We start from the raw sequence: 72,089 nt of genomic DNA on the forward strand, positions 1-72,089 counted from the left end.
TACTGAAGGCCTTAAATAACCGCGGCCCTAAAGGTAAGGCCCGCCGGGCCAGGAAGAAGTTATATCGGCATACCAAACAATTGAAATGCAAGAGAGCTCAAACAATAAATCATGATTGTAGACGTGCAACCTGGAAGGGTCACCCGGCAAGCATACCCATCCGCCTCTGACATCACCCACGGGAACAAGGAGCAATGCGACAATACCTGCCAGTGCTATCCTGCCCTGAGCAGACGGGGGGACAGAATACAGGCGTCTGCACTCAGGGCCCAGGCCTTGACCACCGGAGACGATCAACAGTCTCAGATACTAGGCCCAGAGAAACACCCCACACGCCTGAACTCTCGGGCAGTGAAACAGCTGAGAAACACGTGGGCGCCGCACCGGGGATGGGGGCAGCGAGTGGGTGGACCAGGGCATAAGATCATGGCGGGGTGCACCCCCCCGCAAAGGCAGTGAATGCCGAGAGAACACGCTGCAAAACACACGTGGCACCATGCAGCATGGACATCCTGGCGAACGGGAGCGAGCAAAGCTGCCAGGATGAACGCCGCTCTGAGCCACCCGGACCCCGGCGATGTAATACAGTGACAGGAGGCCCGATAACCCCCACCTCCACAGCAGCCCGTCGCTAGCGGGCCGCGCGGCCTTGCTCGTCTCTCCGAAGAGAGGGGGTAAGCGGAGGGGGTGGGGAGGCACAGCCCGTAGGCCTCAGTCAGCAGCCGGGGAAAACTGCAGACCAGGAAGCCCGTAACCCCCACCTCCACAGCGGCCCGACGCTAAGCGGGCCGCCTAGCCATTGCTCTGAAACCTCCAAAGGGAGGGAGTAGGCGGAGGGGGGTATCGCCCGTAGGCCTCAGCCCGTAGGCCGCACTCACCGCAAAGAGTGTCCCGAAGATGCAAGCGCGACGTCCGGAGCGACAAAGAGGCCTGCGCAATGGCGACGGGGAGAGATATACCCCCTAGCCCCGCCTAGCAGCCCCAGACGTGCGTCAGAGACCTGCCTACCTCCACCGGGCAAGGAGTGGCTGGGCACAGCCAAGGGGTGCGGGGGCAGCCCTCTGTGACTAAGGGCCCGCCCTCCTTATGGCCACCGGGTGGCCTCGGGCAGGCACATACTCTTGGGAGGTGGCTCGGCAACTAGCCGTATTCCCACCCCTGCTCTGCTTCCCGTGCTATGTGGTTCCGGGGCTGGAGTATTTAGGAAGGCACGTCAGCATGATAGTGCTAGTGCGTGGGAGGAGGCGGCCATCTTGGGAGTGAATTTCATTGAAATATTGTGGTGACACCCTGGTTGCTTGATTTTGCCATTATTAAAATGTGCTAGAATATTGGCCCTTGGAGTTGAAGGAATCTGGTTAGAAGGGGTTTATTTAGAATGGCAAAACACCACTCAGTGTATGGGATGAAAGGGGCGAAGCCTGCTGAGGGCGGCTGGAGTGAAAGATTTGATCTTTTTATTCATAAAGCAGGTTCCCTCTTGCATATTTGGTATATGGGGTAAACCACAAATTATTTCCACTATAGAAGAAGTGATAACCCCACTACAGGGGATTGCTGGCATAGGTATTCTATGTGTCCACTTGTTGGTGGCAGTGAAGGTAGACAAGGGCACGCATCAAGATTTTATCTTACTGGTATTGTGATTATAATTGCTCAGTGGCATCTATACGGTGTGTGTGAGTGTGTGGTCTAATCAGGTATTTGCACAGTGCTATACCCCACATCTCTGCAGGTAACCTGTGTAGGTAGACCTATGTAGCCCCCCTTAGGTTGCTACCTAGGTCGGTTTAACCCCCCCCCTACACCTCCCCCTGGAATCTCGTCATTTAACCCTGTAATTTGTGAGGAGAGTCTAAAGACCCAAAACTACAACTGCTCCTTTCTATTATTTAATGACTGTAAAAATTATTCCAGGTCCTCTCTTCCCCACTCCCAGATTGAAAACAAGCCATCAATAAAACGAACTCACAGGGCCACTTTTGTGAGTATTTGACTGCTTTCCTGCTCTCTGCTTCCCATAGTCACATGGTCAAATTAGCATACAGAGAGGCAAATAATATGCCCATTGTTGTACCCTTCGTTTGGATGTAATGCTTCCCATCAAAAAGGAAAACGTTGTTTGTTATGCAGAATCCCATGATTCCCATTAACTTTTCAGTATGTTCGAATAAATGTAATGATCTGGACCATAGGAAATATCTGCAAGCATTTAAACAATCCTCATGTGCTATAGAAGAGTATATTGACACAACATCTATTGTTGCCATTATGCACTAATTTTTCCAAAGTATGCCATTTATTCAATTTAAAAAATCCTCAGTAGTATCAGTAGTAGCAGTGATGTAGTATGGAAGGCTGGCAACATAAGGGAACAAGAAGATATCTGTGATCCTTGAAGCATTTTCCAGCAGAGAATCACAAGAACTGACTATCAAGTGACCTGGCGGGTTTCCTAGGCTTTAATTAACTTTTGGTAGGACATAAATTATTGGCATCGTAGGGTGGTGCTTTCTCAGATACGTCAGTTCTTCTTTCTCTAGGAGTCCGTGTTCATGCCAAACACTCCGTTTTTCATGATAAACCTCCATAATCTCATTCATAGGATCATCCTCTAGCCTTCCATAATGATTTGGATTGTTAATTGTCTTCTCATTTCCTGGTAATATTGACCCTGATCCATAATCACTATGTTCCCTCCTTTGTCGGAGGCCTTGATGACGATATACGATATTCTTGTAATTTTGCAGATCTTTTAGAGACCCCCAGTATTCTTTAGTCATATTTCTTTTGCGATAGAAGCAGTTTCTCTTTTCTTTTAAGAATATGTTTCTCAATCCTCCAGCCACTAGTTGTTGAAAGAGATCCGCCTTATTCCCTGGTGGTAGCTGTGGGCAAAATTTCAAATTTACTTTGCAGCCACTCATGATTGATTTATTTGTTTCATTGCCTACTGCAGCACTGTTAGACTTGGCATATTTAGCATGGTGTCTCCTGACTTTTTGCCTGTCCGGCCTGTCTTTCTGATGCTGTGCTGGATTTCGCTTTTTGCTAGCTTAGATGCTTTGGGCACTTTGCCAATGCTGGTCAGTGTCAAAGTGCATGTGCTCCTTGTGTAAATTGTTATTACAATTTGTTTTTCCTGATTGGCATATTTGATTTACTTTTTAGTCCCTAGTAAAGCGCACTGAAGTTTGCCAGGGCCTATAAATCAAATGCTACTAGTGGGCCTGCAGCACTGATTGTGCCACCCACATTAGTAGTCCTGAAAAGATATCTCAGGCCTGTCACTGCATTGTCTGTGCGCAGTTGTTAACTGCCATGTTGACTTTGCAAGTGTACCCACTTGCCAGGCCCTAACCTTCCCTTTTCTTACATGTCAGGCACCCCTATGGAAGGCTCAAGGTATCCCCTGGGCAGGGTGCATTGTATGTGAATGGTATGCAATGTACTTGTGTGTGTGACATGTTCTGATAGTGAAATACTACCATTTTCATTTTTCACCACTGAAAGGCTATCTTGCCCCATAGAATAGAATGGGAAATGCTTTGTAACATTTTACAAGTATGACTTCCCATTGGAACAAGAGAGAGAAATAAAGTTAAGTCTCTCTGGACTCAGAATTTAATAACACATCTTTTAGTAAAGATGTTGTTTTTAAATTGTGTGCTTGAAAATGCCACTTTTAAAAAGTAGGCATTTTCTTGTTTAATCATTCTGTGTGCCTCTTCCCGTTAGTGTAGTGACTGTCCCTTTGCTGTGTGGGGTTAGCTTGCACTTACTGTTTCTGCCAAGGAAAGGACAAAGACTTGAACATTGCTTTGAATCTGCTTGAAGAAGATCTCCAAGGGCCTGTGTGTGCTGGCCTCCTGACTTAAACCCCAGCTCCCCTGAACTCTGCTGCTGAGAGTTCTGACTTGCCTGGAGGTTCCTGTTCCTGTTCTGAGCCTCTGGAGGTTGTGCTTGCTGCTGGGAGCTGGAAGAAACCTAAAGAACTGAAGAAATTGACACATCTCTCTTCTTGTGGCTGTTTTTCTGACACAGCACTGCTGTGCGAGAAGAATCTCCATGCATTGTGCACCACTGCTGAACCGATGCAGCGCCTGTTGCCACTGCAGGAACCGACACATCGAGGGATCGCAGCTGAAGAAACCAAAGCAGTGCCACATCGATCGCCGGCGCATCCCTGATTTCCACACATCATACCTATGCGGCAAGATTTCCGCACACATCACCCGGGGACCAGAACCGTCTTGGAGTCATCGCATCACTTCCCCCTACAGATCGGATTCGAAGCATCACTTCTCCTGGGTGCAGCAGAACTGTTGCATCAGGAACTGACACATCTCTTTGTTTCTCGACACTTACCATCTCTGCAGCTGTTTTGCCTTGTGAATTGTGACATCTACAAGTACTTTGTGAGAAATCATACATCCATCCTGTTGTGTGAAACCCTTTTAAAGTCATATTCCTAATACATATATGTTGTATTTTATCTTTTTGCTCTTGTTGAGTTTAGATAAAGATGCATTATTTTTCTAAACTGGTGTGGTGTCCATTTGTGGTGTTACCCCTGTATTACTGTGTGTTTTGAGTAAAAATATTTTACACATTGCCTTTGGGATAAGTCTGTCTGCTTGGGAAACGTCGGGTCATGCCAAGCTACTCAGGAGGTGAGCAGGGATTATCTAAAGTGTGTATCCCTCTTACACTGACTAGAAGCAAGGGTCCCTATTTGGACAAAGGTACCTACCTCTGCCAACTAGAGACCCCCGTTTCTAACAAGCACAATATTCCAAGTCAGAGGTTTCTTCAGAGGTTTCTTCTTGATTCCTCATTTCCTGTAGCCCAGTCAAATCCATTTCCAGACTGGAGAGAGTTTTCATTGGAGCAACATCTACACTTGCTAGAATTGACAGCACCTGGGGTGCACTCGATCTTCTTTTAATGTGCCCTTTCATATAAAAAATATTTCTTTAGTTTTATTTTTCAACAGACCATATACAAGTCAATCTTTGCAGTGGCTGTGTTCATTCCTGTGCTTGGACAACATTTTAGACCTTTGTTTAAAAGATTTTTATGTTTTTCATTCAGTTGTTTTGATGGCAGATGTATTACCTGTTCAGCCATTTGAGCTGAACTTATTGTTTCTTTGCCACTCGGCCACCTTTTCCTTTACTGAAACCTCCTTGTTCTCTTTGACTTCCTGTAAATGGCCCCCCGCCTCTTATCCAGGTTGTCATTTGAAAGAGGCGTATTTCCCCGGACAAATGAAATTTTGGCAAGGTAGTGGATAGCTCAAAGAAAGAGAGAGGGACCCAAAAGCCAAAGGTGAAGGGTACCAGAAAAGACCTAGGTCATTTAAAACCCCTTTGGGTCAATCCACACTGAACATACCACACTTAAACATGGAACCTCAAATCACCATTATGATGACAATGGACAAAAAGACAGTGTAATAATAAAATAAACCTAATATAAGCGATACAAATGTATTCAATAGTGAATATGCAGGTATCTATAAATAACAGTGTACTTCAAAAAACTAAGCACACGCACATATTTTTTTTAAATATATAGCCCCTATCTGAACTACATACGACATAGAGCAGTTACAAATCATCAGTAAGGACCTTACAATAGCAAATGCCTTATTATATTATTAAAAAATGAGTACTAGAAAGAATTGGGAAAACAAGTAGTAAAAATTATTCCAAATCACAGAAAAGTACTATTAGATCAACAACAAATCAATTGTAGTAATCTAGAACATTATTTCATATATCATATCTAATACAATTGTCCACATAGATTTAGAGTAGACTTTTCTTCTCAGTGCATCGACGCGTTTCGGTGGGCACTAGTTTATGGCCATCACCTTCTTCAGGAAAAACACATATAATTCCCAATATCAATATAAAAATCTGTAAAAATATAAACATGAAAGCAAAAATTAAACACAACTCTTTTTGATACATCGTCTCATTGGCCAAAAAGTTAACACAATGGTGACACCAAAAAGGTTTCCACATTAGGGGTGGGCAGACATTTCATTCCGCCCACGGAATGTGCGGAAATTTGCCATTTCAGCCTTCCGCAAAGAAGGCGGAAAAATGGGGCAAATTTTCGCACACTCACCAGGAATGCGCATGCGCAGGCTCCAGCGCATGCACAGTTTCAAGAAGAAGCCGAGATAGAACAGGAAGATGCCCCCCGTGATAAGGTAAGTGTTTTGAAACTTATTTTTGGGCTTTTAAGCTCTGTAATATTGTGGGCGGGAGGCAGGCGGCGGGGAGGTGGGCGGGAGCGCCATGTACGCAAATTTTCGCAGAGGCACGGAAATTGATTACATTTCCGTGCCCCTCCGGGAAAGTCCATTATGAGACTTCCGCCCACCCAATTCCACATTCATACTAAGTTTTCATTCATCTCTCAACATAAAAACAAAATTCCATACAGTTGACACAGAGGAAGGACTAAACAGCCACAACTTCTGTACAAGAGGACTAAATATCCTTCTCTTCTTGTCTATTTATATAGCAATCCTATATCGATATTCCCAGTTCCACAATTATTTCATAGATAAAATGGAATAGATTATATGTTACCTTGATGGATGTATCAATTGGGCGTAAATAGCCTCCAAATAGAAACAGCCAAATTGTAGAGGTGCCGATAATTCAAATACCTATATGCAAAGGGAGATAGCCACCCTATTTTTTAGTTTCAGGGACATATTATTAATATTGCCTTTATTTTAAGGAAATGTGATATACTAAGGTGATCCTACAGTTAGTTACCTCCAGCAAGTCAGGTAGGGATCAAGCTTTTAATGCGGTGTCCTTTCCATCAATTCATTGAACCCCAGATATTTCTAACCGGCACTGTCTTGCAGCCTAATCACCCGGATGATATGGAGATATCAAAATCTGCAAGTATATATATGATACATAGTGTAACTATACTCAGCTGTATCCAAACCCACAGACTACCCAGTATAAAGGACATAATATTTATGTTAGGCATTCCTTATTCTATATAAAGCAAATATCGACATTTGCCAGAGTGGCGGACGCATCATCAAAGATATGTTCCCTAACAGCTATCTCTATTGGTGTTTAAAATTTCAACACTGTTTCGCCCCCTTATGTTTAACATTCGGGCAACCCCACGATGCACATTTAAATCAGCTAACACCGTAACGGTAAATCCCCACATAAAGATCTCCCCAAACCCATTACTCTTGTGATCAACTTATTAGCTACTAGAGACAACCTTCATCAAACACAGTCCTGGGCAATATTAGGACAATATTTATAAACATTTAGAGAGCAGGAATTACCTGCAACTCTTGTGTAATCAGTCTATAATATCACGTCCACTAACTCAAACCACTCGCGAGAATAAAAACAGTCCCGTAGCAAGAGCTGTGAAAGGTATAATCAGGCTTTGTAGCATATTAAACATAAACCCTCACACAATTATCTAATGCGGTTTCTATGGAGCCACGACCCATACCTGTATTTGGCCGAGAAAACCCCACGGGGTATACGCCTCTGTGAATCCGTAGAATCTCCACTGCCGGCAAACGCTGTCTTTAACCCGTTGGCTGCGCTGAACGTTCTGCGCCAGTGCGGAACGTTCTAAGAAACGGATGGGGCAGCATCGGCCAACGGACGTGTGCAGCACTACCGAGGTAGTGCTCGCGACGGCCGTTGGCCGACAGCAGCAGCCGACGGGTTAAATGCACCCACTGGGGGACATGTGACCCGGAAACAAACATCTGTTTCCATTGGTCTGATTTCAAACGCCCAATGTTTATGTGGCAAAAAGAATCCACCATCTTTAAAGGATTTTTATATAGAGGATACTCCTATCTCTACCACAATATGCCTGCATATCATGTTAAAACTATGAGATTAGGACACAATCTCATACATGTAATAAAAATATGTAAATAAATAATAATAAAAAATCCCTCAAAAAAGTTGTTCCAGTCGTAGATATTCGATTTAAAGGAACACTTGATCCCCTCAGTACCCTCGAACAGTACAGCTAACGTTAGATACACACCAAAGTTGTGCTGCACATCATAAGTTGGCAACTAAATCTCTCCCCTATCTAAAAACAGTGTTTCCTATCTATAGCCTTTCTTTACAAAAAGAGCAAGCTTCCAACTTTGTCTCAGAACCAATTAAGATTTACAGCTATATCCAAATAAAACCAAACAAAGAGGATTTTACCTAAATTGTCCCAATGAATCGGTCCCACTTCTCCCTGGAATTTAATCCATTTCATACAGTGTTTAAATAAGAAATGTACCATTGTTCACGCACTTTGCGTTTCAAATGGATATTTCCACCTCTTTTAATGATTGTGACCTTTTCAAGAATAAACCACGAAAAGTCATTTTCACTGTGATGATGTTCTAAAAAGTGGGCCACTGAGGGGGCAGTAATCTTTTTAGTTTTAATGGCCGACCTATGCGACCTATAGTGAGTAGTATTGATTCCTTGTTAGAACCTATAAGTAAATATGTGGATCATTTTTTATGTCCTATCGTGTGTGATCTCAAGTATTACGTGAGGGACTCTGCTCACATCATCTCACTTATTGAGGGAAACACTTTCTGTGGAGAGACTCAATGTCTAGTTACACTGGAATTTGAGTCTCTGTACACAAATATTCCGCAGGAAGACACAGTCATTGTGGTACGTGACATTCTTGAGGACCGGGATCTAGGGGGTGCCAACAAAGATTTCATTGTTAAATGTGTCAGGATGATTCTGAAAAACAATGTCTTCCAATTTAAGGATGAGCTGTTTCAGCAGAAGAAGGGAACTAAGGGCCTCATTTATGAGAAGTGACGCATCGCTGCATGAAAGCAGCGATGCGTCAGTTCTCAGTGCGCCCTCCTTGCGACATGATTGATGTGTCATATTTACTGTATGACGCATCCTGTCGCAAGGAGTTACAGATACGTGAGTATTTTTTACGTATCTGTAGGCTCAAAAGTGACTCATTGCTGGAGTGTGTCACAAAAGTGACGCAACTCCAGCAAAGTGTCCTTTCACATGGGGCAAGCCCCATGTGAAAGGGCTTACATCAGTCTTATGCCTGCTGTGAGGCAGGCATCAGATATTGACGCATTTGCATCTTAAAAGTGACACCGTAAAATATCATAGATTTCACTGTGTCACTTCTACGAGGCTTTCTTGTGTCAAAACGCTCACCCTACATACATTATACCTGGTGCAGGTATAATGTGGTGCAGGGGTTTACAAAGTGACGCATCTCCCTATTTACTATTCCCACTACAATCTGTACAACAGCAGAGAAAGCGTTGGACTCCACAGGGATAACATTTTCTACTCCCACTCCAGTATGTGCAAGGGTAACATTTGCAATTACCACATCAGCCTGTGCAACAGTAGGGAAAGCATTGGACTCCTGAGGGGTAACATTAACTATTCCCACTCCAGTCTGTGCAACAGTAGGGAAAGCGTTGTACTACGGAGGGGTAACATTTAGTATTGCCACTTCAATGTGTGCAAAAGTAGGGAAAGCATTGGACTTCAAAGGGGTTACATTTCCTATTACCACTCCAGTCTGTGCAACAGTAGGGAAAGCGTTGGACTCTGGAGGGGTAACATTTATTATTCCCAATCCAGTCTGGGCAACAGTAGGGAAAGCGTTGGACTCAAGAGAAAAAACAATTGCTATTCCCACTCCAGTCTGTGCAACAGTAGGGAAAGCGTTGGACTTCGGAGCGATTCAACTACTATTCCCACTCTATTTTGTGAAACAGTAGACAAAGCGTTGGACTCCTCAGTAGTGATATTTAATATTCTCACTCCAGTCTGTGCAACAGTACGGAAAGCACTGTACTTTAGAGGGGTTACATTTGATATCACCATTCCAGCCTGAGCAACAGTAGGGAAAGCGTTGAAATCTGAAGGGGTAACTGTTAGATCTGGGGGTCTCTAGTTGGCAGAGGTAGGTACCACTGTCCAAATAGGGACCCTTTCTTCTAGTCAGGGTGATGGGGATACACTCTTTGGTTAACCCCTGCTCACCCCCTTGGTAGCTTGGCACGAGCAGACAGGCTTATCAAAGGCAATGTGTAAAGTATTTGTACCAACACTCACAGTAACACAGTGAAAACACCACAAATGGACTCCACACCAGTTTAGAAAAATAAAGTTATTTAATCTACACAAGACCAAAATGACAAAAATCCAACATACACAGTTCAAGAATATGATTTTAAAAGAGTTCTAGGGTATGCATCAAAACAATAAACAGTTGTGTCACTTTTATCCCAATGTATCTGTAGATGCGACAAAAGTTCCAAATGGAAGCTGCAGCGTTGAAAAACAAGCGATGCGTCACTCCTGAGACCCTGGGGAGGCAATGCGACAGTCCCGCTGGACGCAGCGGACATGTTGTGACGAATCCGGTCTGTATCGGGAGGGATGCGATTCCTTGTATGGATTCCGGTGCGCAGGTTCAGTAGGAAGCGTCTCGCACAGGCACGATGCGACGGTCTTCAGGACGGCGACGATCTCAGGTGCGGTGGCGATGCGCGTCGATCTTCTCATCTCGCGGCCCCTCGATTGCTCTGCGACGATGTTCGCAGCGACGTGATGCGGTCCGCAAGCAAGCGGTACGACGATCTCACCCAGCGACGACAGGCTCTGCGACGATACTCACAGCGACAGGAAACTTCCCGCACCAGGACGATGCGTACTGCAAGCGGACGATGCGTCGGTTCTTGCAGCAGCAATAGGTGCTGCAACGATCTCGATATTCGCGACGGCTGGAATTTCCTTGCACTTTCCGGGATGCGTTCCGCAAGCGAGCGATGCGTGAAAATTGCAGATTATCTTCTTTTCTCCTTGTCCAGTTCCTCAAAGAGCAGGCACAACTTCCAGAGGCCCCACAATTGGATCAAGCCCTCTAGGAAGGGCAGAACTCACTCAGCAGAGTTCAGGGGGGAAGCTGGGGGTGAAGTCCTTTTGTTCCTGGGACTTCTTAAAAAGAGGCGAGCTCTCCTCCGGCCCTTGGAGATCTCTTCAAGCAAAGGGACACAGCACAAAGCAAAGACCTTCCCCTTCCTTGGCAGCAAAGCAACTGCAGGTCAGTCCACAAGCACACAGCAGGACAGTCCTTCCTCTTCAGTCTTCCAGCTTTCTCCTTGGCAGACTCCTTGATTCCAGGATGATCTAATTTTCTGACATCTGGGCATCTCTTTTTATACCAGTCTTTCCTTTGTTCTCTGGAGGCAGAGAGGCCTTGGCTTAGTCAGAACCAGTTCTGGTCAGTCCTGGAGCACTTTGTTTTCTTGATTTCTTCTTTCCTTTCAGAGAGTGGAGCAGGGTTGTCAGCCGCCCAGCAGGAGGTGGAGCCAGCATTGTGGAAGGGAGGCACAGCCCTATTCAGGCCCAGGTGCTATCCCCTCCCCCACTCAAGATGTAGATGCAACTATTCAGCCTAGGGCTGACTCATCCAGCCTCCCGGGGGCTCCCCAGCCACTGTCACTCACAAACCAGACAGTCAATTCACAAACAGGCCAAGGCACCCAAAAAGGTCAGACAAGAGAACATCCATGTTCTAAAAGTGCTGTTCTCAAACACAGGATGTAAAAAACATCCTTCCTAAAAGATACGTTATTAAATTCTGAGTTCAGGGATACCACACTTTAATTTTTCCATCTTGCTTCTATGGGAAGATATGCAGGTAAACATTATACACAGCATTCCCCATTATAACCAATGGGCGAGATAGCCTTACAATAGTGAAAAACGAAAATGGCTGTAATTCACTACCAGAGCATGTCACCTACCTTAGTACATGCTCTACCTTTCACATTCACTGCACCTTGTCCAGGGGGGTAGGGGGTACCTAGGGCCTTCCATAGGGGTGTCCAATGTGTACAGAAATGGAAGGGTTAGGCCTGGCCAGTGTGGACACTGGCCAGGTCAGCATGGCAGTTAGCAACTGCACACAAGCACTGGGGTGGCAGGCCTGAGACATCATTTTATGGCTACTCCTGTGGGTGTGCACAATCAGTGCTGCAGGCCCACTAGTAGCATTTGAATCACCAGCCCTGGAACACTCAGTGCACTTTACTAGGGACTTCCTGGTAACACAAATATGCCAATCATGGTTAACCAATCACACTAACAATTTACCTAGGGAGCACTTGCACTTTGACACAGATCAGCAGTGGCAAAGTGCCCAAAGCATCTAAACCAGCAAAAATGAAATCCAGCACAGCGTCAAAAATACAGGAGGTAGAGGCAAAAAGTCATGGGAAACCATGCCAAAGATGCCAGGTCTAACAGTAACATTTGCTATTCCCTCTCCTTCCTTTGTAACAGTAGGGAACGTGTTGGACTTCAGAGGGGTTAAATTTACTATTCCCACGGCAGTCTGTGCAGTCTGTGCAGCAATTGGAAAAGTGTTGAACTTTGGAGGGATTGAACTACTATTCCCTCTCCAATCTGTGCAATAATAGAGAAAGCGCTTGACTTCGGAGGGTAACATTTACTGTTCCCACTCCAGTCTGTGAAACAGTAGAAACTTCTGAGGCGTTAAACTACCATTCCCACTCTATTCTGTGCATCAGTAGTGAAAGCGCTAGAATCTGGAGCAGTAACATTTATTATTCCTACTCTATCTGTGCAGTAGGGAACACGCTGGAATTCAGAGGAGTTAAATTTACTTTTCCCACTCCAATCTGTGCAACAGTAGTGAAAAAGTTAAACTCCGGAGGGGCAACATTTATTATTCCCAATCCAGTTTGTGCAACAGTAAGGAAAGCGTTGGACTTCAGAGGGGTTACATTTGCTATTCCCATTACAACCTATGCAACAGTAGGGAAAGCATTGGACTCTGGATGGTTAATATTTACTAGCCCCACTCCAGTCTGTTTAACAGGAGGGAAAGTGTTGGATTTCAGACAGGTTAAATTTACTATTCCCACTCCAGTCTGTGCAACAGTAGGAAAAGCACTGATCTTTGGAGGGACTAAACTAATATTCCCACTCCAATATGTGCAACAGTAGAGAAAGCGCTGGACACCGGATGGTAACATTTACTATTCCCACTCCAGTCTGTGCACAGTAGGAAATCAGTTGAACTTCGAGAGAGATTAAATGTAGTATTCCCACTCCAGTCTGTGCAACAATAGTGCATATTCTCTACTGCTCTTCGTTTTTCGTACTAGGCATGTCCCTATGACTGTTTGCTCCATGATGCTAAACTTTGAAGGTAATTTGTATTATCTTCTTACTGATGTGATTTGCCTGACTAATTAATCGTTTTGCCTTCTGTAATGATTCTTAATTTGTAAATAAACATTCATGGCTTGAACATTGGATCTTGTCCTGTGTGGGTTTTTCTGTGTGGATTTTTCTTTATTCACCTAGGGCCCTCGTCCATTGGGACTCACATGGCCCCAATTAGTCCAATTGGCCCTTTTATTGTAGAAAACACTGACATAGTGTCTATGAAGTTGAATGTAGTGAGCATAGTGCTATACCCAGAATGAAAGTCGGATTGATTCTTGTTTAAGACAGTGTGTTCATGGATGAATGTGTTTAGGCAACTTACCCACGGTTTTCACTTTGAAAAGTAGACTAGCAATAGAAGGATACATTTCTTTGTAGTCAATGTCAACCTTTGGGTTTTTGTGTATTGTGTTGATAATAGCCTTCTTTAGAGAGAAGTGGAACATTTCTTGCTGAAGGTAGTTATTTATAATGTTCTCCCACAGGGGAAGTAGTCAGTTGATCTGTAATGTAGCTAGTTTTGGAGGGATTATGTGAAATTGATATTAGGCTGAGTTATGACAATGATTTCCACAAGGTCTTCTTTTGACAGAGCGATGAAGGGTTCTCAGCTTTTAATCTGCAAACTTTGGTTGATATTTATTTAGGTTATCGTGTTAGAGGGGGTGTCTTGTAGCCGGGTACTTGTTTTGAACAATTCAGTAGTTTGGGCCCTTACTATTTCAATTGTCTGCTTTAGGTTTCACTACTTTTATTGCGCCTTGGATGAAACCAGTTTAGGATATTCAAGTTTTATTTTCCTTTGTTGTTTTAAGTGTGGAGTGGGGGAATGAAAACAATGGTCCGTGACCACAATTCAAAAGGTTTAACAGTTTGGGTTGTGTAAAGACACTACAATCTGGTTATTTAACAAAGATTTATATGCATGTAATTCTTACCTATTTATGCAAGTACAAGTGAAAGTAGACCACACAAGCAAAAAGCGCCACATTCTGTAGTTAAATAACAAGTATTTATTTGCATGAATGAAAAATTATACTCTTTCAATGACCAAAGGTTGAGCGTGAAAGAAGTGAAAAGGGGAGGGTAGTGGTGGTGGGAGGTGAAAGATTGAATCAGAGAATGAAGGTAATGTGTTAGATATTTTACAATTACTGGTAACGGAGACCAGTCAGAACAAGCCTGTCGAAAATGCGATTTACAAGTAATCTGTAAATATCAAATGTGCACTTAATGCATTTTCAATAATATGACCATGAGACTGTTGGTACAGGTCTTGATTAGTAGGTGGGCGTCGACGTTTCGACTCGACTGTGCTGTCAGGGAATCAGACCTTAGCTGTGAGTCTTCATCGCTGCCGAATGAGATGGCTGGCGGTTTCGAGTGGCCTTCTAACTAAGGAAGGGGCCCCCGTTTTAAATTTGGAATTATATGTGGTGATTTAAATCATTTACTCACCTTGCAACGGGTTCCAAGGCGACTTTCGGGCCTTTGGAACATTCATAAACACACCTGTGAGGCCAGGCTTGGCTCCAGGTCAAGGCTGCAAACATACAGTCCTGATGAAGACTCGCAGCTAAGGTCTGATTCCCTGACAGCACAGTCGAGTCGAAATGTCGACGCCCACCTACTAATCAAGACCTGTACCAACAGTCTCATGGTCATATTATTGAAAATGCATTAAGAGCACATTTGATATTTACAGATTACTTGTAAATCGCATTTTGGACAGGCTTGTTCTAACTGGTCTCCGTTACCAGTAATTGTAAAATATCTAACACGTTACCTTAATTCTCTGATTCAATCTTTCACCTCCCACCACCACTACCCTCCCCTTTTCACTTCTTTCACGCGCAACCTTTGGTGATTGAAAGAGTATAATTTTTGATTCATGCAAATAAATACTTGTTATTTAACTACAGAATTTGGCGCTTTTTGCTTGTGTGGTCTACTTTCACTTGTACTTGCATAAATAGGTATGAATTACATGCATATAAATCTTTGTTAAATAACCAGATTGTAGTGTCTTTACACAACCCAAACTGTTAAACCTTTTGAATTGTGGTCACGGACCATTGTTTTCATTCCCGTATTGCGCCCAGGTCCGCATTGACTTTAAGGGCTACCCCATTATCTATAATGGTTAAGTGTGGAGTGGGCGTGGCATGCTTTCTCCATTTGTTTTCTAGTGATTGAAGTTTTTATCTTTTGGTGTTTAGCCTAAGTGAGAACCACCCTTGGTAACTCTGATTTGAATATTTTTTCATGCAAGATACAAGAGTGTTTGAGACAATCATGAACTAAGAATTATAACGTTCCACCAGGAAAGAGGCATTCAACAGATTGGTTTTTAGGGGTGTGGAAGGCTTGATCAATAACTTCAGTTTTCCATGCACATGTAAGAGACTAGATGACTGCAGAATGCAAAGGTTTGCATTGGGTAGAATCTGATTCCATCTCTTTACAAAGGATTTGAAAATATCTCCCTTAATCCGTGTCCTCTCAAATCTTCTCTAACCCTGGTGATCCTCCAGGTTCCATAACTTAACCCTCTCTGTTCATCTCCATTTCCATGCCGCATCAAATAAATCATTCAATCTGATATGGATATTATCTAGAGATTTCAGAATGTCCAGAGAAAATGCCTGGACCCCGACTCCTGTGTTCTATTCTCCTGTCTCAGACCAGAGGACCAATGACGTTTGCACATCTAGCTCAAGCTCAACTCTTCAGAAATGGAAATCTTAATCTGTGGAAACTTTTCCTTGGCTGTGCAAGGTTGCAAAGCCTGAAGGATCCCAACTTCACAGACTGGCTTTTAATATTCATCAGTCTGAGTGTGAAGTAGACAAACCTTTGAAGGAAACTGGCTCTTCCATGAGTGATACATTGTCTGCTGCTGCACAGTGTCGTTATTGGCAGCAGTCTTTCTTCTTCAAGGCACTGGTCTCTCCTCCGTTTCCCATTGCCAAGGTCCCAGGGAGGGACTTCCAGGAGCTTGAAATGGGGCAGATGTGGCTGAGCAGTTGTCGCTTGTGTGTCCCACTTCCATTGATGTGTCCATACAGCCAGATGTCCCATCCATGTTGTACTGCACATCTGGCTGCAGCGATGGGCAAGGTTTTACCATGCAGTGATAAGGCAAAATCTTGAAACCTTTTACTTCTTCGTGAGGTACCAAATGTTATAGTTGAAGGTTATTATTTTATCGGCTCATAAAACAAAGTTCTCTTTTTGTGCTACAATAGTGATGAACTGAAAGAGGGCATAGCTGTAGATGAAGATTTCTTGAACCAGCAAATATCTGTCAACCAGTGAAGATTTTGTGCCACTTCTTACTCAGGGGGCACATTTGCTACTAATATGGAATAAATTGCTGCCCTCTACTGGTGCCTAGTATTACCTTGTTTATGATCCAGCTCTGTGGTTTTTAATAATCCAAATATTTTATTAACATTATGACATACATAAAAGTGACATATCATATTAATAGAAAAAAACATAATAAAATCTAAAGCTAGCATTATTGACACGTAAATTAAAGATGATAGAAGGCAAAAATCACCAAGGAGCCATTCTGAGTGGGTGGTAATTGGGCAAGGAAATATTGAGGCCATTAATTATAATCATAGCCTTCATCCGAACTCAAATTACCGACCATTAGTGTTACAAAACCAGAATGGAAAGAAATATGGTAGGTTCAATTCTGCATGAATATTCTAATTTTGAGCTTGTTTCTGCACAAATTTTCCTTAAGCCTTCAGGATGAACTAAATTTGATTTTACTCGGTGCGTTCCCCCTACAAGAACCACTCTGCCTCACTCAAAATGGGCCCCAACCAAGTATAAAGTAGCAGCAAACTAACCCACAGTTTACAAAGTTATCTAAAGAAGATCACCAAGATACAGTACTCAAATTCCTGTTAGATAATAAAGAAAAAAGATGCATTGCTCCCTTTGTAAAATGAATCCATTCGTAGCGTGTTTGACGGGACAGAACAACTGAAGATTTTTGTAAGCACCTTTCTTAGTGCAATTTTCAGGGCCCATAAAGCTCTATTGGATGAATCGCAGTTCACAACTGAGGCTGGACAACAATGATTATATTCAATCTCAAGAAACTCAGGGAATGAAGAACGTTTCAAACCATACATTTTTATGAAGGGTTAAGAGGGTTTCAGGAGGCAAAACCGAGATTAGTATTGATTAATCAAATATGAATGTATCAAATATTATGAAGTTCAAAGCAAATAAGATAGTGGACTAACCAATGTAAGGTCACCGCAAAGGAAATGGACGAAGAAAAACTAGTTTCCTCATTAGATAGAACTCTAAATCTCCTACTCTGCTCTAAGTGGCTTTAAAAACCCAATCGGGACTATACCTTATACTTCACTAACTTAAATCACACAATTCTAACATGTGCTACACTTACACACGGTTTGCATGAAAATGGTCCAATCAGGTTCTTTTATCTGTAACAAGATTAGCCTATACTCTGAAGGTGTCTTTGTGAATAGCCTACTCATTAAAACTTTCCATGATTAACACAAAGAAAATAGGACATTTCACATGGGAAAGAAAGTAATGGAACATCACATTTGGCAATTAGGACTCCAGCTTCTAGAAATAAAATGTTCACATGTCACAAAGCAAGTTGGCAACCAAGGTTAGCCACCTTAAAACGCAGACCTATAAATCATTGTTAGTAACGTTTGCATGTCTATGTGGTATGTCATATTAATTCAATCTTTTAATATATGGAAAAAACTTCACAAAACCATCCCTCTGGTGATTCTGGGAAACACCACACCTTCGCTTTCATTAACTGAATCCTCCCATTACACAGAAGTTGTTGGCGTTCGCATCAGATTTCCTCCAACCCTCTTAGCTCAAAATAAAGTCAATCTTGAATGTCTTCTAACTCATAGTCATCATGATTCCTCTTCTTTACTCGCATTACTAACAGCTGTTTCGCCCCTCCTTTGCCAAAATCTATTATAGCCCTCTTACAAAAAGAAATTGGCATATCACTCAAATCATAATAATTAGTATCAGTGTTAATATTGTTTTTAAAATTCTTCCACTAATATCACTAAACTAGTCACCATTCTTTGAAAATCCTGCCCCTATTTCTTCCCATTCCTTTATCTCACACGAAATGTCAGTCATGTTATTTATTAACTTGTTAATTTAATTTCCTGTATTCGGCACGTAAGTGCATCATTGCTGAACATGGAACATGCGGAAAACTCTACCAGCTGGATATCTAAAGCAAAGCTCTTCTGCAAAGGCTCGCCTGGGGGGTCGCTCTTTCAGCTTCAAGGCCCCCCAGCTGTGGAACTCTTTGCCCCTTGTTCTACGCAGCATCCCTAGCTTGCTTCTGTTCAGGAAAAACCTGAAGACCTGGCTTTTTAATCTTTAGGTTGTTTTCTTTTGCACCTCACTTTCTGATTTTCCTTGTTTGTTCTCTGTTATGTTTTTTAAACCGTTGAGCTGCTCTCTAAAGCGCCGGGACACTCTTGTTGAGTAGCCGTGCGCTATATAAATAAAATCATAACATAACATAACATAACATAACATAACATAACAAAACCATGGCTCAGTATTTATTGCAGTTAAACTACCAGTTGTGTTTGTAGCCAAATGATCAACTAAGGTAGACAACTTTCTAATCATTTGAAAGTACATGCACCGGAGGCATCGTAGCTGCAAATATATTGCCTCTCATATCAACTTTGTTGTCTACATGATATACATTTGGGAACACTAAAGCTAAATAACAACTTCCTACCCAATTGCGCAGAAGCTGCAAATAAGCATTTATCTCGTACATATAAGAGTCTCCCCATATAACAGGATCCCTCCCTGAAAAAACTTGATCACCCATAACTTTAAAGTTGTACACACAATCACTCTCACCCACCGTCACTGGCTGATCTTTACCACTGATCTTTCTGTCGAATCACACACAATGTTCCCCTTTTCTGTAAATACAGACTAAGTTTCAGATGCATTTCTCTTTCATTGTGGCTTCCTCCTTCTCCCAACCAATCCTTTCTCCTTTCTTAACACTCTTGTCAGTCTACATCCTTCTTTCATTCAGTTCTTCCACAAAGTTCTTCTCAGTCCTATTCAATTTACATCAAGCCTTAAGAGTTAATTAAGTTAGTGACATTAATTTGTGTGATAAGCCTCCAAATAGTGAGCCATCTTTTCCACGGACTTTGCCCCAGCATTCAGATTTAAAGTTTTAAACATAGGCACATGCAAAAAGAACAATTGATGAACAGAATGCAGAACAATGTTCTACTTTCACCGCAGTACAGAGATCTGGACCTAAATCCATAGTTTTTTTTGCACACCATGCCCTTCCAGTTTAGAACCAGCCATATGCAAATCAGTCTTGGCCCTGCGCCCAATGGGAACAGTCCAGCCCGAACTGCCAGGCCAGGTCCTCCTTGGACTGGAAACAAGCAACCTAGGACCCACTTTCAGGATTTCAGCCCTCATCAGCCAGGATAGCTTGCCTCCATTGGCATGGAGAGCACGGGACTCACGTCTGAGTATACCCGTCCCAATCTGGGTGACAAATGCAAAAAGAACAATTGATGGACAGAATGCAGAACAATGTCATATATTCACCCCAGTACAGAAATCTGGGCCTCAATCCATAATTTTTTTGCTCTCCACCATTCCAGTTTAGACCCAGCCATATGCAAATCAGTCTTGACCCTGTGCCCAATGGGAACAGTCCAGCCCGAACTGCCAGGCCAGGTCCTCCCTGGACTAGAAACAAGCATCCAAGGACCGGTTTCGGGCTTTCAGCCCTCATCAGCCAGGATAGCTTGACTCAAGTGGCATGGAGAGCACGGGACCCAAGTCTGAGTATACCCATCCCAATCGGAGTGACAAATGTAAAAAGAACAATTGATGGACAGAATGCAGAAAAATGTCATACATCCACCCCAGTACAGAGATCTGGGCATAAATCCATTGTTTGTTTGCTCACCATGCCCTTCCAGTTTAGACCCAGCCATATGGAAATCAGTCTTGAGCCTGTGCCCAATGGGAACAGTCCAGACCGCACTGCCAGGCCAGGTCCTCCCTGGACTGGAAACAAGCATCCTAGGAACAGATTCGGGCTTTCAGCCCTCATCAGCCAGGATAGCTTGACTCCAGTGGCATGGAGAGCACGGGACTCACGTCTGAGCATACCCGTCCCACTCAGGGTGACAAATGCAAAAAGAACAATTGATGGACAGATTGCAGAACAATGTCATACATTCACCCGAGTACAGAGATCTGGGCCTAAATCCATTTAACTCACTGTGCTATTGGAATCAAGCTATCCTGGCTGAAGAGGGGTGAACCCCCAAAAACCAGTCCAAGGACCCTTGTTTCCAGTCCAGGGGGGACCTGGTTTGGCAGTTCGGCCTGGACTGTTCCATGAGGCACAGGGTCAAGACTGATTTACATATGGCCAGGTCTAAACTGGGGTGGCATGGTGAGCAAAAGAATGATGGATTTGGCCAGATCTCTTGACTGGGGGTGAATGTTTAGATTTGTTCTGCATTCAGTCCATCAATTGTGTGTTTTTTGCTTTCCCGCCCTAAGTGCTCCAGGTATGCCCAAACGTGGGTCCTGGGCTCTCTGTGCCACTGGAATCAATCAAGCTATCCTGGCTGAAGAGGGGTGAAACCCCGAAACCGGTCCTAGGATGATTGTTTCCGGTCCAGGGGGACCTTGGTTGGCAGTTCGGGCTGGACTGTTCCCAGGAGGCACAGGGTCAAGACTGATTTACAAATGGCCTGGTCTAAACTGGGGTGGCATGGTGAGCAAAAGAATGAAGGATTTAACCCAGATCTCTTGACTGGGGGTGAATGTTTAGATTTATTCTGCATTCAGTCCATCAATTGTGTGTTTTTTGATTAAACAAAGGCACATCACCTGAAATCAAGTCATACTTAGAAAAATAATACTCAAAACGATCTTGAAGATAAAACATAAACATATTTAGACTTCAAGTTAAAGAATTGGGGCCGATTCACAGAACTAATATGAGACAAAATCTTAAACTTATTACTTTTGGTATTCACAGATGGCATTTAGTAGTAGTAAAGTTAAGATTCCTAACTTTACTACTACTAAACTGAGACAAAATCCTAACTTTGTGACTTTTGGTATTTACAAAAGGCATTTAGTAGTAGTAAAGTTGGAAATCCTAACTTTACTACTACTAAATGCCTTCTGTGAATACCAAAAGTAGTAAGTTCAGGATTTTGTCTCAGATTACTTTTGTGAATCGGGCCCTATGTAAGGAGAAACGGGTGGTAAGTAAGGGGCAGCTGCCAAAGACACAAGTAAATTAATACAAATGTAGCAATCCCTAGCCCCCATTACATTTGAATACTGATGTCACAATCTAAAATAAACATTGTCAGAACAAGTCCCTTCAGAACTATCTTTGTGTAATATGTTCATGTTAAATCTACGTTGATCATCTACGTAGCCCTGCTTAGATCTAGTTTCAGTTGAAGTATGCTGAGAAGGAGAGCTTAGATCAACTAGTAAGTCAATAATTAATATGACTACAGCAAATACCATGATTAGTAGTAATATTCTACAACGTTTCCTTGTGGTTTACTCCATGATTTCTCTCATGTCACATCAAAAATAAAAAATAAAAAAAAATCTACTTGTTGCCTTTATTGCGCAAATCAGCTAAATCTTCAGTTTTTGTTACTGTAAATATGTTAATTTGGGTTGACTTTTAGTCACCTACAATGTCAACTGGATGCATAAAGCAACTTCCTACTCTTTTACTGCAGACCTATGGAAACCTATTACCTTAGTCTGGATACTTAAGGAACAAAACATGAAATTTCACAGTCTAGATGTATGTCACATGGTTATGTTATTAAAAAATATCATTCTTTAGCTGCAATATTAACTTTCATTGCGGTTCTCCAAAAACACTTAGATGATTCTCAGTTTCATGGGCTTCCAAATCAGTCTCACTTCTAGCATAGTAGTTCCTGGTCTCCTTGTTCTCCTGGCTTCTGATTGTTCACTGCCATTAGCATTCTGTTTGATTGGCTCTAGTTCATACCTGATCATTTCTGGAATACATTCTTCTGACACAATGGTCTTAGTCTTTCAACACTTTTCGGTCACTTCTCTTCCTTCTGCACTCTATCATATGTAGTGGTTACACTCCCTTCCAGTTCGTGGTGCACGCTTGTGTTTGTTTTCAGCAGCTTGCTTTATTATCAACTTATTTTCAATCTCTCCTCCTCCCCTTCCTCTGCTTCGAATTTTCAGAAGGTTATGCTTTTTATCCAAGGGTGGATGAACTGCAACCACCTCAAATTAAACCCTGACAAGACCGAATTGGTTCTGGCGGGGGGTGGTTGCAGTCCCTGGTCCTCTTCCTTTTGGCCCCCTTCCCTTGGCCCCCCCCCTTCCAGTTCCCCAGGTCAAAACCCTAGGCATCTTCATTAATCCCCTGCTCACTCTTCACGCGCAGATCAATTCAGTGGTGTCTGCTTGCTTCTTCTCCCTCCGGATTATCCGAAGGGTTTCCCGCTTTTTCTCTGCCACTGCACTCAAACTCATTCTCATGGCTATGGTGCTTTCGCGCCTTGACTACGGGAATATAATTTACAATGGTGCGCCGGCCTACCTGATCCGTCGGCTTCAACTGATTCAAAATCAGGCGGCTCGCCTGATTTATGGGCTCCCTAGGTTCAACCATGCGACCCCCCTGTTGCAGTCTTTGCACTGGCTACCAGTGAGGGAGAGGGCCCTCTTTAAGCTGGGTTGCATTACCTATCAGGCCAGGTCAGGGACTGCCCCCGTCTTCCTTTGTGAAGCCATCTCTCCATATCTCCCGACCAGAGAGCTTCGCTCCACCCATCTGGCTCTCTTGTCAGTCCCCCGTTTTAGGAAACAGAAGTCCGGGGGGGTTAGATTTGCAGTGCTGGCTCCATCTTTCTGGAACTCACTCACGCTCGCACTTAGGACTTCATCTTCCTATTTTGAATTTCGCAAGTTACTGAAGACCTTCTTGTTTTCCAGATCTGTAGCAGCCTAGCCCCCATCCTCGCCTCCACTGATCCACAGCTACCCAGCGCCATGAAACCGTTCTGGTATAAGCGCGCTCTACAAATATTTTAAAATTCAAATTCAAATTGTGGTTACTCTCTGCGCATTCACTGCAGACTGTGCACTTGTCACGACTTGGCTTCCAGACCCCTGAGTACTATCTTCTCCTCCCTCTGGACGTTTGTTCTGAGCTTCAGTTCGACTCTACTAATCGATGGCAGTCACTACTTCTTCACTGGCTTGTCTCACAATCTTGGTTTGGAAGGTGTGAATCTAGTGTGGTAGTCTTCTACACTTAACAGCAGGGTTCATCACAAGAATGATTTGGTAGGGCCTCATCAGCAGGTTTCAAGACATGACTTCCTGGTGTGTCCCTTCACCAAGACCCAGTCTCCTGGACTCAAATCATGACACAGATCTTGTCTTGAAGACGGGGGTCGCCAAGTTATTCTGATGAGAAACAGAATGCACCACATCAGCCAGTCTTTGCAGTAGTCAAGAACCATATGAACGTTATTTTCATAAGTGCAACTGCAGCATCTGATGTGATTCTCATAGCTCTCACCACCAGTCTTTTGATTGCGGGTGCTTTAAGGGGTCATTAGAAGTAGGGGAAGAGTGCCAGGCTGTTTTAAACTGTTTGAGGCCACACCTTGGCCAATCGGGATTTTAGAGTGCTGGTAATCTGCTCCACAATGCCAGAAGCTTTAGGTCTGTAACTGCAGTGGAAACTAAGTATTTTCTGTTTCTACTTGGCACTGCTTAAAAGCAGTGGGGAACACTCCTCCGCCATATTGGAGGAGTCGCCCCTGGTCTACATTCTGGTTTACAGTGGCTCACTCTGTTACAAATACAACAAGTAGTGGTCTTCCTCAACATGCTCATCCCTGCATTTGAGTTAGCACCTATCCCTCGGCCTCTGCCTTGTGGACCAAAGATCCCTTCTTGTGCCATCTGACCACCAGCCTAGAAACAAACTCCCTGCATTCCTGCACCAACACCGTGAACAGAATCTACCACAGATGGACCATTCTGACATCCTCTTTGTTCTAATTTAAGGACAGATTTATAATCTGGTGGACAGCCTGTTTCTATGCCAGGGCGACTGACTAAATTACTCTGCCAGCTTGACAGAGGTATTGTCCACCAGATTTACAAATGACCGCCAAGTAGGCATTCAATTCTAAAAGCATTGCCTTGAACAGCCATCACAGCCGTTTCTGTAAATGCTTTATGCAGTTTTGTGCAGGGCACCGCCAACATTACAGAGCCCTAGACCAAACTGTTTTATTTTTTATTTTCAACAAGATAATGCAAAGACAGGTTTCCACTGCCCTTACCTTCAGGGTATTCCTGGCATTTAAGGGGAGTAAAAACTGACCTCTAATCCATATATCTAAAGTAGATAAGGGAAATTCGAGGTCTGACTCCTGCAGCTCTAACTCCACAGGGTTGGCGGAGGGTTAAATCAAGGCAGAGATGGAGTGGTCGCCATTGTAATTAAACCAAAGCCCCTTTTGCGTTCAATGGATTCTCGCTCTGGGATTCTCAATGGTAAGGGGGCAGGTACGTTCACTAAGGTCTGTGGGGTACTCGAAATTGCTAGAACCTGTTGGATGCTCAAACTTAAGTGGCTTGGGGCAGGTTAGTACTTGCCAAAATCTGGGGAGTGACTGAGGTTACTGGTGCTGGGAGAACACTTTGACATTGAATTACTGGGGTGTGAAGGGAACTAGCATCTTTGTACATTAGGGGTGCACTTGCCTCTGTAAGGAGATCTGTTCTTATTACTCATAGGAGAGCTAGACTGTAAAAGGGAGGTCTTGACCTCAACAAATCCTCCAAAGAATCATCATCTCCATCGCTCTCAGCTCCTACGTCATTCTCCTTTTTTTCCTTGGTAGGTAATTTCTCTTGTTCTGCCATTTTGCTAGCTATTCTGGGGTAAGAACCTAATGCATCGATCTTATCCTCATGCCAGTTTCTTTGTCTCTCATCACACTGCGCATGCAGCCAAGTGCCATTTTTTATTATCTGAATCTTATATCTCTCGTGGTTATTTTTGTTTCAATTCAAATAAGCTTTATTCAACAGTACATGTCATAAAAGCAATATTACAAAAGTTAATATTTTTAGCCATAAAACAGTGTGATTTTGAAAAATATTTTAAAACTTTTAGGAACATGTGCAAGCAATCATAAGAAATAATAAATTTACCCTAATTACTTTGAGAGGATACGTTTTTAAAGTAAAAAACAGCAACAGTGGAGATAAGAAGCGAATACAACGGACATCAAAAGTGTATAAAATACCCGAAGCTCAGGAATAGTGGGCGTGCGTCACATCTACAGATAAACATAATTCCAAGTTCATTGGTTCACAGACAGGGTATGTGAACTAATGGTCCACATCCTGCCCAAGAGCTTGGCTACTGAGATTGCATAACGGGATGATGGATCAGTACGCAATATTCTCAAGGCGACGCTACTTTGTCTGGTGCCCAAATTCCTGCAGGTCTGCACGTTTTTTAATGTTTGCTACCTGTTCCCTAATGTTTAGCGACTCAAATAGCATGGGTCTGGGAGTTCATATCATACATTCGCTTTCTCAGATTTTCAAGGCTCCCTATATGGAAGGTATCATAATGGGAATTGCAAGTCCCTGTCCTCGGTGCACTGATGCCATTGTTTGAGCCATATACACAGATATATAACCCTTTCTATTTGTCAGGTGTGACCTGAGGCAGCAATTTCTTCTTCTTACCTAGACTTTGGGTTGTCAAAGAGAGATTTCCAATGCTTTCTCAGTCATTGGTAAACACTGGAGTCACCCAATCCTCTGCAACAGTGAGCCAATCTCAGCATGGCCTCTACTACCTCTCCACCAATCCCTGCGCAACCAATACAAAGGTCAACCAACCACAGCACGACTCTCAACATTCACTGACCTATCTCAGCACAGTACCTTATGATGCAACGACTCAGAATACAGAGAACATTCAATAAACGAAACTCTATGAACTTGTATAAACAACTACTGTTTGCTTCACCTAAATAGAAAGGAAATCACAGTTTGAAGATACACATGGTGCTTTTGCTGTGCTAACAATCATACAATAGCAACCTCTCGACCTGTGGGAGCCTACTTCTAACTGGCATTCTCACTCTGTGGAACAGAGAATGAACAAATACTGATCCAGGTTAGTTCATTCACACACAGTTGATATTATGTTCCTTTCTTGATGTAATTGATAGCTCTTCACAGTGCACACCACTACCTTAGCCGACAAATTCAGCAAAGTGACTGGTTCTCAAGATCACTGCCATCGACTGGTTCACCAACTTAAACTGTAGCTTTATCTTACAATTGCACTAAGTGCAGAAAGCATTCGCGAAATCACAAAACACAAGCCCTCTCTGTTGCCCTTTAGATAGCATCCTCAGAAATCATAGAGAAACATCACCCACAAATTAAAGCCACGAGATACATAGAGCCAAAATTCCACTGATTTGTGACACCACTCTCTCTCCCTCTAAATACAAGTCCCAACATGCACTGTTTAGGTTTACCTTCTCTCACACTCTAATCAATGTGCACTGCTCTTCTCTATTGATAATTACAAGAACCACTTTGAGGACTCAAGACATCTGTCACATCTCCAATCGGTCAATCGGGAATGCAGGCTGGATAATGACCAATTACAATTTTGGGTAAGGCCAGTTGTACCATAAAGGTACAGTCCTCCGTCTCTAAGACAAATTTACCTTTGTAGATCCAATCATAACTAAAACAGATCTAGTCTGAACCATCCTCTTTTAAAATATGTTGATGCTGCTCTACAGCTCTTACCCTTTGTGACATTGATGAACCGGGAGCGGTGTTAATCCCTACAGGACTTTGTTGCTCCCCGCTGGACCTGTGCTTCAATTTTTAACTTTAGAAGATAAGGATTTCAAATTAATATGTAGAACCCATTTGGTCCTACTAAAATGGCGTACAAAGACGTCTGAAACCTTAGAGGTTTTATTATCCAAATTTGGCCGTACAGTAATCAGTTGGAAGTTTCAATATCTGCAAATAAATGAATCAGAGTGCAAAACTCAGTCAAAGTACAGAAAGCAATTAAAGATATCAGTAAAGTTCAGATCAGCAAACATCAAAGTCTAAAGTGGGGGAGAAATCCAGCATGGATTCACCTCCCAGGGTCAGTAAGGAAAAGTTGCATTGTACAAGCAAAAGAACACACTTTTGTAGGATTCTAAACAAGGAATGTCATACATTCATTACAGTTTTATATAGTTCTCATGAACTAAACCAATCAGAATTAAATAGCGTAAAACAGTTGCAAATGATTCTGCAACATAAAGCTTCTGTTGGATGCTACCTGGATTGGTACAAATATTGTGACATCATGTGAAATTCTGTCAATTCTGTCAGCTAGATGCAACCTGGCAACCTTCCAACTCAGAACGGATTGTGAAGGTCGCTGCCCCTGCCCATGAAAAACATTTAAACTTTATTCTATTGATACAATGAAATGCAATTTTATCTATGTGGTGCAGTAAAACGTCACACACATGATGGTATCTGAATGCTAGCATCTCTATGGTAACCAGAGCTTTAGTTTTCGTCCGTGTAAAGCATTATAATATTTAAAAAACTGCCAAATCATTTTTAAATTCTTTTCTTTGGTCAATTTTTTGGGCCCATAAAACGTTAGCAGATTATTCAAAATGTGCTTCTGAGGCTTGTCAACAAATCATTACATTCCATAAATGTGAAGTGCATTAGGCTGCACAAGAAACACAGAGAATAATTAAGTTTTCAAACCATAAATATTTATTAAGGGTTAAAAGGTTTACAGAAAGCAAAAATCAGATCAGTATTAATTAATCAAATATGGTTGCATCAAAAATTATGAAGTTCAAATCAAATGAAACTCCAATAAGGAAGAGAACATACCATTATAAGGTTGCCTTAAAGGGAAAGAACAACGGAAAATATGTTCTCCCATTTAGAGAGTACTCTAAATTTTCTCCTTTGAGCACATCGAAAACTCAGTCTGGTCCTTAACCTATACTGCACTAACTTAATTCACACACTTCTAACACTTGCTATGCCTGCACACAGTTTTTATGAAAATAATCCAATCAGGTTAAAGCGAGATGATACAATGATATGCTTGTTAGATTCTCAGGGCCTTTCACAATACAGCTTCTTTCAATTTTCTTCAATCTTGCGTTATCTATACAAGATGAGACACAGGCAGTGGCATAGAAGGGTCAGTCAAGTCAAGTCAAGTCAGAGAATTTATATAGCGCACTACATACCCAGAGGGTCCCAAGGCGCTTAGAGAGGGGAGGAAGATTACTTGTCAAATATCCACGTTTTAAGCTGCTTTCTGAATGCTAGGTGGTTCTGGGTGAGGCGAAGGTAAGCGGGGAGTGAGTTCCATGTTTTAGCAGCCAGGTATGAGAAGGATCTGCCGCCCATGGTGGTCTTGTTGATGCGAGGTACAGTGGCGAGGGCTTGGCTGGAAGAGCGTAGTTGGCGGGAGGGGGTGTAGAAGGACAGTCGTGAGTTGAGGCATTCTGGTCCGATGTCGTAGAGTGATTTGTGTGCGTGGGTTAGCAGTCGGAAAGTGATCCTCTTATTGACGGGTAGCCAGTGGAGGTCTTTAAGGTGACCGGAGATGTGTTCGTTGCGTGGGATGTCTAATATGATTCTGGCTGAGGCGTTTTGGATTCGTTGGAGTTTCTTCTGGAGTTTGGCGGTAATGCCTGCGTAGAGGGTGTTTCCGTAGTCTAGTCGGCTCGTGACCAGAGCATGGGTGACTGTTTTCCTTGTTTCGGTGGGGATCCAGCGAAATGTTTTTCTCAGCATGCGAAGAATGTTGAAGCAGGAAGAGGATACGGCGCTGACTTGTCTATTCATTGAGAGTGAAGAGTCCAGTATGATGCCTAAGTTCCGTGCGTGGTCTGTCGGGATGGGTGCCTTTCCGAGTGCTTCCGGCCACCAGGAGTCGTCCCATGCAGAGGGGGATGTACCTAAGATGAGGACTTCTGTTTTGTCTGAGTTCAGTTTCAGACGGCTTTGTTTCATCCATTCGGCAACTTCTTTCATTCCTTCGTGTAGGTTAGTTTTGGCGGTGCTGGGGTCATTGGTGAGAGAAAGGATTAGTTGAGTGTCATCCGCGTAGGAGATGATGTTGAGGTTGTGTTGGCGGGCGATGGTCGCGAGGGGGCTCATGTATACGTTGAAGAGGGTGGGGCTGAGTGAGGATCCTTGTGGTACGCCACAGATGACTTCAGTGGCCTCGGACTTGAATGGTGGGAGGCGGACTTTCTGAGTTCTTCCGGTGAGGAACGAGGTGATCCATTCAAGTGCTTTTCCTTGGATTCCGATGTTATTGAGGCGTTGTAAAAGGGTGCTGTGGCAGACTGTGTCAAATGCTGCAGAGAGGTCGAGGAGGATGAGGGCGACTGTGTCTCCATTGTCCAGTAGAGTTCGAATGTCGTCTGTTGCTGCGATGAGGGCGGTCTCAGTGCTGTGTTTTGCTCGGAAGCCAGATTGTGAGGAGTCGAGGGATTTGTTGGCTTCGAGGAAGGCGGCGAGTTGGTTGTTGACAGCTTTCTCGATGACTTTGGCCGGGAATGGAAGGAGCGAGATGGGGCGGTAATTTTTGAGTTCGGTGGGGTCCGCTGTGGGTTTCTTCAGAAGGGCGGTGAGTTCAGCGTGTTTCCAGTCTTCCGGGAAGGTGGCGGAGTTGAGGGAGCTGTTGATGACGTCTCGGAGGTGCGGTGCTATGACGGAGTCTGCTTTGTTGAAGATGTGGTGAGGACATGGGTCTGTGGGGGATCCTGAGTGGATGGAATTCATCAGGCGGATTGTGTCCTCAGTGGAGATTGGGTTCCAGTCGTTAAGGGTGTTCACGGGGGGAGAATGTTCAGCACAAGGTAGGGTGGGTTGGTTTCCGGGTTGGTTGTCGAAGCTGTTGTGGATGTCTGCAATCTTGTTGTGGAAGAATGAGGCTAGGGAGTCGCAGAGGGCTTGAGAGGGGGTGATGTCGTTGGAGTTGGCCGAGGGATTGGAAAATTCCTTGACGATGTTGAAAAGTTCCTTGCTGTTGTGGGCGTTGTTGTCTAGTCGATCCTTGAGTGCTGTTTTCTTGGCCTTTCGGATTAGTTGGTGGTGTATGCGGGTGGCGTTTTTGAAGGCGTCCTTGGTGCTAGTAGTTGGGTCTTTTTTCCAGGCCTTTTCGAGGGAGCGGCAGAGTTTCTTGGACTTCTTAAGATCATCGTTAAACCATGAGGCCTTTTTGCTGGCAGGTTTGTTTTGACGTTTCTTCAGTGGTGCTAAGGTGTCGGCGGTGTTGGATAACCATAGGGTGAGGTTGGCGGCGGCTTCGTTTGCGTTAGAAGAGTGGGCTGGGGTGTTTAGAAGGAGCGATGCGGAGATCTGGTCTGTGGTGATTTTGTTCCAGTTTCTTTGCAGAGTTGGTTGGAGGTGGTTGGTGGGTTTTGGTTTGTTGTAGGTGAAGTGAACGCAGCTGTGGTCAGTCCAGAGGAGCTCCGTAGTGTGGCTGAAGGAGACATGATTGCTGGAGGTGAAGATGGGGTCGAGTGTGTGACCTGCGATGTGGGTGGGCGATGTTACCAGTTGTTTAAGTCCGAGGTTGGCGAGATTGTCCAAAAGGGTGGTGGTGTTGCGGTCGTTGATCTTTTCAAGGTGAAAATTGAGGTGAGTGCGGGCCACCCCAGATGTCATCACTGAGGGGGGTGACAAAATGACACTGAGGGGGGTGACAAAATGGCAAAAATATGTGTAACTATCTTTTTTTCCTTATTTTAAAAATTTCAGCGTGGGTGACAAGAAATGTTCCACACTGGGTACCACCTGACCTTGCTACGCCACTTGACACAGCGAAAAGCCTGTACTCTGCAGGCGTATTTGTTAATGCACTAATCATTCAAACATTCCATGATAATCACAAGGAAAAGAAAACATTTCACATGGGAAAGAAAGTAAGAGAACATTGAATTAGATAATTAGGACTCCAGCTCCACCTAGATATAAAATATAACCTTGGGCTGAGCTGGCGTAGTGAGACTACGCGGAGTTCCACAGAGTTGGGGAAAAACTCAGTGGAACTCCGCACAGCCACCCGCCTCCACCCCCCTAATAAAAAATATTTACAAATTAATTTTAAAATAAATTAAAACACACTTACCTGTACTGTGGTGTCCCAGGGCTGCTCTCATCTTCCTCGCCGTCTCTCTCCTACGTCGGACGTACATCTTGCGAGATCTGCAGATGCGCCTGTGCGCGCACATGCGCATTTCTCGCAAGACGTCTTGATAGAAATACGCATGCGCGCGGACAAGCTCATGCGCAGATCTCGCTAGATGTTTGTCTGACATAGGAGAGAGACAACGAGGAGGAGGGCAGCCCAGGGACACCGCAGTACAGGTAAGTGTGTTTATTTCATTTTAAATTAGTTTATAAATATTTTTAATTAGAGGGGTGGAGACAGGGAGCCTATTTAGCAGGGGGGGTGGCTAACTCTGCTCCGCTGTGGAGTCGGAGTTTTGCCCTATACTCCGCGTTCCCAGCGGAGCGTGGAGTAGGCAAAACTCTGCACACTCAGCTGGCAGAGTGGAGTTCTCTGGCCGCCCTTCATAAAATGTTCACTTGTCACAAACTAAGATGGAAACCAATGTTAACTATTTTAAAATGTAGGCCTACATTAGTTATGGACAATCTAAATGTGAACAAATCATAGAAAATAACACCTTTACATCTAAATGTTAAAATCATATTAATGCAACCTTTAATAGGTGGAAAAGACTACACCACTTTGAACTGTAATAATAAATGTAGCCCAAAGTCATTAAAATATAACATAATTAACATTCAAGAGACTTTGTAACAATCTTTTTATTAATGGTCGACAACAAACCAAAAACATATAGCCCATCCTTACAGTGCAGCAAACCAGTATCATCTTATATACAAAGCAATTGGCCACCCTAATATTCTTGTGGAAACTACCGCTTCCACCTTCACAGATGTGTCATGGCCCATAGGCACATTCAGTTCAGGCACTCCCCTCGTTGATGCCCACGATTGCCAAATATTTTCCCATTACTGTGGGCACCTTCTGCTTCCGTAAAGTTGTTTTTCAGCCAGTGAGCTCCAGTTCATGTCCATTTTCCATTGATCCAGGTCTTGCATGATTTGGGAGCATCTCGTCGCTGGAAAATGTTTGTCCTGGCCACCATGAGACCCAGCCTACAAAGACTTTTAGCATATTGTTGTAGGGTTACATCTCCCCACCTGTTAAGAATGACCAGTTCAGCCCTGAGGGGCCCCATGTACCAGTTATGTCTGTAAGGCATCTTTCCACCATGGATCAAAATTCCTTCAGCGCTGGACATTCCCATAATGCACATAGGAGAGTTAACTTCTGCCCACAGCTGCATAGGCAGTACATTCAAGAAAGTTTTAAACAGGTAACTATGTTACTGATATCGGCTTACTTCTTCTAGGCAAGGGCACCACATTGAAGTCAAAACTTTTGTTAATCACATATCAGATCAGATATCATCTCCTTCTTTGGCACCTGTCCAAGACTTCTGTTCCTCCAGGTGATTAATTTGTACTCAGCAAGGAGCAGAATCTTCTTCCAGGTACTGTGTGTTTTTTTAGGAACTGAAACAAAGAGAATTATAATCACTTCCAAAGATCAACCCACCCTAATGAGATGAACTGTCGCTCCCAAGAAACATGAAGCTGAAACTCTCTGATAGACAGGTGGGTGTAACAGGCATCTGTGCAAACCTCAGCATAAATCAGTTCCTCCTTGGCATACAGCTCTGCTGCTGGCGCGCGCTCTGGGAAGGAGAAGATGCTTGGGGTGCCACCCACCGGGATAGGTATTTAAGGAGGCTCTGGGGCATTTTTCTTCGCACAGCTCAGGTGAGGGATTCGGCTGCCACACTGTACTCTGATAGTTCTTCGACTGATTACCACCATGACCCATTACTCCTCCTCGCGGTCCTTCAAAGGATCTAGCGGCTCGGTTCAGTACTCTTCAGCTGGTGGGGGAGGAGCTGGTGGCATAGGGGGCCAAGGCTCCTTTGGGAACTTTGCCTCTGGTGGAAACGGTGGTTATGGGGGTTTTGCTAGTGGTGGGGGCAGCACTGGGTTTGGTGGCAGCTCTGCTGGAGGTTTTAGTTCTGGTGGGGGCTTTGGGGCAGGTGGGGGACAAGAGGTTCAGTTCGGCTATGGAAACGCTGGGGCCTATGGAGCTGGTGGAGGGTACGGATTTGGTGGGGGATCTGGAGGTGGCTTTTTGCAGGGAGGTGGAGGTGGCTTTTTGCAGGGAGGCGGTGATGGGGGCCTCCTCGCTGGGAGCAATGAGAAAGCCACCATGCAGAACCTCAACGACCGCCTGGCCACCTACCTGAATAAGGTGAAGGAGCTGGAGGATGCCAACACTGAGCTGGAGCGCAAGATCCGGGAGTGGTATGAGAAGCACAAACCTACATCAAGCACAGGAGGCGACTACAGTGGCTACTACAAGACCATCGAGGAACTCCAACAAAAGGTAGATGATGTTTACTCTTCCCATAACTGTGATTGGAGATTTAAAGCCAAGCCTCCTCACGAGACCTGGGGCAACTGCAGCCAATCCCATCCTATTTAATAACCATACTGCCCGGTAGTACTCAGTGGAACAATTCCTACTGGTGGAAGGAAACAGTGCCCAGACGCCATTCTTTTTGCAATAAGTTTGGGGTTAAATACTATAGATGCCAGAAAGCATTGCAAAGTATCTTTATATTTCCATTCAGAATTGATTCATGTTCTGATTTACTAAAGATTGTGGAAGCTCCCCTATACCTTCACATCTGCAATCCTTCCAATACTTCTCACACAAAGGCGAGCGTGTTTAATTATTCTATTTGTGTAAAAACTTGGGGCTTGTGTTTGGCGGCATCTCCGCAAAAGTAGGGCGTGTCGTGCTCGTGTCTGGTTGACCATTGCGTTTCCCTTAATCATCGTCGATTCATTTGTAAAGACTTCGAGCGTGTGTAGCGAAAGACAAGAGTCTGATGTCTACTATTGGCTGCTGTCCCTGCACCCCGTGACGCATGAGATCCAATGGTATGCAGAACCCTAGCCTGTGCTAATTCCTATCTGTGTAGCGTGTATGCAGCTATTCGACTTTACTCTCCCTCAGAAAATGTGCGCATCCTTTGTGAATGACGAAGTCTGAATATTTTCTGAAATATGCACAAAGACGAGGAGTATTTCTTTGCACATTTCTGTGAATATTTCTCAAGGAAATATTTGTTTTATGCTAAAAACTGAATTGAAGCTGTTCTTCTAAAATATTTTATTTTGGTGGGGTGTGATCTCATAAAAAGGTTTTCTGACATATTCATCTGTAGTAATTGCCAACAAGATCAAACGGTGCCGCTAATTGGAAATTAATCTTATGTGACAAAACCTTACATTAACCTAGTAAAAGAGTCTTACAGATGTCGAGGTGAGTAGACACGCGTGATTGTGAATTGTCTAAGAATTGTCAACAATTTAAATACAAAAATGGTATTGTTTTGCTAAAATCTAACTTTTGTTCACAGTGGTATTTCACTTGTACAAAATGACGTGGTAAAAGCTAGGCGAATCAGTTCCATAACCGTCTCCCCAAAATTGCTGTTTTTGTAGCTTCTACCCTTCTTCAACTCGGTTCCATTGAACAGCAAGCGTTTGTGGAAAAAAAACTTGTTATATTTCTAGCAGCCCCAGAGCCGGCCCTTGCTCAGAGAGCGCCCTGGGCGAAATACAGTTGTCGCCCCCTCTGCAGCTGCTGAATAAAATTGGGTAGCAGGGGGTCCGTTTGTGTTCACGGGTCAGTCCCACATTAAAGCAGTGACTGGCCTCTGAGCACAAACTTCTCGGCATCTCCACCAAAAATTCTGTGTCACTCGAAGCTGTAGCTCGAGCACTCTAGTGCCAAGGTCCTGGTGGCGCGAATGGTGGTGTTTGTGTGTCAGCAGGTCGGTGTCGGTGAGAGAGGGAGTTTAACCGCCAACCATCATTCTTCTGCAGTTCTCGCGGCACGGGAGACCCAGCTAACGCGGCGGAAAAAGTAGGAGCGTCGCTTCCCTTCGGTGACGTCACAACGTTGTTTAACCTCTTTGGTTGATCACTGTTGAGACGTCCTTCCAGTGAATAACCAAATTCCAATCTGGCTGTTCATGCTAAAGGCTTCAGGTGGAAGCCATGTACAACAATATTAAGCAATAACAACAGCACTTTGCATGCTGGCACTAAACACTTCATTTTGTCCCATTATACGTTTGGCCTATAAATCCCAGCATGCAAAGTGCTCTTGGCTAGAAAGTCAGCACTAAGTAGGATTGCTCCTGATGACTTGTGGCCGTTCATGCTATAACATCTTGAGCTGCTTTATGTGTGCTCAGTGAGGCTCTGTGGTATACATAGTATTGATTCTTCCATCCATTATAAATAATCACTTTGCACAATGCCCTGACAAAACAGAACTCACACCCGACACTGGACACTTGAAATCTACGACCCCATTTCTCAGAAGTGTACATAATATACATAGCTGCCAAGTTTACCATGTTGTTACAGTCAGCTACTGTAACCCAGGTTGTTTCTTTGGATTCTGGGACTTGCAGTCTTGGTTTTATAATGGCAGAAACCAGACTACAAGAACCTAGTCTACAGCAGGTAGTTATTCTGGAAGGGCTGGAGTAGTTCATGTGACCGTGAGGCACTTATGTGTCTAGACAAGTGTTTTGTTTCCCAAACTGTGAAGATTTAAGCTGTGCAGAGTTTTGATGGGTTGTGAAAGTTCACGTAATACATTAAGATGCACGTCAAATTCTGTTTTGACCTTTTAACATTTCCTGCTTCAAAGACAGGTCAAATGCCAGGCTCTGTGTACTGGCAAATTGCTGCATTTTTTTTGCAAGGGGGTTAGTGTTTACAAACGCCTCTCACTTAGCAGTCAGAGAATGAAAAGTAAGGTGAATTATGTCACATAATACACTTTAATGGTTTGAAAGGAAAGGCTAATGACAGTTTCTTGTAACACACAACAAAATGTAAATACTTGCGAACGAACTGTACAGAGTCATCAATCAGTTCGGAAAGGGAAAATTAAGCACTTTTTTGTGTAATTCTGAAGTGATTGAAAGACTTTAATAGGATCAAAACAGACCAATACTCTTGACTTGGTCATTCAGTGAAAATATTCACTGAAACCTTATTTTCATACATTTCTATTCGTGTACAATATAGAAACCAGCTGTGCCCTCATGCAGTGGTGAATAAGAGGGAAGGGTGTGGTACTGAAGCTACTGAAGAATGCTTGTATTACCTGCCAAAACAACAGGGAAACTGACAAGGAACCCGGTGTCACGTCGATGTTACTATCTGGCATTTATGGTGCGCCCAATATCCCATTAGTATAGCTTCACAGCGCTTCCGGAGTGATTGTGACACATTCATAATATTCACAGGTATACAACATTTTCGGGGGTTTCTTTTTACAATCATTGTTTTCAGGTATGTTAGTTATTCAATTCAAGTGAGTCAAACTGCAACTCCCAGAAGGCATTGAGAAGTTAGCTGAATGTCCTGGAGTGAAAACTGGGTGTTTCAGTGACATGGAGTCATCTAAAATATTGCACATTCAGGTGCCCAGGCACTGTAACCACCAGCACTTAACAGTCCCGGATTTACAGCCCCACAGATATAATGGGAGAAAGCAACCCTACCCACAGTGCAATGCCTGCAGATTTAAAGATGGCAGGCGCACACGTGACATGGGGCCACTTGGCATCATTGCAGATGTGCCCTTGGCTATGGAGAAGATAGCGAATAACCCAACAGAAGGAATATCTCTTAAAAAGGCCAGTAGGGCTGGGGAGGATTCAGTCACATCAGGGCCGCTTCTCATTTGGCTGCTGAATTGTGGGCCTTAGCTAGAGTAGGTCTCGCATTAGGAAAGTTTGAGCTATTGGTATTGCAAATGACAATTTTTTTTATTTATGTGTTGGTTTTGAAAATACCGAAACTAATAGCTTTGTCATTTACAATGCCAATAGTTATAACTTTAGCAAATGTGACACCTATAGCATTTGTCATGCTATATGTGTTGTACTTACGTGACTTAGACGTATTGATATTACAAATATCAATGGATTTTTTTTTTAATAGTTAAAAATTAAATCAAAGTTATTGTAATATATAATGGCAATAGCCTCAACTTTTGTAAATAACTTTTGTGAAGATTATGTTCAGTGAATTTTATTGTGACGAAAATCCAAGAACAAGTGAAATATTAACATCTTTTTGTGACATTTGTAATAAAGCTTGAAACATTGAGAGAACATATTTGAACCAGTTGTTGTTGAATGGTTGCACAGATTGATGCTGTGGTGGCGCTGAGTGATGTGTTGGTGATGAGTGATGCTGTGGCGATCAGTGATGCTGTGGTAGCGCATAGTGATGTTGTGGTGATGCGATAGATAGATAGAGTGAGTGCGATAGATAGATAGAGTGAGGGAGATAGATAGATAGAGGGAGGGCGATAGACAGATAGAGGGAGGGTGATAGATAGAGTGAGGGTGATAGATAGATAGATAGATAGATAGATAGATAGATAGATAGATAGATAGATAGATAGATAGATAGATAGATAGATAGATAGAGTGAGGGCGATAGATAGATAGACAGATAGAGTGAGGGCGATCAATAGATAGATAGATAGATAGATAGATAGATAGATAGATAGATAGAGTGATGGCGATAGAGTGAGTGCGATAGACAGATAGAGTGAGGGCGATTGATAGATAGACAGATAGATAAGAGTGAGGGCGATAGATAGATAAAGTGAGGGCAAAAGATAGAGTAAGGGTGATAGATAGATAGAGGACGATAGATTGATAGAGTGAGGTCGATAGATAGATAGAGTGAGGGCGATAGATAGAGTGAGGGTGATAGATAGATAGAAGGAAGGCGATAGATAGATAGAAGAGTGAGGGCAATAGATAGAGTGAGGGCGATAGATAGATTGAGTGAGGGTGATAGATAGAGTGAGGGTGATGGATAGATAGAAGGAAGGCGATAGATAGATAGAGTAAGGGCAATAGATAGAGTGAGGGCTATAGATAGATAGAGTGAGGGCTATGGATAGATAGAGTGAGGGCGATAGATAGATATATAGACAGATAGATAGATAGATAGATAGATAGATAGATAGATAGATAGATAGATAGATAGATAGATAGATAGATAGATCAATAGATAGATAGATAGAGTGAGGGCAATAGCTAGAGTGAGGGTGCTAGATAGATAGATTGATAGAGTGAGGGGCGCTAGATAGATAGAGTGAGGGCGATAGATAGAGTGAGGGCGCTAGATAGACAGATAGAGTGAGGGCAATCGAGTGAGGGCGATCGAGTGAGGGCGATAGATTGATAGATTGATAGGGTGAGGGATGATAGATAGATAGGGTGAGGGCGATAGATAGAGTGAGGGCGATAGATAGATAGATAGATAGATAGAGTGAGGGCGATACATTGATAGATAGATAGATAGATAGATAGATAGATAGATAGATAGATAGATAGATAGCCAGACAGATAGATAGATAGAGTAATTATGTGGCGTGTAATTATGTGGCACTGAGTGGTATTTGGAGAGTATGTTGCGTTGAGCGCAGTGTAAATGTGTAGCATATAATTATGTGGCACTGAGTGGTATTTGGAGTGTATGTTGCATTGAGTGCAGTGTAATTATGTGGTGTGTAATTATGTGGCACTGAGTGGTATTTGGATTGTATGTTGCGTTGAGCACAGTGTAATTATGTAGCATATAATTATGTGGCACTGAGTGGTATTATGAGGAGTGTCTATTGTATTCAGTAGAGTGTAATTGTGTGGCATGTAATTATGTGGCACTGAGTGGTATTGTTTGGAGTGTATGTTGCATTGTAATTATGTAGCATATAATTATGTGGCACTGAGTGGTAATGTGTGGAGTGTGTGTTGCATTCAGTAGAGTGTAATTATGTGGTGTGTAATTATGTGGCACTGAGTATTTGGAGTGTATGTTGTGTTGAGCGCAGTGTAATTATGTAGCATATAATTATGTGGCACTGAGTGGTATTGTGTGGAGTGAATGTTGTATTCAGTAGAGTGTAATTGTGTGGTGGGACTGAGTGGTATTGTTTGGAGTGTCTGTTGCATTGAGAGCAGTTTAATTATGTGGCATGTAATTATGTGGCACTGAGTGGAATTTGGAGTGTGTGTTGCATTCAGTAGAGTGTAATTATGTGGCATGTAATTATGTGGCACTGAGTGGTATTTGGAGTGTATGTTGCATTGAGTGCAGTGTAATTATGTGGCGTGTAACTATGTGGCACTGAGTTGTATTTGGAGTGTATGTTGCATTGAATAGAGTGTAATTATGTTGCGTGTAATTATGTGGCACTGAGTGGTATTATTAGGAGTGTATGTTGTATTCAGTAGAGTGTAATTGTGTGGCGTGTAATTATGTGGCACTGAGTGAGATTTGGAGTGTACGTTGCGTTGAGTGCAGTGTAATTATGTGGAGTGTAAATATGTGGCACTGAGGGGTATTTGAAGTGTATGTTGCGTTGAGTGCAGTGTATTTATGTGGCATGTAATCATGTGGTATTTGGAGTGTATGTTGCGTTGAGCGCAGTGTAATTATGTAGCATATAATTATGTGGCACTGAGTGGTATAGGTGTGTGGATGGGGGTGTAACAAGAGTGAGAGGTGGTGTGAGAATGGGGGTTGAGAAGGAAACAAGTGCTGGAACTGACTAGCACGGGGGAGGGGAGGCAGTGAAAGGACCGAGAGCCACTGAAAGCAAAGAGAGCACTAGTGCGTGGAAGGAAGGAGAGGCACGAGAGCACGGTTATTTATTTTATTCTTTGTAGTTTTAGATAGTGAAAGCATTGGCAAAAGTTAAAGTGTTTCCCTCACTCTCTAATGAAAAAAAAATGATATTGTAAAACTGGTTGGCATATTCTAGCTAAAAGTATATAACTTTAGGGTAAACTGCAGCAGGTGGCAAATGGTGTGTGAATAAACAAAGTTTAATTGTGTGCGCCTCTCTGCCCCTTACGCTGCCTGCCAGCTGCTGTTGTTTATTACAGGGCTCTGGCACATGGTAAACAAAACAACATCAAAGCGGCCGGCTGTGAAAGTGAAAGACACTGCTGCAGCAACTGACAGTCGGTGTGATATTGGGCATCACAGCCTTCAGCGAGCAAAGCCAGAAACGGCGGGGTGCGGGAGAGCGGATTCCTTTGAAGTCTGATGCCGGCTGCAAGCAAACCAGCATGAGTACGGAGAGAGGCTCACAGGCTACCAAACGGTGTGCGATGTGCAAGCGCCCGCACACATGCACTGTAGGCAATCCGCTTGGAAAAGCCTTTGGGAGCATTTTTGAAAGTGGCTACTTAATATCTCGCCAAAGCATCGCTTTAGAGTTGGCTTAGGCGAGACCTAAAAAGTCAAGCCGTGGAAAGTAAAGGCACGTTGGCTTAAAAAGCAAGGACAGGTTTAAGGGGGCACATGCTGGCATCTACTCTTACATGCTGGCTCCCAGTAATCCTTGTTTCTGCCTTTAGATTGGCAAGCAGAGGTGCACACAGTACAAGTAGGGCTCCCATGCCCAAAGATGCCAGCACATGTCTCTTCGATCTCAGCCTCACGCAGTCTTTTGCTTCCTAGATTGTGGCCGCCACTTTGGACAACGGCAGGGTTATTCTGACTCTTGACAACGCCAGGCTGGCTGCGGATGATTTTAAAATGAAGTAAGTGTTGTTTCTCACAGTTAAGAAATGTAGTGCATTATTTAGTAACTTGTTTTCTACGTATTGTGTCCATTGCGATTTTGCAACAAATCAAGATCTTATTTATGCACAACAAATTACACATCAGCACAAAGTTATGATTATGACATGTTGCCGAGTAATATTAATTTCTATGATGCTTTTTACTGGGGACTAAGCTTGCAGGGTAGGCTTGTCGCTCTTCTATTCCCCTCCAGACCTGAGGTTGACTGTGTAAACACGCCATGCTGCACAACTCATGCCCTGCCTCATACCAGACCCACTATGACATCATCATTCACATGACATCTGTGCCTGGGCTTGGGCGGGGCCGGACTGAGGGACTGGACAGGCAGGGAATTTGACTAGGAATGCTGTTTGTTGTACAAGTGTGAGAGTCTCAGTGGGCAGAAAAAACTTCTGTTGGAGACAACTGACTACCACCGGCACAAATGAGCTAGTAATCAAGGCCAGTAATGTTTGACTGGCAACACTGTCCAACCAGTAGAAAGAGAAAATATTTAGTTGAGAGTGTTGTTGTGGCTTACCTTTGTTGTTTTCTGTCTCCTATGCCAGGAAAGCCTGATGTAGAATCTTATCTGAAATTCTATGATCCCATCTGCATTGGTGGGTTAGGAGAATTGCTGGGAAAGTCATTTGGAAGATGTGTGCCCTGCTGTGGGTTGGTGGTGCTGTGTTTTAGGATTAATGAAAATTAAACATTTGAAGAAGCTACAACGTTGTCTCCTTCAAAAAGGAGATGGCACCTGGAGTTTGAATAGGAGAACCTCTCTCCTGTCCACTCTTCATAAGGAATGCTGTTATGGTTCTGTTATAAACTATATGGATCCTTTGTAAGTTGTAGATGTAGGTTTATTTAGCTTAGTTACAAGTTACAGGTAATGCCACACCAGTAGCAGCATCCTTGCTGCTCAGCCCATCCACTCCAACTCCATCTGCACTAGTTAATCAGATCCAAAACGCCTTTCATACAAGGGTTGCCTGCAGGCTGTCAGGTGAAATAGACAGAGGTGAGCTTACCTGGCGTTCCTCTTCATTTCAAGCTTCAGTTTAATGTACTCTTAGTTTCTCAGTAGGTTATTATTGGTTCCTCCGTTTCTCCCAGTAAATCATCTTTTTCAATTCACCTTTCACACGTAGGTTCATTATTAAATCATCACCAGTGTTACAAATATGATGGATCCTTGTAAGTTGTAGATGTAGCTTTATTTAGGTTAGTTACTGGTAACTCCCCACCAGTAGCAACATCCTTGCTGCTCAGCCCAGCATCCTTTCTGCTCCTGGTGGGGCCTACCTGTAACCTGAAATAAATCTAACAAACCTACATCTTTTATAACCTGCGAGTATCGATCCTTGATTACAACAGGTTCTTACCGTCTTCACTGGATCTTTGAGGCAAGCGAATACGGAGTCAGCAGAGGTAAGTTACCACTTGTAACTTTTGCCTGGTGTGAGTCACCAGCACAGGGGTATCAGTGCATCTCAAATTCGAGGTTGGCATACTTGATACACTTCACTCAAGTAAGCATTGCATAGAGGAGACAGTGAGAACCCCCGCATCCCAGTTGTTCCCTGGAAGAAAGGAAGAGTCAAGTACACTCGATTAATGTGCCGTTTGTGGACGAAGGGCATAGAGAAATCTGAAGACAGACTGAATCAGTGTTTGAGTGAGCCTGTACTTGGGATGCAGTTCTAGGCCTAAAACGGTGAATCCAGGCAGTGAATGGACAATGTTTTATACCAATGGTCCTATCATTACAATATAACTTCTGGGCTCAAAATGTCCCTGTAATTGTAATGCCTAGACAGCAAGCACATAAGTCAGGAGCTAGGCTGGTTGTGGTAAGTATTTGTGTTGGACTTGGCCCTTTTTGGCTAAGGATCCTTAAACTTTTTGCCGTCCTCCTAGAACGTTTTCTGACATTGTTGCCGACTTACATGCTTTGAGCACTTTCCCATTGCGGATCAGTGTCAAAGAGCAAGTGCTCCCTGTATAAAGTGTTATGATAATTAGTTGTCCATAATTGGTATGTTTGCCTTACTAATAAAGTGCACTATGTTTGTCATATGTGGTGTTATCGCTGTGTTACTGGGAGTGTGGTTGCAAATACTTGACACATTGTCTTGGAGATAAGCCTGGCTGCTCGTGCCAAGCTACCAGGGGGTGAGCAGGGTTTATCTGAGAGTGTGTCCCTCCTTTTGTTCGATGACTAAAATCAAGGGTTCCTATTTGGACTAAGGTATCTACCACTGCCAACTAGAAACCCCAAGTTCTAACAATCTGCAATCCCTCCTTTGTGAACATACCATTCTTATCCTGTGTGGAACAATCCAAAATTGTTTACTTTTTTCCAGAATTTAACCAGGACATGGTGAGTCCTTAGGTAAATAATATTTGCGTTGTTAGCACCCCACAAGCACACCTCAATATGTGCAGGCCGTGGTCTTAGTTCCTTCGGTAGATACTTGCTGCTGATTCTTGCTGCTTTTGCCTGGGGCCTCAATGGGTCAATCATTCCAGGCTAGCTGAGCCCTCATCCCCTCTCTCTCCAAATGTTCATCCAGGTATGAGAATGAGCTGATACTTCGCCAGAGTGTTGAGGCTGATATCAACGGGCTTCGCCGAGTCCTGGACGAGCTGACCCTGGCCAAATCTGACCTGGAGTCAGAGATTGAGAGTCTGACGGAGGAGCTGGCGGCACTCAAGAAGAACCACGAAGACGTAAGAACATTTCAGTTTCGATTAGTCCCTTTAGTTCATGACTGCCGCCATCAATGCCTATATTAGCTTTAAATGTTTTTAGACAACTACTATCTATGTAGATGACTTTCACTGAGATCCGTATTAGGCACTTCTATTGCATGAGCATAAACCAGGGACAGTGAAATCCATACTCACAAGTCAACCCAATCCAGTCAGGTGAAATAGCAACAAATACACATTGAATGATATGGTATTTGATGTGCTGAACCTTGCGGCATTCTGGACCACTCAAATGAGAAAGGTTGTCCAAGAACGAAATGAGTGGCACAAATGCCTTGGCACAACTCATTTTAGCTACAGAATCTCAGAATAACAATTTAGCGATGCTATATGTTTTAGACGAAAAGTTAATGCTGTTTTAAGAATAAAAAGTGTTATTATTTGAAGAGAATTTCCATCTGCCACGGAATGAGCAAATGCAGCGACCATGAGATCTCCATATCATGAATAATGAAGAACATAAGAAATGTTGTGTCTCAGCAATCTAGTAAGATGTTAAGGTAGACTTCTGGGGCTAGGATTAGACCTCTGCAGAATTTTGATTGGGCTGGAGTAATCAGGGTAATTTAGGTAATTCTGTATTATGCTATGATGTGAAAATACCAGCAATTACATAATTACTCCTGCTTGCATAATTAAGAACCATTTGGGGGAAATTCCTGCTGCAAGCACATTTAAAGAGTGCGGGCAGCAACCTCACACTCAATATACCTTTACTGCTGCATTAAGCACTGTTTCTTAGGGAAAAATGCATGCTTGCGTCTATTTTTGATGCGAGGGTGCATTTGATGCTAAGAAACTAGCACTAAATGCTGGTAGTAATTTGGGGGAAAATCCTTCCCCCAGAGCACATTAAGTGTGCTCGAGCATCTGCTATTTGTGAGGTTGCAGGCTGGTATTTTTGCTTTAAGAAATGGTGCTAAATGCAGAATTACTCATGTAATTCAAGCATTATCTTGCAAAATTGTTAGTTAATTCCGCATGATTACACAACACAGAATTACGCAAGCTACACCCACCCCTAGCTGGGATCGAATAGATTTACATCAATCATTTGCAATGTAGTGATTGTTCATAGACTTTAAAGAGTCAGTTGACACGTGTTTTGGTCCAGGAATAACTTTTTCAAGGCACGAAAGCTGTATCCAAACCAAAAAATCAAAAGCTCTCAAAAAGGTAGGGAAGCAGTTGACTAAGGGGAGGTTTTCTCAAAGGATGTGATGCATTGATATTCTGAGAATTTAGTGTATGGTCAGGGAAGCTTGAGTCAAAGCACTAAAAGTGTGTTGACAAAATATAAAAGGACTCTAAATAGAAGTTCCAGGTGGTCAAGACAGGCCAGTGTCTTGGGACGACAATGAGAGCAAAAATAGGTATAGTACTGCAACCGACTCGCTGTCTATATTTGGTGCAGCAGTCTGTCAGTTTGTGATGTCATCGGAATCTTAACATACTGTTTTTTTACTATGTCATGAGGCTATCCTGCAATCACTGTGTGATCACAGTTCTTGATGACTGAAGTATGGCAAAGGTAAATAAAACCATGCTCCCAAGTACTTTCACTAGCGATGCACTTCGATTCACCGACCCTTAGTGCTTGAAATAAAAGCATAAAGGTGCAATTACTCAATATCTCAAAGTATATTTTTGCTAATAATAATTACTGGTCATTCCCATTAAAAGGGGTTGCACCAACACAAAAGTACATACTGCTGGTATGTATTTATAAATTAAAAAAAACACTGTAGGTACTCAGTACCATTCCATTTAGAGGGCCGACTACCATGAGTGCCCGCTCTCAGGTCAAAGCACCTTTAACAAACCTAAAGATTGGACAAAATCTATGTCCATTCCAATGTGATTCTCTAGTTTTATGGCTATTATGTACATCTACTGATAATGCTGGTCCTTGCTCATCCTGCCGCCCTATTCCATATGGTATGTTTCTTCTGACACCTCCTATTACACAGCAGTGACACACACACTCGCCCAAATCACACTGTGCATTATTTGCAGACATTTCTATTTGGCCCATCCACTGGCCACAAATCATGTGTCGCCTTCAACCAACATCCATCTGCCTGCTCTGATTTGTAGAGCAGTGTATGCATGGTGGGAATGAGAACTACACATCCCATCATCCAAAGTGCTGTTAGCTCAAAAGTAGAGCAGAATCCAGTCCCTGTGACAGAGAATCCTCTCATGCCGAGCCATTAGCAGTGCAATGTTTCAAAGCAGAGCAAGAAAACTGGCATTATACACAAGAGTTATTTGAAGAAAGCTTGAGTGTAGGACATCACAGATATCAGAGAAATGACACACTATAAGTGATGTGGGTGGCATCACAAATGAAACATCACCAAAGTGCATGTTCCCACAGTTGCATTACCTGAGCTTTACCAGGCCTTAGTTAGGCAACTGACCCTCTGACGTTTTAAACAGGAAATGAAGGCGGCCCAGAACCAGCAGGCCGGAAGCCTCAATGTTGAGATGAACGCAGCACCAGGAGCAGACTTGCTGAAGGTTCTGAACGAATCGAGATTGGACTACGAGAGGCTGGCTGAGAATTATCGGAAGCAGGCGGAGGAGCAGTACCAGGCTAGGGTGAGTAGACAAAGGGATCGCTTCAACTATTTCATCTTGAACACCTTCACCTAACCTATTGATGCCATAACCCACTTGACATGCAATTTAACATGGGCAAAGAGCACACTGCAACTCTGTCTTTATCATCTACATATTTGTTTTATGGTAGAGATTATGTGTTGAAGTATCAGTGGGAGACACCATTTTGAATATTTAGTTTCCTGGCCTTTCAGTGTGTTTTAAATGTTAAAGCAATCAGCTAACCGAGCTTTTGGGATGTCTGGTCCAATGCTGGTGCGCAAGTCAATGACAGGGGGATTTTGGGATTGAAGGTAAAACAGAGATAGGGTCTATAGGAAATTAAAGAACACCATTGCTTCAACCTATTACCAATAAACCATTACCAACATTTTAAAACTATTTGCATCAGATTTGCTTCTCTTATTTTCTACTCCCCCACACCCCCACATGCCTGTTAGTCACATCTGGCCCATTCTCTTGATTAAAAAAATTGAATTTGGGAATTACATTTTTCTTGATTATGTTTATTGAGCTCATGAGTTTGTTGGGTATGGGGTACAGATTCTCACATGATTCTCATAAAGCAACATCAAGGGAGATTGCTTAGAAGCGAGGAACACTTTTCACTACATACTATTGGTCTTGTGTTTGAGAGAGCACATTGGGCCAGAAGCATGAGGAAGGGGGCGGCCAAGAGTGGGTGCAAATTACACATTGACTTTTTGTAAACCTGACTGTAATTTTGTGCTAAATTCCAATTTGAAGAGGGATCATAGAACATCAGGCCTAAGGGATGTTAAATAACCAGGTTGCAATTTGCAATACCCTGAGATTGGCTACGCTCCTAAGAATGGCTTTCTGATTCACAAAAGGGGTTTAGTACATGGAAAAAATACATTTTTAGCAAATCACTTTGCTTATCACTGGGTTTGCCAATGTAAAATGGTTTCCTGCATTTGTAATAGTAATGAGCACCCTAGCGCGAAGAACAGTCGAACGCAACACAATTGGTGTTCCTAGCAGAATGAATTCTTGATGAAAAATTTGTGGCAATTTGTAGCACTGAGCAGGTGAAGTCTAGCCATTTCATCCAGTAGTCATCCGTCTCATACATCGATAACATCTGTTTTATTGAAGATGAGGCCTTACAAATTTTGTTTTGTTTTCTTTGTAGAGCAAAGAACTTATTCAAAAAGTTGTCGCAGATACCCAAACCGTCCAATCATCGAAGAGCGAGATATCGAGTGTCCGTCAGACCTTGCAGAGTCTGGAGATCGAACTGCAGTCTCAGCTCAGCATGGTGAGTTCAGAGCTTAGGCTCCAAAGCCCGGCATTATGGGTAAAGCCACAATTCCATAATCAGTTTCATGTTGTAGGCAGTGCTTTGGTTTGGATAGAGAGTCTTTGTAGAATTACTTACTTTTTTATCACCTTTGTGGGTCCAGAATTTAGCCACTATTTTCAAACACAAAATAAGACTGAACATATGTAGATTGCACAAAACAAGCAGAATCAGCCCCTGAAGATTGATGTTGGCGAATAATATGAACACTACTAATATCTTGCAACTGAATAATAATCATTTCTTTGACCTTGATAAGGTGAGTTGGCCGTCCATTGAGAAAAACATAGATGGAAGTTATGAGAGAACTTGTTAAAAATATAAATCTACCCAGATAATCTCATAATATTCTCGTTGATAGAAACATGAACCCATATTTATGGCATGCGCTTTAGCTGCGCTGTGGCATTCTTTAACACCGTAGGAAAGGAGCAGCTGCTGTGGGTCACCGAGGCATCAATTTCGAATTATTGTCTTTAAGTAGACTTTAAAAATAGCCCCTTCGATTCTTTGTCATTAAGAAAAAGCAGCATGAAATGTTCCTAGTTGGCCAAAGTCGACCACTTGTGTGAGTGCATTTGCAATATGAGTGTTGACAGTGCGTCACAATGTCTCTATTTCCGAGCACAGTCAATGGTACCACAAGAGTACCTCCCTTAGATGACTTTTTACTCTTTAATTTCTCCCAAAATGTGTATTTATCCAAATAATTTTCTGCTGTAATGTGCTTCAATGCAGATGTTGAAGCTGCCCTTACTTCTCTCCTAAAGTAGCTCTACATCCAGAGAGAATAATATTGCTATGTGTAGACATATGATGTAGTGATCACCCCCAGTGTCTACTGTCCCACGATGCATCGCCTGTAACCTTGGGCAGAATCCAAGGAGTGTGTATGCATTGATTAACTCAATGGGTATGTAGCCTTTGTATGATGTTCAACTTTAAGTAGCCTCAGATAAAGCCTTCTTTTTGTAGAAATTCTATACCCAAAGTAACCTCTGGGAGAGGAAAGCCCTTTTCTGATACAGCTATAACAATAGAAGGCATCTGATCATCCCCAGCGGCCAGCCTTTCTGCATTACTTGTACCACCATCACTCATTTTAGGATAAGTGGATGTAACTAACATTTATCAAATATGTGGATACTCACACTAGCTCATAAGAAGATCCTTAGCCTACTTAGGACAGATTTAGCCTTGAGGATGACATATTTTCATACTAATTATTTAAATACTGTTTTCTCAGTTACTGGCAAAATCAAGAGACCAAAAGTAGTAAACAATATGTAAGATACTACCAACTATTAGGGTAGATAAATGTTCACAACAAAGTCCATAATCAGTATGGAATGCAAGGCCTCCTCATTACAGGTTACATGACTCTCCAAAGTAATGAAACTCAAGGCTTTAACTCTATGATCTGCTTTAGGCACCTTTCCTGTAAGGGCCAATGCGGTGCACATCATTCCACAACGATGAGCCATAGCTCTTGTGAAAATGCGCCATTTAAAAGGGGGTGAAATTGACATAGGCTCCTCTTATTGACTTTAAATGCTCTGTTTTCTTCCTGGTCCTCGTACCCCTTCGGTATAGTACCCTATTTTCTCCCTACAGAAAACTAACTGCATTAACACACTACATTGTACCTGCAATTTGGTCTATTGATATCAATGTTCAAATGTAAAAAAAAAAATGTCATGTTATACAAAATGCTATTTTATATTTTAAAAAAACATGAAGTTTCTGTTTTAACACCTCACCTATCCCTGGAATATTGAAAGAAGTGACATTTGGAAAGAAAATCTTTTCTTTTTTCCTTATCATAGCTACTAAATTTTGGGGTAGGTTGTTTGTTTGGATACTTCTTCTACCTCACATTCTGTATCACTATAAGCCCCGGGGCAGTTCTTGCACATCATCAATAGGGGGTACTAAGTGTAGCTGTAATTAACTTTATAATTGGGATGGCATATGAAACAGCAATTTTGTAGATAGAGCAATTATTGATTTGATATTTTTTGTACCAAGAATGGTTGCTTTTTTGCTTAACATCACCTTTTCTCTTACTCGCAGAAAGCCTCATTAGAAGCCAGTCTAGCGGAAACAGAAGGGCGCTATTGCATGCAGCTGGCGCAGCTGCAGACCAGGATCACCAATATTGAATCAGAGCTGAGCCAGATGAGATCCGACATGGAACAAAACAGCATGGAGTACACGACCCTCCTGGACATCAAAGCACGTTTGGAGCAAGAGATAGGAAAGTACCGCAGCCTCCTGGAAGGGCTGGACAGCAAGTGAGTGAGATTGAATAACAAAAACACTGAGTGGCTCCTTTAAAGATGGTTACTTAAAATGTCTTCTGATTGAGCTTTTTCATTGGCCCATGTTGTATGAAAAAAAGGATATAGTATGCCCCAGCATACCAGTACAGATGAGCTCTAGAAGGTTATTGTGGTTGGAGCTAATCTGTACATACAAGGATTAGCACTACATAAATGTACTTTGCCTAAAAGCAAATAGCTCAAATTCTGACTCAAACTGTGCTTTGCATCAAGCTGCAAATCATATCAAAAACAATAAATTATTCAGCAAAAAACTATTTAAAAAAGAAAAGAAAATTGTGCTCATTGAAACTTGAGAAACTCTGTATTCAACGCTTTCACGCTATAGTTTGGATTAATTATACTCCACCTGGGCTCTTTCAACAGGGACAAAAGCGATATCTTCTTCTCCCAGGTAAAGAAGACTTGTGGCAGATTACTCGTTTATGTTTTCTTATTATTAAGAATTGTGTAAATCCTGGGACAAGATTTTTTTCTAGAGTCAATCTGATCTGCAAATCTAGGTATCAGCACTCCTCCATCCTCCTTATTTTGGGTGGGACTATCAAGGATTAATAATATCTGGTTATCAGCCTTTGGTAGCTGATGCAAGCACTTTTGTACAGCTAACTATTGCTTAGGCATTGATGAAAAGGGGCCTTACATCTTCCAACCACCTTCCATCTAGTGGTGTTAGGAGTATATCTCATGTTTCTGTTCTGCACAGGTAACTGCAATGATGACTTATAGGCTATGTACTTCTAAATGTAAATTTGATCCAATTACCAGTTCTTACACTTTTAGGATTTATAGAGAAATTAGCTAATTAATAAAAGTTTCTGCTACTAGGCTGAGGGTCTCCTTTTTCAACTGGTTTGTAACATAATAAATATAACTCTATATTAATTTATCAAACTGTTAATTATTTGTGTCTTTTCAACTCCTCTTAATATTGTCATATGTTTTTCTTGTTAAGTGTATTTTGTATATTGTTTTCCCAACATTAAAACAAGTAAAAGAAAGAATAGAATGTTTTTTCTTTGACAAAAAACAAAAACAAATGTATTCTTCAAAAAACAACTGGTTCATTTGAGAAACAAACTAATTATCTCCAAAAAAAGTCAAAGTTGTTGTTTACCATCGAGTCCCATGCGCTTAGAGGCCTGTAGGTGATTGAGCGCGTCATAAATTAAAAATAACAATAACAACAATAACAATAACAAAAAGATTCAATAGTTGTAAATCTGAATCAGAATGAAAACGTACTTATTTAATATTGTGACGCAACACCTGTGTTTTTTTAAAGTTTCAGCCTGATTCGCATTTGCAGATTTACTGAGCTTTACATGAGCTCTTTAATCTGGCATTGTGTAATTCACAAAATGGGCAGATACATTTTAAGTATTATTTCTTTAGACTATTAAATATTTTATGTTAATAACTCCCCACTAGTTCAACCTTTAAGTTATATTCAATAAAATAAGATAAGAGGTTATTCTTGTTATGGGACAGTTAAGCTCTGTTGATGAAATCAAGTTCACTACATAGGTTTAAAATCTTACCTACATCATATTAAAATGTGCTGCACTTAGGACCATTAATATGAGAAGATTCCTAGTTATCATATAGATGGAAGCTTGAATCTTGCAGGGATTCAATTTTTCTGCCATTAACTTCCGACATACTCCTGTCTCATAGGGTACCGGATGGAGATAAGAAACCTGCCGATCAGACCAACAGAGGAGGTAAGTCAGAAAAGCGCCATTTTGTGCTTTAATTCAAAGAATGGAGAGGGGCTCAATCTCTCCGGTATTATTGTGATTCTAGAGATATTTGGGGGTTCTGGTCATACTCTCCATGCATGCTGAAAGGTACTCTAGAGGATACTTGCTGACTGTAGGTTCTTTTCACTTTATGGGGCCTTTATTCTGTGTCTGGGACAGTCAATTGTTACTGTGCATTTTCTGTGGTGGGTTCTGTATTTTTTCCATTGGTGTCGGTGTTCTTGTGGTGCTGTTGTACTCCAAGGGGATCACTGAGTTACTCCTTTATATATTCCACTCCCGAAGAATACCGATAGCGAGCATTCGAGTACTATCGAGAAATTGTCGTTAGAGGCTGATTTTGAGTTTGTCATGTGGTTCTCGGTCACAAAGTATGAATATTCCATCTGCCTTAGTGGCATAGTCATAAATGCACTTGTAATAAGGTGGATGCGCTATCCATCACACTTGTGATGGAGTACCCGTCCGCCAAACCCTAAATCTGGCCCTAGGTTTGAATACCAGTCTCAGAAAGACGCAACTATCACAAACAATAAAGTCGATGTACAGTGAGGGCTATTATGTTTTTTATTTACTGGTTATAATAAAAGAAGGGCAGTCATGTGAAGGATATTGAATGTAAACAGAGGAACCTAGAACCCTCTCTAGAGATAAAATTACACTAGAGAGATGTTGAGCTCTTAGAAACCCCATCCAGCAGCATTAGCACATCTGCTAAATGTGATATTATACTGTCCTCGGTTGTTTGAGTGGGGGAAATCCATAGCTCTGTTTTCTGTCTTTGACTAATCATTTAGCCTTGTTGGTAACCAAAATGTTACAGTTTACCTTTCTATAGAACTAAAGACATCTTTTCAAGTCTGGTTTAAAAAGGGGTAGCTCAGTGGGCCCGCGACAGTGGTATATTTATTGTATCTCAGACCCCATTATCCACCACCTACAAGCGAACTGTATGCATGTCTACATGTTGAGATGTGCTAAATGTGTGTACTTGACAATGCCTTGAGACCGCCGGTGTTTGATTATAATGATCAGCAGAGTGCTTCTGGTTGGTGGAAAGGGAAACCAGAAACACTTCAGGGAGACCAGACTCTTTCTCTACCAATCGAAATGTTCATGTTCCGGGGAGCCACTGGTACAGGGAAATAAACCTGGACACACACAGTGAGGTCCCAAGGGCCAAACCAACTTTAGGGGCGAGAATCTTGTGAATGGATGGATGTGTTTCAAGATTTCCGGTGGTGATGGTAATTCCTATAACACCTGGTTCCCCCCAGCAACTGAGGGATGCACTGGGTTTGTCTTAGGAATGGGTAAGAGGCATCTTTAGCTCTCTATTTCAGCCAGCAGGACACCATCCATGGACTAGGGGTATAAAATGAAATAGCCTCATATGTCCTCACTATGGGCGCTCTTGGTCTACCCAACTCAGGCAAAATGTTGGGCAGATCCAAGGGCGGTATATGCTCAGCCACAAGTGCAGTCCATGGAGGGTCCGAATGCATCTTCCCCCTAAGGAGCAGCACTGTTTAACATATGCTCTGTGGGTTTGAGTCTGGCCGGTTAATCTGTAGGGCTTGGTGACCTGAGAGTGGTTCTAAACATGTTTTACTTCAGCTGGGCCCTGCGGATGATGGTGACCATTTTCTTTTCTAGTTTGATAGTTCAGATTCAATGGCCGATTGGGAGTCTCATAATGCTAGGCTTCTTTCTAAACCAGGCTCGCACCCCCGATTTGGCTCAACATCCTGTTATTGTGAGCAAATCACTTTCTCCTTTGCCTAAAAAAATGTGTAACGTAATCTGGTTCTCTTGTACAGCCAGGGCTTTAAGTGGGCCGGGTCTCACCGGTGCTGAGCATTGGCAGTTTTTTAAAGGGGGCCTCGAAATGGGTCTGTATCGGGCTCTGTTTTGTGCCATGGCACAGGCGATCTGCTTTTTCCCAGACTGTAGTGACAGCAGGCACATCGATGTGTGCATGCTGACACTGCTCACTCCTCACTAGTGGAGAAGTTACGGCATGACGTCATGCCAGGTGAGCGTTCAAGGGGAAGGGAAATCCTTTACAGAGAGTCATTTTCTCTCCGGATTTCCCTCCTTTTTGAAACTGAGGAGCAGTTACATCTTGGTGGTATCACCACTGCTTTAAGTGGAAGCTTTTTCAATATTATATACAAGCCATAGTTGCTTCTTATGTATCTTCCATTCACAAAGCCAATAGTCCTGACTTGTTGTAGATATGTTGTTAATTGTTGTATCCTATATCTAGATGCAATGACAGAAACAGCAAAATACAAGTCAGGCGGCACACTATGCTAAGCACAGATTTTCAGCGTATGTTTTTATGCCACACCCTTAATTACATTGCCACGCCCCTTTGAGAGACCCCTCAGTTTTTTCATCCCACTTAAAGCCCTGTGTAAAGCACTCTCACAGGCACATGCATCAAAGCTTTTTGCGATTGCAAACGGTGCGAATCGCAAAAATCAGCCGTTTGCGATCGCAAAATCAGCTTTTGGGATGCATCAAGGGTGAAGGCCCTCGCAATTTGAGAATTCGCAAATATTTGCGACTTCTCAAATTGCGATTGCATTTAAGGAATCGCATTTCGCGATTCTTTAAATGCAATGCATGGAAGTTTTAAAAATAGTGATTTCGCAATTACGGGGAGCAAATTACCATGAGGTTGAACCTCATGGTAATTTGCGAAAACTTTGAAAAATGCACTTTTGTGCATATTTCAATGTTTCATGTTGTGCACACACATGCCCTAAGGACATGTGTGTGCACAACATATATGCACAGATTAATTTCAGGGGTGCAACAGGGTGTCCTTTGGACACCTCTGCACCCTTGAAATCGCATTCTCAATTTGCGATTCGCTAATTGCTAATCGCAAATTGAGAATGTCTTCCCATTCATTCCTATGGGCCTCCAGGCCTATAGAAATGAATGGACAGGTATTCCTTAATTGCGACTCGCAATTAAGGAATGTTTAGAAATCGCAAATTTTTCAGGGATTTCTTCATGCATAGGCTTTTGCGATTTCTTAATTGCGATTGCTTAAAAATCGCAATTAAGAAATCGCAAAAGCCAACAATGATGCATGTGCCTGTCAAACTCTTGGGCCAGGTTTGTGCTACATAAACACGGAGAAACTGCAGGAACAGCCTCAGCATTCCTGGTCCTGATCAAGGGATTTAGCTCACCTGGTGAAATTTTTTTTTGTAAAACTTTGAAACCTTTAACATGCTTGTGAAGTTAATTCCACGTTTTACCAATTCTTGACTCAGGGTTTTCATTTCACAAAAGGCTTTCTTAAACCACCAGCATTCAAGCCTGTGACTACCAAAGTATATACAGATCTGGGCAGCAGGCACAACTCATTGAACTATTTAATGCTGATATTGGCTCGATTCAGCAGTGATCATGATTGAGTACAAACAAAAGTAATGCTTAACATCTTTCTGCATGAAACTTGCAAATCTAAATTTAATCAGAAAGCCATGTCTGGAGGCTTAATGAACTAATGCCTCCACTATAGTGGCCTATGTTCGACCTCATTGTCACAGGTTCAAAGCCTGACAGGTCCACTCAGCCTTTCATCCTTCTTAGGTCGATAAAATGAATATCATTGAGTTGGGTGACAATAAACATCTGTTATTCGGTGCCGAGATACACTTGGGTGAACATACGCTTTACAAATACACGTTATGGTTACGTTATCAGACCAATAACAAAGAACAACAGCTTATGTTTTTTTTATTACTATGCCATTTTGTTTTCAATGTTGTCCACATGAAACTTTTTTTTCTCCTTGTCAGTTACTAGGGTGAAATAATCAGACAGCTGCCCAAGCAGGAACAGCATCTTCCTAAAGTGATTCTGTCCGAGATGCGTCCGAGTGCCCCCGACCCTTCTGCCACAGGCTGTGGCCATTTTGAAAAACTCTCCATGAACAGCTTCTGTGGGTTCTTCAAGGCATCTTCATTGAAACAGCAGCATTTTTTCTAGTCTTTGTCATTGAGGGTCTATGTGCACCCGTTTGTCCTCATCTTTGATAGGTCTTTTTTCCCCTGTCTTCTTCAGCTCCCTTCGTCTTTATGCACATGTCCCTGAAACCATCCTCACCTCTCGGCACCCATACATGACATTCCATCCTCTCCCCTCTACACTTCTCCTTCCCATCATCTTCTCCTCTCTGCACTTGACCTTGACAAACAATATCCTCCTCTCTGAACTTCTCCCTGATAACGTCTTCTCCTCCATCGCCTTGCCTTCATTACCCTTCTTCCTCTCTTGGTTCTCTTCCTCCTGCTGTTTCAGGACTTCCATGGGTGTGTGATCTTGTTTTTGCAAGAAACTTACATTAAAGTTGTTACTTTGGCTGATGCAAACTTGACTCCTGTCTCTGTAGTGTAAACTATGTACAATGATCAAAAACGGTTTAAAGAAAATTCGAAGTCTCAAACGGCAAAATAGGGCATCAATGTTTTAAATTGTTTAGTGCTTTGTGCCCAAAAATAATGCATGATAAACTCAACACAAGAATCCTTTGGTCTTTACACATTTATAGGAACGAAGCGGGTTCCACTCACACTGGTCCGCTGTGCTTGAAGTGAGTGACTACCTTATTGTTTATTAACTCCACATTCTGAGTCAGAAGGGCGACAGACCCTCACCAAGGCAAGTGCCATGCTTCACCATAGGATCAGCTCCTTACTGTAGAAGGATGTTGTAAGTCACTGTGTGTTCGAGAAGAGCCCTTTAACAATTTATATCAGTAAATAGAAGCGCTTGCTTGTTCCTTGTGTTTGATTTTACCTCAGGGGGGAGTCAGATCAACAATTCATGTGTTCTACAGATAGTAGACCACAAGAATACAATTGCCTCATGGTAGCATTGACTCCAGGTCATAGGTCCTCCCTAGCACAAAATTAAGAACAAAAGGGTTTTAGGACCATTCATGTATTACTGGTCACCATGTTTCTACCCATCTCTTTAGCTCACAGGCATTCTTCAGGACTAAGGGCCAAAAGTGCACAACTTACAACTTCTGAGTGTGCATTGTGTAGGTGAAGGAAAGAAGGAATAATATTATTTTCGTTATTACTCACTGAAAAGTGAAAACAGTGAGTGATGTGAGTGACAGCACTGGATGCTTCTACTTCTTCCTTGTTGAGGCAGAAGCCCAATCAACTGCATAAAAGCATCAACATATGAATAAACTACCATGTTTTTTAAATCTTTTTCTGCTACTCTGTGGCAATGACATTCCCCTTTAGCAAAACAAGGGGTGGTGGCCAGACAGCCGTTTGTCAAAGAAAAGCTTTTGTGGAGGAAGATGGAGAAGCACTGGAGGGGAATGATGGTTTTTTCCCGATGTGCCAAGTGAGAGCCAGATGCTGATCCAGCTGCAAATCCCTATTTAGGGTTGTGTGGTGCCAACAGCCTAGTTATTACAATAAATACAAGGCAATAGGGCAGGGGTCTTCAAACTGGTGGGAGGGCCCCCTCAGGGGGCCTTAACTGATCCCAGCGAGGGCGCAAGGCTCTGGTCAAAAGAGGCATCATGCTGATAGCAGTGCTCTGTTTTTAGCTGAAAACAAGTGATCAGCCGCCAACAACTCTGTAATTAGCCATTTTTAATAGGTTTAATATAACTCTAATGTTTAAATAAGTCAAGACATGCTTAAACATTGCAAATTGAATAGAATAAATGTGAAAAAGTCCGAGGGGCCCCCCCCAATGATTTTTTTATACTGAGGGACAGGCATTAACAAGTGTGAAGAGCACTACAATAGGGTGTTAATAGTCACTATTGTCTGCATGTGTGGGTAATAATGCAAAATTATAAAAAATAATGTGCACACCCAATTTATCTAAGAAAAATGACAAAGACCAGAGGCACCGATGAACAATGGTATCTTTACAGCTAATAAATACAAATAATTGCAGAGTCATGGTATTATAGGTGCACTGTTGCCGGAGCTGTAATATCACAGCAGTACTATTACCATAACAAATCCCCCATGACATTATAATACATCCCACGTCCTTTTTTACTGTTTATGCGGGTACCAGCTGTGGTTGGTGGTGTTGGGTGCTGAATTACTGTTACAGTACATCTTACTTCAAATGGTCTCAGTTAAAAGAATAATACCATAGATTTAGAAATCATCCCTAGTCCAGGGGCACAATGAGTCTTGTAGCCTAGATTGAAGTATGAAGGATAAGATGAGATATCTGAGATAAAGCATCGCTGCAAGATCCATACATTGTGTGGCCAGAGCAGCAACACATCTAGCTCTTCGGCTCACACCTTAAAGTCAGGACGGAGATCAGAAAGTTATTTGTTAAGATTTGACGGTGAGGGAGGGTAGTTTCAAGGGACTTCAAATTAAAACAGGAGTCAATGCATGTCTCAGAGCAATGATAATAATGTCACACTTGTATGAAACGTTTGGTATATGGCGCTCCAACATTTCCAAAGTTTTGGAATACACCATGAACTTGTCACTGTTACCTTAGACTCATCTATTGTCAGGCCAGGTCTAAGCAATGAGAAGATCCGCAGTCACACTTCCATGTTATTATGGAGTCACTTGTGCGGACTGACATCACTTCTAACAGCCCACAGACAGCGTCTGCCCATGGAGAGGCTTCCGATCCACCACAGTCAGCAGATTCACTGAAGCGGTCTGAGGTATCAGGACTATTAGTCCAATGAAGTCGATGCTCCCCCGTTGCATCTGTAACGGAAAAGACATCACGCTGCTCCTGAAGCCCATATGCTGACCGACAGCAAGACCTAGCTCTTATGTAGGAGCTTGTATTTAATATTAGGACCTGGTGAGGTGGTTTTTTTTGGTTTTGAGCTCCTTGCCACTAGACATAAGCTCGCTCTGGTACTGTTTTCCACTACACATAACCTCGCCCTGGATCTCCCTGCTATTAGATATAATCTTGTTCTGGAACTACTTGCCACTAGACATAAGCTCGCCCTGGAACTCCTAGCCATTAGACAAAAGCTTGCTCTGGAACTCCTAGCCATTAGACATAAGCTTGCTCTGGAACTCCTTGCCACCAGACATAAGCTTGCTCTGGAACTACTTGCCACTAGACATAAGCTCGCTCTAGCTCTCCATGCATTAGACATACGCTTGCTCTGGAACTCCTTGCCACTAGAAATAAGCTTGCTCTGGAACTACTTGCCACTAGACATAAGCTTGCTCTGGAACTACTTGCCACTGGACATCAGCTTGCTCTGGAACTCCTAGCCATTAGACAGAAGCTTGCGCAGGAACTCTTTGCCATTGGATATAAACTGACTCTGGAATTCCTTACTATTAGACTCAAGCTTGCTACGTCCTTGACTCTTTTCAAGAGAAAGCTGAAGACTACTCTAATCGGCTATCGAGCCTTAGTAAGGCACTTTATTTCCCCATTAATGCAAAACATACTGAAGATGCCTCTGGCAAATGCAATGCAAAAACAATAAATACAATTTAGCAAATTGATTCCCGCAATAGATCTGCCGGTGAAACTTTGAATCCTCTGCTTCTCCATAGAGTCATAGTCAGAGTGGCCATTTGTTTGTGGCTGAGGAGATCAGCTACATTTTTAGACTGTTCAGTTTAAGACCACATGCTGCTATGAATTTTCCAGGAAAGCAGATCATACTCCAATTTGAAAGAGTGTTCTTGAGGGCTGCTGGCACACAAAATAATGGCGTCCCATCTGCATTGTAGTGAAAGCTGAGTTCACACCCACTTTAGGAGTTTAACAAGAGGAAGCAGACGTATTTTTTTTTTGGGGGGGGTAATCTTGATTTATGATGTCCTATAACATTCAGAACTAACAAAAATAAAAGAACCATGAGAAATATAGAGGTAATGGAATCTCATGTACAGTCATAAGGCCATGACATCGTGGGACCATACAATCTATCCATGGAGAAAAAGGGACTGTTCAACTATAAGGAGAGACGACAATTGGAGAAAAAGATAATGAGTGCTATATATATATATATGAGTGTAAGAAAGCATGAGGAGCAGGAGAGGTTTGGGCATAAGGTGCCACATCCTCGTCAATGTCTGGGATAGAAAGTGATGAATAGTTTCTCAGTGGTTGCCATATGTCCTTCGGTCGTGACATGTGGGACTGTAATGAGGCATGCAGTCCACTTCTAGCATCACAAAAGGTTAAGTCACGCACCATACCCATTCAGTATGGCAGGAAGAATCACACCAATGTATAGCAACTTGCCTCTTGGCCAATAGTAATACAAATTGCAGTAAAGTCACATACATTTGTCAGTATAGGCTTAACATACCCTAACAGGGCCAATAACGGTTGACCTAAGGGCCTGCCCCGTCATGCGGGATAGTATGGTGTGGACTGCATCCCAAAAATGCAAGCATAGGACTGCAGTTCCAATCTAAATGGGTAAAATCTGCAAATTCTGCCAAGCATCTAGGGCAGTGATGTGATCTAGTCGGGTCAAGTTTAGTCGGGAAATGGGGAGTGGCATAGGCCCGGTGCAGGTATTTAAAATACAATAAATTATGGTGATGATTATTGGAGATCAGCCCGGATTTCTCTCAACAATACCACGTTCTATTATAGTAAAGTCTCTCTCCCACGCAGCCCTTGCTCTCTCTACACCAAAAGGGTTTCAGAAACATGGAAATGTTATATAGGCAGGATACTAGATGAGCGTTATCGGGGCTGTGATAATCATAGTGAGGGGAGGAGAGTCGCTAGGTTTCTGAGCGTACGACTGAAGAGTGGTGCATAAAGTGCAGTGGAGTCGGGTGTAGGATAAACCTATCCATGGAAGCCGCATCATGGCCCTCAGTCAGTGAGCAGATGGACCGTAAGATAGAGTCAGTAAACAAATCACCCATGGTATGCAAACAGTACGTGCTTAGTGTGCGCCGAGTCAGCGACTCCCTCGTCAGCAGGAGCCAGGCATTATCAAGAAGGGAAATATGAGGCGAGTATAACATGTCACAACCCAAAAAGCGTTTGAGCCTGGTCCAAACCCAGTATGTGGTAGGTAGTGTCTGTAACCAGCAGGGGTCCTGGGTTACGTATGCAGAAGTATGGTAACGAACAACAACGAGAGGGCCTGCGTCCATTCCAGTTTAAGATATTGCTGTCTGGTATATAGATGGTAGCAGAAGTATGCAACATGTGCCTGCCCTACAAGATAACAGATGTAAAATCAGGGAGTCCAAAGCCACCACCATCATAGGGCAGAGTTAATGTATGCCAACTAATCCTAGGGTGCTTGCCAGCCCAAATCAGGTGCATGAGCATACGCAGAAAAGTGTAGAAAAAGCTTTAACAAACAATATTAAGTCGTCTGTATATATAGACACCAATAAAGGGCCACAATGAAAATGCAACCCGCGTTCCAAGTGGCATTCATGAAAATAGCAAACTAGTGGGTCCATAGAGGTTATAAATAAGAGGGCGAGAGGGAGCATCCCTGTCGGGTGCCCCAAGTCAATGTGAATTGGTCCGTCAAAGCGCCATTTAGTTTGAGACGCACCAACAAAGTGGTACATAGTAATTTGACTAAGTCTTGAAAACCCTTGGGGACACCAAGCTTCAGTAATGTAGCATGCAGGAAGGACCACTCAAGAGAATCAAACACCTTCTCGGCGTCCAGCAATACAGCAGCAGCCGAGATGTCTGGGGAGATCTGATTAAGAATGGCAAAAATGTGTGGAGATTCACAGATGTGGAATGATTGAGGACGAATTCCCATTGCAAGGGAGATATTACGCTGTCCATTAACAAAGAGAGGCATTTAGCGATGACTTTTGCTGATATTCTATTACATGATTAAGTGATGATAGGATCTTGTAGGAGGTACAGTACTGTGTAGGCTTGCCTGGTTTCAGCAGAACTGTCACTTTCGCCTCACGTATCGTGGGGGGAAGAATGCCTTGTTCAAGAGACTTGGATTATCCATTCTAAAGTCTTTATGCTTTATTTCACTTTGACTTCAAACTTTTTAAAGAGCAAAATTCACCCAATCATTTCATGTCATGAGAAGGGCGACACATCATTTGGGTGCACATTGTAAGTGAAAAACATTAACATAAAATGCATATGAACACGTTAAAACAACACAATTGTAATTAAGTACAGTATAAACAGGTGAAAAACAAATCATAAACACAAAAAACATTCATAAACAGTGCAAATGACCAGTCTGTGGTTGCACACAAGCACTAAGCGGACAATAACACGTTTCGTACTCAGGTTTGCACCTACTGTCCTGCCTGTGACATGAGAAAGGGGGGGTTACACATTTATTGTGAGTGTTGTCTCGGGGGGGGGGGGTGGAATGGTTCAAACTGATTCCCTCGAGGCACGCCCTGTATTGGTTAATCCATACTTTGAAGCCAGCACACTTCAAACCCCAAGTAGTAGGGGGGTTCTCCTCAGGACTAAAAATGGGTCATGAGAATAAGAAACAAAAAAATGACACAAAATGTGGTTTAAATGAAACTGCATTTCCCTGGTGTCAGGCTGCCCTTAGTCAGTTAAAGACATTAAATATAATGTTTTCCTGATTGTAGGTGTTGTATGGATCCACTCAACCCCCCAACTCCAGTCTAAGGGAACGAAGGGCGCCCGCATGTTTAGCTATGCAGACTCCCCTAATATAAGCCTTGAAGGCCTACCATAACATTGAATGTTTTAAAACCGACCCCGTATTTAGTGCAAAATGTTCAATAAATGCATCACGGAGCTCGACACCAAATGCTTCATCATGTAATGCGTGAATTGGAAATCCCCAAAATGTTGTGGGCGGGGCAAAATAGGGAATTTGTCGCGAAACCATCACTGGGAAGTGATCAGATGGCATACGGGGGCAATGGGTAACATCTGTAAAGCCATAAGAGTACCTCAGGGGTAAAATACCAATCATCGATGCATGTCCAGACACCGTGTGGGTAGCATGAAAGGTATAGTCTCTGTCATGTTGGTGTTGAGATCTCCAGGTATTTGTCAGATGGAAAGAACCTTAGAGATTGGTTAGAACATGCAGGACCCACAGCTTGGTGACATGGGAGGTGCCAGTGGAGTCAAGGAGAGGAAGAGGGACAAAATTAAACTTGCCACCCATAAGAATATGGTCAGCACACAGATGAGTCATGTGAGTAGAATGCTTGTGAAAACAATACAGATCAGGCTTAGTACTCCTTGGGTTATGGCAACGCTCCTAGGGAGGAATGCTGTGATAGGATAATGGTAAGAAACAAAGATTTTATAAGCCTGTCAGGAGTGCAAAAAATACAGAACCTTAAAAGATGATATATAGTGCCTCATTATTACATACTGTTTGTCTACTGAGGGGGGGAGATAGATTTGTAGTAATCAATGTTACAGAGTCTATATATTTTCAGGAGGGTGAAGTGGACTGCAGATCCGTGGAGGGTGGGTCCGGTGAGCAAGCGGAGTACCAAGTCCCTGTTGCTTGCAGAAAAGGGTGATGCCCGCTGGGGAATCAAAAATATGTTGGCGACCATCAAGCATAATTCACTGTCGGGCAGAGTATAATATTGCATAACGTGCATTGCATTTCTGGAGCATGCGTTTGACATCAGTGTATTTACGGTGCACCTCCTACAAGAGTGGTGTAAAATCAGGCTATAACGACACAGTCATGCCTTGAAAGTAAACTGGTCCTTTCTCAAGAGCAAGGCAAAAGGCAATATAATGGTTTCGGTAGCGGAGAAGTTGGTTAATAATGAGACTGGGTTGCCCCCTGTACTGGCTGGGGACCAAGAGATGTATGTGCCCTCTCAACTATGAATGTAGGTGTGAACTAGTCCCTGCCAAAAAGCTCTGTTAATAGAGCCTCAACTAAAGTCTCCATATGCCCAGGGTTGGTGGTCTCAGCCAACCCCGCAATGTGAATGTTGTTCCGGAGGGAGCACGCCTCCAAATCTTCGATCTTTGCAGCCATCACCTTAAGGGTCCACTTTATTTTTTCAAGATGTTTATTCACTGCAGTGCCACCATCCTCAATGTTGGAGAGTTATTGCTTGGCAGTGTCTAATCTAGTTTCATGTCTCTCCGTGTGCTCATGCATACCATCTAGCCACATAGAGAGGTTGTCGAAGGGAGAGTCTATGGCCTTGAAACCTGATTTCAGCTCAGCCATTATGGCAGCATCCCCCTCTGGGGGGAGCACCAGATACAGATGAACCAGCATCTCCCTCAGTGGGGTCTTCCAAGCTCTGATGCCAGGGAGTCCTGATTGAGTCAAAATTGACTAAGGTCCACAATAGGGATGGGTGTCCAACAACACCCCCCTAAGGTGAAGAGCGGGAGAGTCTAGGAGAGCCGGCTGCAAGGCAGCACACAGAATATGCTAGGTGGCCGTGTGCTAGGAGGCAATAAACTAAGCCCCGGCACATCTCACCCAGCAGCCGCTGCACCTCTCCTCCTAGCCAGCATAGCCCGTTCATACAGTCAGGGAGTCGGGTAGCGCCAAGCCCCACAGCAACACAGGCCAGCAACATCCAGCAGGGTACCCAGCAGTATGGAACCTGCACACCAGGCAGAATTGTCCTCCCGTCCTCACCCGCTGCCCCTGTCGCCGCTGGGCCTCCGAGGCCCGCATCAGGCCGCAAGCGCCGGATGGATGGCAAGCAACTCCATTGGCAGTCCAGGTATCATCCAATGGTCACAGTAGGATCCCCCCATTTAGGATGGCAATATCATATGTCCGCAGTGCAAGGAGGGCCCCAGTGCAGGCTGGCAAGCGTCATTGGATGGAGTTTCAGAACCGAGCGGCCATCTTGTTACTCAGCTCGGCCATGCCCCATGAGGAAGTTGAAGGTACCATGGGGGATCCTGCATGAGACAGGATACAGCTTTGGAATGGGGCAGGCGAAGGATCCATTTTCATCCATTGCAATATGCCAGAGAATAAGGACCTGCCAATGCAGCATGATGTCAGAAGGACCCCTGAATGTCATTCATTGTTTTGATCCAGAATGTGATGAGATTCAATGATAAGCTTATTTTGAGAGCAACCAGGTTTCCTGAGTTTTCTGGATTGCCAGGAGAAGTCTGCATTAGAAGAGTAGTTTGCAGGTGTCTCACAGTCCATGAAATCTTTCCTAAGTGAGTGTGACTCCTTTAAGGTCCTACTCAAGCATTTGAAAAGGTGAGTGGTCATGAAGATGCCAGAATAAGTTAAAACCTGGAAGATGGAGAATGCCTTGACAAGAAAAGCAAAGATGGCATTCTCAGGATATGTGAAATGCTGGGAAGGAGATGCATGTATTAATCTTCAAAGACGTCTGCAAAGAAAATGCCAGGAATGACTGGGGACGGTATGGCAGGCTAATCACCTTTACAAATGAGAGGGAACTATTTGACGATTTTTTTAAATTGCAAGAAATATTATTCTGCAACCTTTATGTTGAATATCTTTAGGATAAAACACCCAAAACCATCACATTATGAGAACGCTGGGATTGGCAAACTATTTCGCAACATCCTTCACTAGTGTCCCATAACGCCTGCTTTAAGCTGATCCAACTATACATTTTACACAGGACTTACATAACCCCTAGTAATATCAACTGTTATTTTCACCGCAAAGATTTTGCCTGTCCTCGGTGCCTGGCCCCAGATGTAGATATAATACATATGCTCTGGTCCTGCCCCGCATTGGCAGTGTACTGGAGGGATGTTACAGCACACCTTGAGCACTGCACAGGGACTGACCTCCCTTACACTTGGGAAGTATGCATACTAGGACTCTATCGCTGCACCAAAAAGCATAAGGTTGTGATGCGATTCGCTGATCTAACCCTTTATCTAGTGAAGCGGATACTCATCCGCAAATACAAGGCTGCAAACCCACCCATGGCTTCTGCGTGGGTACTCTCCATTCTGGTGTGGGCCCAGGCTGAGAGCGCACTGCGGCAAGGAGAGAAGGTTAAGGATCTCTGGAAACATCCCCTTGCAGAGCTCTGGCACATACTCTTTGAGAATTTCCATGAAGAGCCTTTAGATACTCAACATACTCCGTGTTCACTCATACAGGTAGCAACCTCTCCCCCTTCTCCCACCACTGACCTCCATACAATACTGTCTGATGATTGTCCCAGCAATACCTATTGACTCCCCCTGCCTCAGTAATATGTTTCACAGCATCCTCCATTGTGAATGGGTGCACCCCCTAGTTTCTTTTTTCACCTTTTTTAATAATGTTGTTATAGCATTGTTTCTTAGAACTTTTTTCTCCCACTCTAACCTTGATGGCATGCTTACTGTTATTTTGTGCCAGTTTATCTTGGAAATGGTTTGGACAGATCACAACTGTCCAGCCAAATGTTGGTATTGTTGGACTTTCTACTCCCAAATCTCACTCTAATAATTCTTTATGCATCCATGCTTCACCGATGTTTCTTTCTCTTTCTGGACCTTCATCCTGTAATTCTTTAAATTCATCCCACGTGTTTATTGGACTCAATTACATGTTTTGAACGGGGACATTGTCACATTCACATGTTTCCTCTTGACTAAATGGACAGGCTTCAACAGTGCACTCACGCCCCATTTTATCCGCATAACAATTTTCAGTAGTACCAAAAATCCCATCCGTGCTTGTGTGCTGCACATTTTACAACTGATATCTCTTTAGGCAACTGCAATTTTTCTACTAAATCAATCTCATATTTTCCATTCCTTTTGTGGAGCCAGAGGAGGTAACCCCTCTGCACCCCTTGCTGTCCGAAATCGTAGACCGTGCCAAACCGTATTGACTGTCAGTGTAAATGGTGACACTTGGACTGTTGGAATTTTCAACATGCTCTGGTTAGAGCAATAAACACAGCCACCTTCATGGAGGTTACATTGCACAAATAGGAGACTTCCACAGCACCATCTATGATGCACACAAAATATGCTGCTCTCAGAATTCCTCATCCCTCCCTTAAACAAGAGCCGTCCACAAACAAGGTAAATTCTGTTTCTTCCAAGGGAACACCCGAATGTCAGGTCTTTACTGGGTGCAAAACCCTGTAGCATTAAGACAGTCGTGGTCAACCTCATCATTATCTGAGTCACCTTCTGGAAAGGGCAAAAGAGTAGCAGGGTTCAGATCATTACACTCCTTCAGAGATATATTTTCTGCTCCTAAAAAGACCCTTTCCTATTTAGTGAGTCATCTGTTTGTCTTGTGCTGAGATAGGGTCAACAAGATCTCAACTGAATGTGAGACAATCGCAATAAGTGAGTAACCCATAACTATGCCCTCATACTGTTGGATACGAACACCCACAGCAGCTACTGCATTGAGGTATCCAGGAAGTGCTATGATCACCAGATCAAGTGTGGCAGCGAAGTAAGCCACTAGTAGATTTGCTTCCCTATAGATCTTTGTCAACACAGACAATGTGCACCTTTCTCTCTCATGACAGTAGAGGATAAACTTCTTGTCGTAATCAGGCATTCCTAGTCCTGGTGCATGATAGATTTTCTCTCTGAGCTCTAGGAAGGCACCCGTTCGTTCCTTGACTCAAGGTAATGGAACATACACTTCATTGTGTGTAAATCGATGTAGAGGCTTAGCCACTGAGGAAAAGTTGAGAATCCACTGTCTGCAGTAGCCCACAATTATAAGGATTGTAGAGTTATGTTCCTGAGACACTTTCCTATCTCCTTTCTCCATATCATATCCCAAATAGAGAACATCTCCTCTGGCAGTAATGAAGCTTCATAACCAAAACATTGTGTCTGTTCTCTGTGAGGTGGTTCAGTAAGGCAATTGTGTTGTGCTTGAAAGCTTCCTGTGTTATTGAAGCCACCAGTAGGTATTCAATCTACTGGACCAGAATGAAGTTGCAAAGCACCTGTAGGGTTTCCAACTTTTTATTCAGTATCTGAATTCAGATTGAGGGGCTCCCTGTATGCCCCTGTGCAACTCAAAACCACACAAAGGTTATCTCTAAAAATTGGAACACAAAAAGAAACTGACCATGCTCGTGAAAGGGGACTGAAAAGAATGCTTGACACAGATTAATCACCAAGAACCACTCTGCATCACATGGATGGTATTTGGTACCACAGGACAACAAGGATTACCGATGGATTCACCTTTTTCAGGTCTTCCTCCATTTCTTTTTTGGTCTATCACTAGTGAGTCGCTAGGACTCTTTAGCACTTCCTTCAAAATGCTCTGTTCTAACATGGATTCAATGACAGGCGTAATTCCTGGCACAGTTTCAGCTGTGAAATTGTATTTGGGTGTTTGGGGATACTCTGCATTAGCTTTCAACTTGATTCTCACTGGTTCCACATTCTTAATCAATTGAATGTCCTTGCCTGTTATGTCCCTGACTTCATCTTTCTCTGTACAGGGTGGCGGTCACATCCTAATTGCACAGGAGGGACCGCCGCTGCCCCTGCGGATGGTCCCTCCACCTCGGGGGTGGCGGACAGACGCAGGTCCGTCCACCATCCTAATAGCCCCCTAAGTCTTTCTTTCTTAGGTCTGGGAAAAACCCAACTGCTGTCTCTCATGATGTCAACTAAAGTCTATGTCCTCATCGTGTATCGGAAGTTCCTTACCAGCTGGTGTGAAATAGATCATACAGCTTCACTTGCAGAGTAAATCCCTGCCCAACAGATTTACAGAATTTGTGTCACATGTTACAAATTGATGGTCCTCTTTGAGGGAGCATATTTTTACAGGACCTTTAGCTGAAACCAGATTTGTACTGTCGGTTTTCTGGAGAGAGCTAAGTTTTGGACCGCTACTGTTCTCCCAGTAGGCTGGATAGTTTCAGTAGCGATTAAAAGCTATACAGAGTCACCATTCACCACTCTGGTCTAACTCTAGAACTGCACCAAGCATACAATCTTCTTCCCCTCTCAGGAACAATTATTGTGATTGATCAGGGTCCAGTCCAATGGAACTGTAGAAGATTGTTGGTAACTCTGAAAGGATTCTTATGTATCTTAGAGTTTGCATTCATGCTGTACCTTCTGTTTCCCATGGTTTACTCCATCAATTGAGCTTGGGGTATGTTAGCATTAGATGACCTTTGAACTTGCATGTTTTGCAGTACCATTGTATTTTTTTTGGCATTTGAACATCATTTTGTACATGATTTGGGCTCAGTACAATACAGTAGCAGCTGGCATTGGCTTGTGGGTGGTGAGGCGGGTGGGCACTTGCAGGGGTGTCAGGGGATAAGGTCACAGCGTGTCATGGGGGTTGTGCGGTGGAAGAATATTTTTAAAATAAACGTTCCTTGAGGCCGGGTCCCGCATCTCTGCTCCTGCTCTCCTGCCTCCTACTCCAGGAACAGGAAGCAGGCAGCCAGGCTCTTTCCCCTAAGCCAATCACAACGCTTCAATGCACCATTGTGATTGGTCTGAACCCCATGACCCGGCGCTCAGCCAGGGGCTGGAGGAGTGGGCTTTAATACAGCCTGCATTGAGAACGGATAAAGTGCATTTGACTGGTTTGTGCGGCCCGAGAAGGCCGACCAAACAGTCATTGCGCACTTAGGAATGGGCAAACCACTCCTCCCCTGCTCCGAGAGCAGAGCAGCCCCGCCCACTTACCTGCCCGCAAAGCAGCAGGACACGTAGCACAAAATTATAATAACTCTACATTATTATCATTTTCTGTTTCTACTTCGCACTGCTTAAAAGCAGTGGAGCGACGCGGAGAAGCCGACACTGGTCTACATTATGGTTTACATTGGCCCACTTTGTTACAAATATGACAAGTTGTGGTCTTCTTCAACATGTTTATGCCCATCCCTGCATTTGAATCATCGGCCATCCCTCTACCTCTGCCTTGTGGACCAAAGTTCCCTTCTTGTGCCATCTGACCTTCAGCCTAGAAAGTAATTCCATGCATTCCTGCACAGACACCAGAAACATAATCGGTTGTATGACGTTACAACGCATACTTTTACAACGCATACCTTTACAACGCATTTTTTACAACGCAACATCCGTTCCAACGCATTCCATTTCAACGCATGCCATTACAACGAATTTTCAAAAACTACCTTTACAACGTATCCCATTACAATGCATACTACCTTTGCATGTATGGTAAGTATTGGATAGTGTAGGGGTAAAAATTATTATTCTAACTCCAGGGGGTGCAACAGTAGGGTAAGTGTTGAATAGAGTAGGGGTAAAATTTACTATTCTCACTCCAGGGGGTGCAACAGTAGGGTAAGTGTTGGATAGTGTAAGAGTACTATGCGTTGTAATGGTATGCTTTGTAATGGTATGCGTTGTAATGACTGCGTTGCAATGACATGAGTTGTAATTGTATGCGTTGTAGTGTCATGCGTGGTAATGGTTGCGTTGTAATGGCATGCGTTGTAAGGGATGTTGCGTTGTAATGACTGTGATGTAATGGTAGTGCGTTGTAAAAGTTGCGTTGTAAAGTTTGTTTCCCACAGAATCTACCACATAAGGACCATTCTGACATCCTCTTTGTTCTAACTTAAGGCCAGATATATACTCTGGTGGACGGTCCGTTTCTATGCCAGGGCGACTGAGTAAATTACTCTGTCACCGTGACAGAGGTACTGTCCACCAGATTTACAAATAACCGCCAAGTAGGAAGTCAATTCTAAAAGCATTGCCTGGAACAGCAATCACAGCGGCTTCTGTAAATGCTTTTTGCAGTTTGGTGCAGGGCTCTGCCAACAGTACAGAGCCCTGGACCAAACTCTTTTTTTTTTTTATTTCCAAGATTTTATTAAGAAAATTTTTATACAGTACAAAAATAAAGTATTGCAAGGGTACTGACATTGTGATTGGTGCCTTCATGGTTACATTAGGCTTACTTTGGATAGGCTTTGTTGAGGATTACATTTGTGCTCCTCCTTGTAGTAAGGAGGAAAAGAGACAGGTAAGAAAGAGAGCGAAAAGAAATGGAGGTGGTGGGCAGGGCATCTGGTTGATCCCCTTTAGCCCAGCTTGCTTTGTGTTCTTCTTGTTGTGGTTACGTGCCTATGGGGGTTTATGTGAATCTAAGTGTCTGTCTAGTGACTCCCACATCTCCATCCTGGCTGTGTGGCTTGGTGAAAGCTTTGCCGTGATGTTATCGGCTCCTCTAAGGAAGCTGACCCAGTTAATCCAGCTTCTGAATGTGGCTTTGGCTGTGTTCTTCCAATTCGCTAGAATGGTTTTAACTGCAGCTGTGAGTAGGAGGTCTACTAGGTCTCTTTCCTCCCTGCTGTGTATGTCTGGTGCCATGAAGGCTGTTACTACTCCGCTAAGCCCTGGATGTATGTCCCTGCCTACCACTGTACTTATAAAGTCCCTTACTCTTTTCCAGAAGGTCTTAATTTTGGGGCAGTCGAAGATAAGGTGTTGTATGTCTCCTTTTGTTTTATGGCAGTTCCAACATGTATCATCCTCCCTAATGCCCATTTCTGCTAGTCTCGCTGGGGTCCAAAATGCTCTGTGCAGGAGCCAGAATTTGGTCTGTGCTAGCTGCGGCGTTATTTTGTTTTTCGTGGCTGACCCCCACAATGTCTTCTTTTCGCCCTCACTGAGTCGTCTATTGCACAGTGTTTCCCAGAATCCCATTGCCTTGGTGTTTAGGTTAGATGTTTTAGGATGGATCAGCCTGTATAAGTGCGCTGTCTGGTGACCAGCCCTATTGAGGTTGCTCATGTATTGTATGATGGTGGGTGTTGCATGTGCTAGGTTTGCTTTCGTTATGGCTGCTTTGATTTTGAGAAACCTGTACAGTTCTGTGTCTGGGAGGTCATGTGTTAGTTTGAGGGTAAGTAATGTAAGTGGAGTTGCGTTTTTTCCAGTTGTGCGGGGTGAGTGATTCCTTTCTTGCTCCACAGCGATTCACTCTGCGTTTTACCTCTATACCGTACCCTTGTGTTGAACCAAA

The 72,089-nt window shown here is 43.1% G+C and overlaps 1 protein-coding gene across 1 annotated transcript; it reads left to right on the plus strand.

Moving 5' to 3' along the window:
- Window positions 1-33,358: 33,358 nt before the first annotated feature.
- LOC144755992 (keratin, type I cytoskeletal 17-like) lies at window positions 33,359-56,550 on the plus strand. Its single transcript, XM_078645464.1, has 8 exons — window positions 33,359-34,011; window positions 41,214-41,296; window positions 43,901-44,057; window positions 46,542-46,703; window positions 47,881-48,006; window positions 50,122-50,342; window positions 52,068-52,114; window positions 55,978-56,550. Exons 1-8 carry the CDS (start codon window positions 33,436-33,438, stop codon window positions 55,992-55,994), a joined length of 1,389 nt encoding a protein of 462 aa, XP_078501590.1. The 5' UTR covers window positions 33,359-33,435; the 3' UTR covers window positions 55,995-56,550.
- Window positions 56,551-72,089: the final 15,539 nt, after the last annotated feature.

The sequence above is a fragment of the Lissotriton helveticus genome, chromosome 5_1, assembly GCF_964261635.1.
Source record: "Lissotriton helveticus chromosome 5_1, aLisHel1.1, whole genome shotgun sequence".
NCBI lineage: Eukaryota > Metazoa > Chordata > Amphibia > Caudata > Salamandridae > Lissotriton > Lissotriton helveticus.

Bases quoted from the DNA above. Each gene is read 5' to 3' on its own strand.
- LOC144755992 (XM_078645464.1), top strand. From the start codon at position 33,436: ATGACCCATTACTCCTCCTCGCGGTCCTTCAAAGGATCTAGCGGCTCG. The intron at 34,012-41,213 runs GTAGATGATGTT...TTTGCTTCCTAG, and splicing joins TCGAGGAACTCCAACAAAAG to ATTGTGGCCGCCACTTTGGA. The intron at 50,343-52,067 runs GTGAGTGAGATT...CCTGTCTCATAG, and splicing joins CTGGAAGGGCTGGACAGCAA to GGTACCGGATGGAGATAAGA.